The 70,595-nt window shown below is 42.9% G+C and overlaps 4 protein-coding genes and 2 long non-coding RNA genes across 10 annotated transcripts in view; 2 read left to right on the forward strand and 4 right to left on the reverse strand.

Annotated features, from left to right (window-relative positions):
• Positions 1-4,704: 4,704 nt before the first annotated feature.
• LOC5507304 lies at positions 4,705-27,519 on the forward strand. Of its 2 annotated transcripts, XM_048734448.1 has the most exons (6): positions 4,707-5,866; positions 9,361-9,466; positions 10,086-10,205; positions 20,404-20,582; positions 21,095-21,446; positions 24,932-27,519. In XM_048734448.1, exons 1-6 carry the CDS (start codon positions 5,486-5,488, stop codon positions 24,973-24,975), a joined length of 1,182 nt encoding a protein of 393 aa, XP_048590405.1. In that variant the 5' UTR covers positions 4,707-5,485; the 3' UTR covers positions 24,976-27,519. The 2 variants fall into 2 exon arrangements, with proteins under 2 accessions (XP_048590404.1, XP_048590405.1); XM_048734447.1 differs by lacking the exon at positions 24,932-27,519 and having other exon boundaries at positions 4,705-5,866; positions 21,095-21,715.
• LOC125573727 lies at positions 7,404-7,796 on the reverse strand. Its single transcript, XR_007314195.1, has 2 exons — positions 7,693-7,796; positions 7,404-7,529 (listed from the first exon to the last, which is right to left on the reverse strand). It is a non-coding gene; the product is annotated as an uncharacterized LOC125573727 (long non-coding RNA).
• A 2,261-nt stretch (positions 27,520-29,780) lies between the features above and the next one.
• LOC116607750 lies at positions 29,781-54,771 on the forward strand. Of its 4 annotated transcripts, none has more exons than XM_048734192.1 (8): positions 29,781-29,902; positions 46,384-46,637; positions 47,432-47,550; positions 48,891-48,996; positions 50,658-50,746; positions 51,301-51,358; positions 52,994-53,132; positions 53,840-54,771. In XM_048734192.1, the coding sequence occupies exons 2-8, from the start codon at positions 46,469-46,471 to the stop codon at positions 54,138-54,140; spliced, it is 981 nt and encodes a 326-aa protein (XP_048590149.1). In that variant the 5' UTR covers positions 29,781-29,902; positions 46,384-46,468; the 3' UTR covers positions 54,141-54,771. The 4 variants fall into 4 exon arrangements, with proteins under 4 accessions (XP_048590149.1, XP_048590148.1, XP_048590150.1 ...); XM_048734191.1 differs by having other exon boundaries at positions 29,782-29,902; positions 47,429-47,550; XM_048734193.1 differs by lacking the exon at positions 29,781-29,902 and having other exon boundaries at positions 46,451-46,637; positions 47,497-47,550.
• Positions 44,612-45,538, reverse strand: LOC125573535 (transcription initiation factor IIB-like). Its single transcript, XM_048734017.1, has one exon. It carries the CDS (start codon positions 45,536-45,538, stop codon positions 44,612-44,614), a length of 927 nt encoding a protein of 308 aa, XP_048589974.1.
• A 1,103-nt stretch (positions 54,772-55,874) lies between the features above and the next one.
• LOC116609898 lies at positions 55,875-58,482 on the reverse strand. Its single transcript, XR_004293183.2, has 2 exons — positions 57,874-58,482; positions 55,875-56,408 (listed from the first exon to the last, which is right to left on the reverse strand). It is a non-coding gene; the product is annotated as an uncharacterized LOC116609898 (long non-coding RNA).
• Positions 58,483-68,506: 10,024 nt separating this feature from the next.
• Positions 68,507-70,595, reverse strand: part of LOC116609896 — an 8,329-nt gene continuing 6,240 nt past the window's right edge. The window contains exon 4 of the mRNA XM_048734051.1: positions 68,507-69,486. Coding sequence (XP_048590008.1) covers positions 69,412-69,486 — 75 coding nt within the window. The 3' untranslated portion in view covers positions 68,507-69,411. The remainder of the gene's footprint in view (positions 69,487-70,595) is intronic.

The raw sequence follows: 70,595 nt of genomic DNA on the forward strand, positions 1-70,595 counted from the left end.
TGATCAGTGATAGCCGGTATTAGGACACTTGAGATACCGTGCTCTAGAGGCCCTAAAAGGTCTTCTATATCCGGTAGTGTGCGAAGGAAGTAAGTCCATCGGTGGCGTAGACAAAACATTTATTTTCCCAAGGACACAAAATATCATGGGTCCAAGTCTCTGTTGGTACATGTTCAAGAGGTAAATAGCCTTTAGTGGTTTTTCTTCGTTTTGCTAAGGGTTGTTAGGACTGTACAGAATTCATTCCTGGGAATCTTTTCCTGTTGTGGTTTAGTAAAGAAAAAAACATTACATTTAACATAACACTTGACCAGGATAGTAAGGTTTGATAATGGGTCCGTATTTTGAAGGAGCTCGTGCGAGGACTTTAGAAGCGGCCAATTATTACTGGGCCAGAGTATGGGCCATCAGCAATCAAAATTTCCAAAATCTGGGGCATTAATTTTTTTACCCCTGTTCGCATACAAGCCTATAAACTTTACCACCCCTTCCCCCTTTCCTAAAAAAAATAATGTTCGGCCCCAAATGTTTCTGATAATATTTATTTGGTCATTGTACCAATCAGCACTTCAGATGAATTCCAAATTAGTGTAATTATTAATGGACATCCTGGAATGATAGAATAAGAAATGCGGTATTTTTTAGGGTCTTAAAACATTAGATAATGTAGACAATTAATACTATGCTGCAAATTTATTGTGAAAGGTATTTCTAAAGGCTGTAAATTTTTCTTAGTGTGGTATATTTTGGGGTTTTCATCATGGTCTTCCGACGGTGATCGATACCCTTTTTTACTCCCCTGCACCCCCTCCTTCCACCCAACATGCTACGTTCAGATTCTCGGACTTGAAAAAAAAAAATCAATCATAAAGCAGCACATAAACGTTTTTCATTCACGACTAGTCGTGAATTTTTATTTTAAAAACATTCCCAAATTCACTATAAAATATTTTTAAAAGAGATTTATCACTATCACACTATCAGTTTCAAATGTATGTTACAAACTATTTTTATTTTTTTAACAAAGTACAATACCACGGAACAAGATTTCAACCTCGTATTATTTTGAAAATTGGTTTTGATTTTGTGCCTTTTTTAAAGGTAGAAAAAATAATGATATTGACCTAACCAGCCTTCATCAGGTAATATGAATACAAATGGAAATGCCCAGTGAGATGTCATATCCCCTGCGGGCCATGGACCTGAACCCGGGTGGAAGCTCCGATCTATAATCAACTAAATTATTCCCTTGCCTAATGTCAAGCCTTTTTTTAGTTTTCAATCTATTTCACTAATAAATATTATCTGTTTTATTATTGATTATTTTAATTATTGTTATTTGATTGTTTTATTTACGAAGGGCCAAAATTTTGTGTTACCCTCTTATAACGTTACTACTACCTGACGTCACTAAAATGCCGAGGGGTGCCTTGTGGCGGCGTCTGCTGCGTGGTTGTTCGAGGGTGCGTTGTTTGAGGCGATATAGGTGAGTGTTCGTTATTCTATTGAGCTTGCCGTCCCCCTTGTCGTCACTATTATGAGGTCATCACGTCCCTGGGTGAAATACTGGGTCTGTTTCAAGCCCTAGGCTGCATAGCGCTGCTCAGCCAGAGACGGGAAACGCGATCCGGCTAGTGTGACTTTCCAACCATCGGAGCAGCGGTTGCAGTGCTGCTAGAGTAAGAAGTACCTGATCCCTTGCTTTGAACAGTTGGGGCGGAGGCATGTATGTCACATTGAGTCGAAGATTTTCCCACCCTGGCTAATGGCGGCCACGATTGTCACTTTGGATGCTTGGAATGTGTCCTCTAGGGCTTGTGAGCCATCAGGTCGCGAAGCTGGGCGTAGCTGATACCTGGTTCACCAGCCCGAACCAGCTCCTGACTTCGGTAGTGCTGGTAGGCGATAGATAGTCACTAATGGTGTCAAGATACTTGAGTAGGGGCTCGATTGAAGTGTCCGAGATCCGGAATCGTGAGAAGTCCACACTCTGCCCGGCGAACTGGAATTGTTAAGGGTTAAGGACAATTCCTGATGGTCCGACGCTGATGGTGAAATATATGGTCTTCCACCAGTGCTCCGTAAGGTAGTGGATCGTGTCATCCACACGGTGCTCTTTCCGTTCAACCTCTGCTAGCACAGCGTCGGACCGGCAGTTGTAACCATCCCCCGATGATAGAAAATCTTGTGGAGCTCTGGTGTACCGCCAACGTCCAAACGGCATGATAAACGAAGTGAGATGGCGGTCAGACTCGCGCAAGGGTACACTGGTACCCGTTCCAGAAGTCCGTTACGGTTTTTCACCTGTCTTGAAAAACGCCGGTACACATCTTCCTTCTACCATTGCCGCAACTATAGTCCCTATACTAGAGGATTGCTTGAAACATGTCCTTGTTTAATTAATGCACCTATGGCAGCATTGAACTCACGGTAAAAAAAATCCATCCATCCCTAGCTCAAATATTCCAGCTCTCAATTCAGTTTTCCAGCTCTCTATTCAGTTTTCTACAGTTTTCTGGAGATTTGTCAAAGTCAATGCTTTTCTTTCCGAATTGCAATCGCATTCCTTGGTCCTCTTCTCTTAAAGACTCCTTTACAAAGTTTGATACTAGCTTCCATCTTGCCGGGATTCGAGGTGGAAAATGGTGAATTGCTTCAACCGTTGTAGCGAGCCCCCTTCCGTTTAAATTAAATCCTTCATCCTGTACGAGTTCGAGTGTAAGCAAATAAAGCCTGAATTTAGGCTGAATTAAAGTTCATGGTTTTAGAGAGTTTATTTTGCCTTTATTCCACATCACTTAAATGCCTATTGTTTTTTTAAATGTCCTTTTCGCCGATGTTAGCCAACTGCCTGCTATGTAACACCATTTGAGGCTGCCCAGCTATGTTTGAAAAAAGTAATGTAAAGTAAAAGTTATGCCGGGAGTCAAAGTACTAATAATAGAACTATGAAATTGTAACGAGTGTCTATCACAAGGAAGCGTAGAGTGCGAGCAGTGTAAACACGGTAAAAAGTGACACAGTTTTCATTGTTTTGGATAATTGTGGCTTTAATTTCTAATCACTCAATTGATTAATAAATGTATACAAATTGTTTCAGAGATCACAGGAAGTAAAATTAAAACCTAGAAATGATAAGATATCCTCAGAAGAGAAGCGTGATTTTCTCTCCAATTACCCAAAGCAATTGGATGCCCGTACGAATTGTTTAGTCTAGTAGAGTAGTCTTTTGTCTGTGCAGCATCCTTTTAAGGCATTGCGTCCAAATTAAAGTCAACTGTTCGTTGTCCGAGCCCCCAATTCTGTGGATTGAAATCGCCGCTTGAAAGGGAGAAAAGAAATCCGCTGCAGGACGTATTGTGCTGGAGAGCATGCAGGAAAAGAACAACCGATTGCTTCTGTTGAATCCCCAATGGACGGCCCACGACTCTGCGTAAATTTATTTTCCTTCCACCGGTGTAAAAAATACCGGTGCTGAAATACTTCGGGGTTTTTTTTACAAGCCAGCAGGGAATCTCATCGAAGGTACACGGACAATTCCTTAGGCATGGTATGATCAAGCATGCAGTCAAAGATGCTATAGATGTCCTTGAAGAGATGAACGCAGATGGAAAGGACCGACTTTCCGATATAGACGATGACCTTGAATAGCGTTTATGCGAAATATACATGAAAACAGTAAAGGGAAGCTCTCATCTTATGGATTCCTTCAGGTAAGTAGCCATGCATAGATCTAATTTACCGAGAGCCCCAATTATCTTTTCAGTTATATTATGTCTAACTACAAAAGTAAGCAATCGTTAAAAAATATATGTCCTTAGCTTGGTAACTCGCACTGTAACTACATTATTACCTGGATCCAACATTTTTCCAAGATAAGGTAGACTATTTCTATTTAAGTTATTTCCTGTAATTTCCTCTGATTTGAGGTCAGTAGGTCATACTTTGATGGCATTGACCCTCCCTAGCCTTCTGGAATTTTGAAATCCATTAGTTGGTAAGTTTGTATTCTTATGTTTCGTTACATGGGAAAAGGATAAACAAACCATATTATCAAGTATTTATTCTCTAAGAGCAATCAATATTTATTACACATGTCCATGAGACTTTCTATTTACAAATATTTATGACATGTAAAATATATAATTTAATATAATTGCAATAAATATTCTTAATACATACATGTATTTTAATAATGGTAATATTTCTCAAGATATGTTAAAAATTGTAAAATGTCATATAGGTGTGGCAAATAGCCAATCTGAAAAATTCCAAGATGTGAAAATGCCATTTTGAAATTCTGAGAATGCCAGATCTTGCTTTTCTTTAGATCTAAGAACAAGCTTTGTTTTTCCAAAGTATCAGAGAATTCAGGGTACGTTTACCATTTTGAAAGAAAATTGATATTTCTAGGGACCAAGAGCTTGTATTGTTAGCACCCTTAATTAAAGGTCCCTGGAAATTAGTCAATAGATATGCTGTTTTACAGATGGATTAATTGTTCCTAATAATGACAATGGGATAACGTTGTCAAAAATGTGAAATTCCTTGACCCGCCGAATGGCCCACTACTCATGAATTCGAAGCTATGCAATGGCTTTTGTTTCATTCACCTCTTGTGATGAAAACTGACCCCATGAAAGCAAAAAGGTGGTATATTAAGTCCCACTTGCCTGCTACTTATCATGTCTGCAATATTTAACCCTTAATCTGCCATAACACTAGTGTTAGGGAAGAGTAGATCTAAGATACCACAATGATGGTCTCCTTATCTGAAATAGAGTCAGTATACATAGAGAATACAAAGCGTACAGCTCCATCAGGGGTAATACCTATGAGCCCCTTCAATGTAGTTGTAAATGACGTGAAGATGGTACTTGAACCTTGATTTTAATGCAATCAATTATAACATGGCATGTGGGATAGAGAGTTGTAAACATATCAGGCAAATACTTTTGGCCACTGCTATGAGTTAGCCAGATTGGCTGCATCCCAAGCAAAAAAGTATAGATAATTTGCCCAGGTTATGTTTCTACTAACTGTGGTCTCACTCAAAAAGTCGATAAGAATGAAAAATATAATTTTTTTCACCAAGATGCAATTTTCTCTTGCAAGCGAACGAAGAAAAGAAAAACCTTCATGTTTATTCGAAACCAAAATACGAAGGATTAAAAGATAGGGAAAAATTTACCGGAAGATTACTAGTTAAGGGGTAAAAAATTGTAAGCCGGCGTTTGCCACCCAAAAAGTAAAGTGATCTCTTAGCCCAAGTATGCTGTAAAAAGTATCTCACCTGAGAAACACTTTCTTCTGAAATGCTGTTTAGATAGCGCGTTCTTCTGAAATGCTGTTTAGTTGCCGTGTAAAAATTTAAGCAAACGCTTTGCATCGAGGACAATTTTTATTTTTCTCCGCTCGAGTCATGAAATGTTTGGCACGATAATTTTGCGAGCAAAGCAAAGCAATTATATGCGCCCATTTACCCATGAATAATTTAGGTGGTGTTAAAAGGGTTCACCGAATGGGTTTTTATACATTGTTGAGAGGAAAGATGTTCGTGTTTTTTCTTTTTGTCGTTATTTACCAAACTCTTCTTTCCCAAGCCAGGGAGTTTGAGTTCGCAAATTACCTCCGGATGCCTAGCCTCAGGTTTAATTCCTCTGCACCATCAAATATCGTCAATGTAACATCATTGGAAAACTGTGTTTTTGAATGCGTTGGCACGGAAGGCTGCAAAGCTGCTAATGTTGGTAAAATGAAAAATGCTGAAAATAAATTTCCATGTGAACTCTTCACCACAATCAGCCTATACAATCAACCGAGCCTGGTGAACGATGAGAATTTCGATGTCATAAAATTTGCTATGGTAAGTTAGAAGAACTAATTGAAAAATTAGTAGAAAACTACTTCACAGTTTGCACTTCTGATGTAGAACTTGAGTCATAACTTCTTTTTTTTTTGTTTATATATAATATATATCGATAAGATAAAATATGCTAGAAAATTTTATCAGTGATTCAAATTTTAAATAGCCGTCTTATCAAGAGCTACGACTTTAAAAGCAAACATCTGTCTGGCAACGGGATACTTTAAAACTATCGGCTTTAAGCTACCTTAAAGCGTACGCGCGACTTTATTTAGAACGGAGTTAATGAAAATTGAAAATAGCTGAAATCGTCTAAGAATAGAAAAATCTCAAATAAATTGCAAACATAAGTAATATAAAATATTGTTAAGATAAAAATTACAGAAAAACATTATTAATGATAAAAAAAATATTTAATATCGTCTGGTCAATAAAAGCAAACAAATGTCTCCCAACTATTTAAACTACCAGTTACAGTTATTCAAATCGTCTATGAATAGAAAAATCGCAAAACTTTATCAGGGAAATAAATTGCTAACAGCAGGGCCTCGCAGAGCTCAACAGACTAACAAAGTATCTCTTTGGCGACCGTTTTAGATAAGCACTGCTTGCCTTGTCTCCCGCAAGAAATTCTAGTGTTGGGGAATTCAAAAACAAACGAATACTGGAACCCTGGCTTTTAAAAAGGCAATATTCTTCTATCGTACGTAATTCTGTTTCTGCGATGGAATTGATTAAACTATATTACTATATTGCTGTTATTATTGTTTTTAAGTGCACCAGTCCCTTAAATTCAACTGAGGAGTTCCAAATACGAAATTTCAAAATCGCCCAAAATTGGTTTAAAGTTAGCCCCTGGTTCTCTTATCATGGTAAAAAAGTTTGAGTTACATACAATAAATATTTTTCGAGAAAAACTGAATTTACGATTTTGCCTATAAAATCGCCGATTTGGGGGCATTTTTCACCTTGCGTAAAAAATCGCAAAATATTCTTTAAATATATGCGGAATTAAAAATAGCGATACAGATCCTTAGAAAGGAGTTGATAAGGTATAAATCGAGTGGTTTCTTCACTTTTTCCGACAAAAAAAGGATATTTTATTGCTGTCTAAACATGTCAATAAAAAATGTAGACTTGAATAATAGTCTAAATTAGGGGCTTATAAAACCAATGGTACATGGATTTTCGCAGAAATTTTGCACTTTGAGCAAAGATTGGTGTTATTTCTTTCGATTCAGCAGATAAAAAATTGGGGGAATCAAATTCCCGAATTGTTGTTGTTTGTCCGTCGCTACGACGAGGACCATCGTGTTCAATTTTTCATTTTCACCGTCATCCTGAGCGGGACTAAGGACGCTTGTGGGTGCGCAGATGGCTAATAAGGCCAATCTGTGCACGGAAAAGCCTGGGGCACTGAGGGCATGGTATTGTTGCAGCTTTGGGATCTTGAGACTTTCTGGCGGCTCTACGCTCCTGATGATATAATGATGAAGCCGAACCCCATGTCAAGCTCAAATAACACGCGATTTTCTTGACAGCCGTCTTTATTAGATACACATACCTGTTTGTACGGGAGACATATCACAGAAAATAAACTCTATCCTTGCTGTATACTAATTTTAGATGCTGTATAATAGTCTTGGTTCATCCTTGGAAGTTACTGCAAGTCAATAAAGACATTACAATGAAAAATATTTGCTATTTTGTACAGACTTCAGTTCAGAACGCCTGCCGGAATGGCAAACTTTGAAGGATTTGTTTGGGTTTTAAAGTTTCTTTACGCTTCATTGAAGTAAAAGATATTCAAGCACATCAGTTCTTACCTTCTGTCAAGAGGTTTCTAGGGAAAAGGCCGATTTGTAAGATTGAGTTCAATGTAAAGGTCAAGTACTTGAACACGAGTCAGGTTTCAAATGACAACAACTGATTAGCCGTCTGCCACACAGCATCCATCATCAACCTATGAGAAATTGGAGCCTCTTCTCAGATAAAGAGCTCGACACCTTTGAGAAACTCTGCTGTATCTGACTATACAGGGATACCACATGTTGCTGTCCCGTCCAGCTGAATCGGGATATGGAAGCGTGGGTATGTAAACCACAGGGCCTAACACCGGCGAGTAGGTTGTTATACAGATATAATTTTCCTTACCCTCCAGGTTCATCTTTAAGAAGGAGTGTTGGCCGTTATCTACCTCTTTGCTCAGTGTTTAGCTTTGGTAGGCGATCAGCAAGGAGTACTTCCATTTCAGTGTGACTGAAGACCTCTTTCTCGGTAGATTGGATCAGGGAGAGTTCATTAGTTGTTACGTGGGAGTTTTGCCGTGTAGCTTATGCTGGCGCTGGATGTCATAGAGTGCTGCGTTGTACAGGTTCTCTGTAGGCTGAAGGGCTTGATTGTTGGCTTTTCGTCGACTGAATAGAAAGTCTTAAATCAAGTTGTCATGGTGAGTTTTCTATAGCTACAAAAGGTTTGAGACCTCGCGAAATAGAAGAATAATTGTGAAAAGCCTTGACAATCTCTGCAGCTTCCTGGAGACAGGAACTGCTGATCATCACGGAGCGCGTGCAGCCTCTTTGAAGGTGGAGTATATAGTGCCATCTGGTAGTGATCACTTCTCACCGGTAACGTGATGAAGGAGAAGACCGAGGAAATACCTCTTCACAGGGTGCGCGCTGTACATCCTCTCTTCCAATCTTCCCGCCATGCACCCGTTTTCTTCGGTGCCACGAGCGGTCACTGCTATTCCAGGTGTACTGCTCCAGAAACATCAGAGAAATCAACATCATTGGCGTGAAACCACACTGTTAGTGTGGTGTCCCGGTTGCGGCTAAGAGCATCGTTCACAGTATCCTCTACTTGAAAGTAAACTATTTGCTGGTCAGGAAGATGAAGACCGAGCATGTGGAAACGTATAATACGCAATACACCCTCAGCGGCAGATATAAAACTGGCTTCAAGAAACTTAAAATGATTTATTTAGTACAAATTGTGAAGTTTTGATTACCACAGGGGGACGGTGGATCATGTAGCATGTGACGGTGGTGTGCAACAGAGAGGAGAGGGGTCTGGTAACTCAAACGCAAACAAATTTGTCGTAGTCGCCTAGGTTATTAGGCTTGTCTTGATGCAGCATAACCATCTCTAACCATCAGCTGGTAGGCGTATTAATCTATGGCAATAACATTTCGGTTATGAGAAGGATCTTGGGATGTTAAGGTGCTAGGCTGGCTCTCCGTATGGAAATATGAGGACATAATGTACAGGGTCGCTGACAGCGTGTGTTTCCGAAACGTTTGAGTCCCCCTTCCTGTTTGTGGAGCACAAGGCTGATGACGTTATATGCAACTGCTCAGCAAATCAGCCGCTTATAATAGTTATTATTACTTCACTATAGATTGTTTTTGAGTGTAGATTCTAGTACCAGTATTTAAGCTTATCATATTCTGTATTCTGGTTGGAAGATCACTCGTCCGTTCTTTTTATTTTAGTGTTACCCCGAGTATCCATGTGAAAATGGGGGAATATGTTTAGCTATCACCGACGGACCAAGATGTATCTGCCCCATCGGATTTACTGGGAGCTCCTGTGAGAACGGTAAGCAAAAACATTTATTAGATCAACAAAACCTTCGCACAGCCGCGATGTACGAATAAGCGCTCACAAGAAATTTTGAAAGTGTGAAATGAGCTAGCTATTGAGGCGAGCGAATTAAGCGCCTGAAGTGATCCCTGTTGTTTTTTGACCTGTCAAATTATCAAAGCAGAGTTATTTTAAGTTTATTAACATTCTGTTGATAAGTTCTTTCTCCGTGAGTTCTGTCTTCGAGTGTGGAGCGGTGCAATATGGGAATTCAGCTGAACTGCATTTCAGTCACTAATAACGGGTCTTTGCACACTTCTACTCGCAAAGTGCTAATGGTCCGCTTTCCTCTTCTATTTACTGATTATTTTATAAGAAAAATCCATTTTTACTGCTATATCTCTGAAATGCAGTTCAGTCGAATCCACTTATTGCCCTGCTCCGGACTCCGACTCCACACCCAGCCCTTCGGAGAATCCGGTTGGCTAGGTAAGGTGTTTGTATCCCAATTAATTTGATTCATACACAAAAGAATGTAAACCTTTTAAGAACCTCGTCTTTTTTGTATATTTTAAATCGTAATCCCTCTTCAGTCGCATTATTTTAAATCTTTTTTCTTTTGTTCTATTAAAAGTATCACGTGATTGTTCAGCTATACGAGCCAGCGGTGTTACGGTCAGTGGCGTGTACGACATCGACCCAGAAGGTCTCGGGCGCATAAAAGTGTACTGTGACATGACGATTGATGGTGGAGGTAGGTAGTGTACTGCGACATGACGATTGATGGTGGAGGTAGGTAATGTACTGCGACATGACGATTGATGATGGAGGTGGGCTCTTACCATTATTCGTAGGCTCTCTAAACATAGACAGAAAGATTAGTTTATCTGCGTAAAATTACGTGTATATATATATATCATATATCATATATATATATATATATATATATCATATATCATATATCATATATCATATATCCCATCTATATAGTAGTTCCTGCAGACCATCACCAGTTTCCGAAATCAAAACTAAGTCATCCGCATATAACATACAGTTAATTTTAGTATCACCTATTACATGTCCAGCCCCTGAGTTTGCCAAAATTTCAGGCAAATCACTAGAAAAATGATTTAAGAGTGTCGGACTCATCATACAACCTTGCTATAACTCCGACAGAACAACTGAAACGCTCCGTGATTGTGTCTCTAAGTTTAACAGAAGCATTGTCATTACTGTACATAGATCGGAGCACTTCATATCTCTTGGGATACTATCGAAAGCTTTTTGAAAGTCCACAAATCATGTAAAAAGCATATTCTTTTTTTCTTTGGTTTATTCCTAACTACTCTATCTATAATGGCCTTTAGAACAAATACGCTGTTAATTGTTGAATATTCCTTTCTAAAGGCTCCTTGCTATTTTTTATGTATCCGTTTTGCTCTGAATAATTATACAATCTGGTGTTAAGAATGGATGTTAATGATTTGGTCTAGTTATTGACATCAGTGTGTTCCCCTTTTTTTAAAATATTGGTATTATAAAGCCCAAGTTCCACCCTTGTGGAAAACTGCTTAATGTAAGAATTGGTGTCTTTTCCATATTTTAATAACTCATTCAGGATATTATCATGTCCCGGCGCTTTATTATTTTTTTTAAATTTCCTATTGCAGTTTCCACTTCCTCGGGTGCTATGTCCGAATCTAAAGGGCCATTGACTGCGTCGACATTTCTTGGTATTACTCGGTTTGTTTCTGCGTTGTCATTCAGCTCCTTAAAATGCGAATAAAATGTGTCTAATTCGACTGGACATTCTTTAGCGACCGCCAGAGCTTCTTGCTTTCTTTAAAATCTAAGTTACGTATTTTGGACTACGTGTTGTTGTATTTCTTGAGTCTGCATAATTTCCTAAACTTTTTTTTCTTTTTAAAAAGTTTCTGCCTTAATTTGGAAAAATCATAGGAGCTACGTACTCTTCTCCCCATCGATTTTAGGTTTTCTTTTTCCTTTCTGCATTTCTTATCAAATCAGGCTTTGTTTATTTATTTTTTTAGTTTTTTTGTTTCCGGCTCTTCTGATATTTAAATCCCGCTTTTTCACTTATCTTAATAAGCAAATTTGTAAAGTCGCCCGTGATACGGCTCGACGCGTTGGGTCCGTTCGTATTGTAAGTATCGAATAAATTATCCAGTTTAGATCAACTCTGAAGAGTTAAGAATGGTGCAAACATTTTCTTTGGCATTCTTGGAAAAGTAAACGAGCGTGGGATGCATGTCTGTGTGACAGCGTTGTCATTTTCGGCCTCTTAGCAAGTTTGAGGTGATATGTGATGTGACAGTGATCAGAAACGAGGGAGCAATGAGTGGACGTTTAATAATTGGAGTTTTGGGAGGATCTGCTTACTACATATAACATAATCCACCAGACTGCATCCAATGTATTGAAAACAAGTCATTTTGCCAGTCAAATCACCAATCGTTCTTCCGTTTGCTATTCTTAGCTTGCTTTCACTGCATAATTCAATCAAATCTTTTTCTCTGCTATCCGTGCAGTTTTTATCTTCCGGAATTTCATATTCGTAGTCATCAGTCAAAAATCTTTTATCGTCAAAAATAATTTGTTCAGTCATTCCCTTGTTTTTGCATTTAAATCACCCTCGGCCGAGAATTTCATAATTTCCTCCTCTAGGTCAGATATGTTATCTTCGTTGTTAGCCTGTTCAAACGAACGAGGGCTAAAATAAACTTTGCCCAGGTAGAAATCCATTTCTATACCGAAAAAAGTTCTTTTAAGCTTACACCAAATCACATTTTTGCTTTTACTTGGTATATACACAACTTCTTTTATTCTTTTATTCTTTTGTTTATATAGAGTGCTATCCTTCCCGAATATTTTTCCCCGTCTTTTGTCTTGTTTTCATGAAATGCTTAAATGAATCGATTGCTAGATCAGACTCTTGGTTATCGTGTGTCTCAACAACTACAAATATGTCGTGTTGTTTTATTATTTCAATTATATATATTGACTTTAACTTATTTCCCAACTCCTTATTTTTATGTCCGTGAATATTTTAACGTGCCTATTCGTAGCGAATCCGACAAAGCCGTATTACTCGTTAGTGAACCTGGCATATTTGAAGTTGTTAGCCTTCAAATGCATTCCTAAAAAGCTCTGAAATTGCCCTGAGGGCTTCATTTAACTGTTGCATTGGGTTAACTAGTTAATGAACCTAGCATATTTGACGTGTCAGCCTTCGAATACATTGCTAAAAAGCTCTGAAATTTCCCTGAGGGCTTGATTTAACTGTTGCATTGGGTTTACATTAATTTTACTATACTGACCATACTGGGGTGGCGGTGACTCCCTCCCTGTGTTTTGATCTGTTTCTTGTCGAAGCCCGTGGTTACCGTATTGATTGGCCACTCCTTCCTCTGCCTGTCCTCCCATCTGACCCAGCTGGTTGATGCTCATCTTCGCGCCGTGGAACGGTGTTGTGGAAGTGCTCTGTGGAACTTGTCGCCCTGAGTACACGTGAGCATCTCTTTTGCTGTGATGTCGACGCATTCCTTCTTCCTGGATGGAATGTACCCGTGGGTACCCCCACTTGTAACTTGAGCCTTCGCGACTGTATTCCCCTTGTCTCCACGGGCGTCCGCCACGGCTTGTGCCTCGACCTAGCAACCTGGGAATCTGCTTTTTCAGACTTGCTACCAGTGTTTGACGCATTAGTGTCAATTTTTCCGTTTCTGTCAAGACATACACTTCTGTTGTCCACGTACAGGTTGTTTTGTGATCTTTTGCACATTCTTGCAGAGGCTCCATTTATTACATCAATCAGGTCATTTTGCGCGGTGTCGCGTAAATTGTAAGTCAGACCAGAAACAACAATCTTGCTCTCCGGCCACGCAGCTCTGCATAGCTAGATTTCCTCCGTTGAGATCCTACCAATGTCGTTTGTTCCCGTGTGTACAATAACATTTCAAATTGTCCCGATTCTGCTCCCATTGATCTCAGATGATCAAGCATTTCTCTACAACCTTCTCTTATGTATTGCTTGTTGACATAATGGTCAGGCGCAAACCTGCGTTGAATTATGCCTCTAAAAATTGAATCCGATAGCATGAGTATTCCCTGTGATGTAGGTGGATTACCGGGTCCTTCGGTTGACATCGGTTGGTTTTCTTCGGGTACCCGATTTTCTTGTTCTCTCCCCGCATCAGATGCTGCGGAACGGTCAGTTTCAATATCATCTCGCGTTATCTGACGCCGCTTTGAATGTGTTTCCAGGACAGACAGGTTTTCAGGATGGGATTGCGGATTCGCTGAGCTTTTTAAATCTGCGTCCGTTTCGCCCTCATCCTCTGTTTCATCATCTGGTGATTCCTTCAGTTTCGCCACTTTTGTTAGCCTAGCTCTGAATATTTTGAGGTCTGTTTTTAACTCTTGTATTCCATTGCTTTGCCTGGACTGCGATTTCTTTACGTGCTGGAGCTCTGGAAGGACTTTTTCCTCTATTGTTGATTCCATTCTTCGATCTTCTTAGTATTTCTTTCTTAGCGTTTTTGTGTTGGCACTCAAGATCTTTTATAAATATGCATTGCCTTACTAAAGTCCGCGAAACATAGCCTTACGGCAAAGTTCCCCTTATCTAAGGCTTCTAACACTAAATGGAGAAGGTAGACAAGGGCTTGGTCGGTACTTTTCCCAGCAACTGCAAACTGCTCGATGTCAAGTTTCTCAAGAATGGTATTAGGGAGAATGCGGGAGAGGTGAAGCCTTCAAGAATCTTGGCGACTTTGTCAAGTTCCTCAAGAATGGTAGGGAGGATCCGGGAGAGGGTGAAGCTTTCAAGTATCTTGGCGACTTGGTCAAGTTCCTCAAGAAAGGTAGGGAGGATGCGGGAGAGGGTGAAGCTTTCAAGTATCTTGGCGACTTGGTCAAGTTCCTCAAGAAAGGTAGGGAGGATGCGGGAGAGGGTGAAGCCTTCAAGTATCTTGGCGACTTGGTCAAGTTCCTCAAGAAAGGTAGGGAGGATGCGGGAGAGGGTGAAGCTTTCAAGTATCTTGGCGACTTGGTCAAGTCTCTCAAGAATGGTAGGGAGGATGCGGGAGAGGGTGAAGCTTTCAAGTATCTTGGCGACTTGGTCAAGTTCCTCAAGAATGGTAGGGAGGATCCGGGAGAGGGTGAAGCCTTCAAGTATCTTGGCGACTTGGTCAAGTTCCTCAAGAATGGTAGAGAGGATGCGGGAGAGGGTGAAGCTTTCAAGTATCTTGGCGACTTGGTCAAGTTCCTCAAGAATGGTATGGAGGATCCGGGAGAGGGTGAAGCCTTCAAGTATCTTGGCGACTTGGTCAAGTTCCTCAAGAAAGGTAGGGAGGATGCGGGAGAGGGTGAAGCTTTCAAGTATCTTGGCGACTTGGTCAAGTCTCTCAAGAATGGTAGGAAGGATGCGGGAGAGGGTGAAGCTTTCAAGTATCTTGGCGACTTGGTCAAGTTCCTCAAGAAAGGTAGGGAGGATGCGGGAGAGGGTGAAACTTTCAAGTATCTTGGCGACTTGGTCAAGTTCCTCAAGAAAGGTAGGGAGGATGCGGGAGAGGGTGAAGCCTTCAAGTATCTTGGCGACTTGGTCAAGTTCCTCAAGAAAGGTAGGGAGGATGCGGGAGAGGGTGAAGCTTTCAAGTATCTTGGCGACTTGGTCAAGTTCCTCAAGAATGGTATGGAGGATCCGGGAGAGGGTGAAGCCTTCAAGTATCTTGGCGACTTGGTCACGTTCCTCAAGAATGGTAGGGAGGATGCGGGAGAGGGTGAAGCCTTCAAGTATCTTGGCGACTTGGTCACGTTCCTCAAGAATGGTAGGGAGGATGCGGGAGAGGGTGAAGCCTTCAAGTATCTTGGCGACTTGGTCAAGTTCCTCAAGAATGGTAGGGAGGATGCGGGAGAGGGTGAAGCCTTCAAGTATCTTGGCGACTTGGTCAAGTTCCTCAAGAATGGTAGGGAGGATCCGGGAGAGGGTGAAGCCTTCAAGTATCTTGGCGACTTGGTCAAGTTCCTCAAGAATGGTAGGGAGGATCCGGGAGAGGGTGAAGCCTTCAAGTATCTTGGCGACTTGGTCAAGTTCCTCAAGAATGGTAGGGAGGATGCGGGAGAGGGTGAAGCCTACAAGTGTCTTGGCGACTTGGTCAAGTCTCTCAAGAATGATAGGGAGGATGCGGGAGAGGGTGAAGCCTTCAAGTATCTTGGCGACTTGGTCACGTTCCTCAAGAATGGTAGGGAGGATGCGGGAGAGGGTGAAGCTTTCAAGTATCTTGGCGACTTGGTCAAGTTCCTCAAGAATGGTAGGGAGGATGCGGGAGAGGGTGAAGCCTTCAAGTATCTTGGCGACTTGGTCACGTTCCTCAAGAATGGTAGGGAGGATGCGGGAGAGGGTGAAGCCTTCAAGTAGCTTGGCGACTTGGTCAAGTCTCTCAAGAATGGTAGGGAGGATGCGGGAGAGGGTGAAGCTTTCAAGTATCTTGGCGACTTGGTCAAGTTCCTCAAGAATGGTAGGGAGGATCCGGGAGAGGGTGAAGCTTTCAAGTATCTTGGCGACTTGGTCACGTTCCTCAAGAATGGTAGGGAGGATGCGGGAGAGGGTGAAGCCTTCAAGTAGCTTGGCGACTTGGTCAAGTCTCTCAAGAATGGTAGGGAGGATGCGGGAGAGGGTGAAGCTTTCAAGTATCTTGGCGACTTGGTCAAGTTCCTCAAGAATGGTAGGGAGGATCCGGGAGAGGGTGAAGCTTTCAAGTATCTTGGCGACTTGGTCAAGTCTCTCAAGAATGGTAGGGAGGATGCGGGAGAGGGTGAAGCTTTCAAGTATCTTGGCGACTTGGTCAAGTCTCTCAAGAATGGTAGGCAGGATGCGGGAGAGGGTGAAGCTTTCAAGTATCTTGGCGACTTGGTCAAGTCTCTCAAGAATGGTGGGGAGGATGCGGGAGAGGGTGAAGCTTTCAAGTATCTTGGCGACTTGGTCAAGTCTCTCAAGAATGGTAGGGAGGATGCGGGAGAGGGTGAAGCTTTCAAGTATCTTGGCGACTTTGTCAAGTCTCTCAAGAATGGTAGGGAGGATGCGGGAGAGGGTGAAGCTTTCAAGTATCTTGGCGACTTGGTCAAGTCTCTCAAGAATGGTAGGGAGGATCCGGGAGAGGGTGAAGCTTTCAAGTATCTTGGCGACTTGGTCCCGTCCCTCAAGAATGGTAGGGAGGATGCGGGAGAGGGTGAAGCTTTCAAGTATCTTGGCGACTTGGTCAAGTCTCTCAAGAATGGTAGGGAGGATGCGGGAGAGGGTGAAGCTTTCAAGTATCTTGGCGACTTGGTCAAGTCTCTCAAGAATGGTAGGGAGGATGCGGGAGAGGGTGAAGCTTTCAAGTATCTTGGCGACTTGGTCAAGTCTCTCAAGAATGGTAGGGAGGATCCGGGAGAGGGTGAAGCTTTCAAGTATCTTGGCGACTTGGTCAAGTCTCTCAAGAATGGTAGGGAGGATGCGGGAAAGGGTGAAGCCTTTAAGTATCTTGGCGACTTGGTCAAGTCTCTCAAGAATGGTAGGGAGGATGCGGGAAAGGGTGAAGCCTTTAAGTATCTTGGCGACTTGGCAGTTAAGACTTATAGGACGAATGTCTTCCTCTTTCTTCTTCGGCGGAGACTGTTTGGAGAGAGGGCGGACGATCGTAGACCTTAGAAGGGGAGGGAGGTAACATTCGCGGAGTGACGCATTGTAGATGTCAGCCATGGCGGGCGCAAGTTCGAATGCGAAATCTTTCAGGATAGTGCTTGGAATTTCGTCAGGTCCCGGGGCTTTCTTGGTTTTCTCCTGGCGCAAGGCCGAATACGCCTCCCCACTAGTAACTAGTAGATGGCTAGGAACTTCCATAAGACAAATGCTCTCAATATCTGCTGGTTCAAGCGGGGGAAAATAGAATGAATGGATGCCTACGACACTTTTAACAGATTAAAGTCCCTTTAGGCTTTGGACTTTGGTCTAGTAAAATACTCTTTCACACTGCTGGACTAATTGCTGGACCTTGTTTCGCCATAGCTTAAATAGATGAGAGTCCTTTCCGTACTGCGCCGCAAGGTATTTTTGTCTTTTCCTCTTTGCCGCTTTAATCGAGTTATTCATCCCAGGCTTGTCAGTTTGGTGAATTTTAAATGATTTCAGAGGGAGAAAGCGGTCAACTGCGTCTAAGAGTCTTTGATGGAAGTACACAAATTTCTCGGCGTATGATTTTTAGCGAAAAGAGACCGTCCCAGGAGAATGACAGAAGCCACAGACCAAACTCCCTCATACATCTGTCACGCGAGTCACGACGAGTTAGCGTTCTTTTCAAGCCCACAGGGTTAGAGGCACGCAATTGTATAAACACGCAGTAATGGTCGCTCGTACCTATCTGTCTGGGGACTGGTAGCAACTTAGAATGGTTTGTTAGGCACCAGTCCAATACCTCTGTGTCACGCATCTAAACCGTGACAGTCTGCGAAAACTCATACGTGCGTTAGATATGGGTGTCGGAAATTTTAGTGGATCTAGGATTAAAGTCCCCGAGATCACAACTAAACTTTCCCGGTGGTCACGGAGGTATGGGTCCACAACAACCTAAAAGTGATTGTACAATTAATTTTTGTCCGCGGCCGTGGCGTGCGGAGGGTGGTAAATGACCCCAACCAGGATTACTGATATCCTACGTGGAAGGCGAAGAGGTCTTAAGTGAAGCCATAGTGACTCCGTTACCGCTCCACAAGACTCAAAATTAGTCAGACGCTTACACGGGATTTTCCAATTAATATAAGCAGCGACACCTCCTGCGTGAGTTGGACGATCGTTCCGAAACAAGATGTAATCACGTATATTCACTGCAGAATCGGCGACCTTTTCCGACAGCCATGGCTCAGTGACACAAATAACATCAGTGTTGTTGATATTAGCTACACACTCCAACTCGTCCTCCTTGGGCGCCGATGAGCGCACGTTGCATACAAGAAAGGACGGAGAAGACGCCGGGTTCCGATGCCTTGTAGTTGGAGAGGGCTTGTTTGTCAGGTCGACAGAAATCAGGTTATGCAAATAGGAGGAGCGGTCCTATCGGGATCGGTTGAGATTTCACGGATCTTTTCTTGACACTCCTACCAGAGCGCTTTCCTCTGTACTTGAATATGCCGTTACAGCGAAGGGCAGTAAAACACGATCGATCGAACGTCTGATTGTAGTTTTGACGTAGCGACATCAGTTTTGTCCTCAAGTATTGATAGAACGGGATTTGCAAATTACCGGAATTGCCAGCGTGGGTCCGTAAATTCTGTGTAGGTCTTGAAGATTCAATGCCGGGGGGCAGGGGTTTAACGAAATATTCGGAAAAATCGTTAAGTCGATGGGAGGATCGTATCCCGAACAATTTTGGTTGTGATTCCGCGTTTCGACCACTTATTCGCAGGAAGAGATGAAGAATGGAAGCCATTGATCGTGAGGCACTTTTTACGGACTGCAACTTGGCCGATAATATTGGCCAGACTTGTACTCCATGACGGCCAGAACCGTACATATGATGTAGCACTAGTTTACGCATCTCGACATTCATAAAAATCGCCACTGTAGGTGATTAGTGAAAGTGCCAACGCCGTTTTGAAGAGAGCACTAAAATCCATGGCCGCCATGCTAGGCGTCTGTGCAGATGACACGAAGATGACACTCGGGCTGCCGAGGTATCAACACCCCCAATTTATTTCCATCTTTTCTATTTTCTCAAATACGAACTGTCTCCTATGGACGTTAACATTAAAATTAATCTAAATTTGCCAAAGTCTTGGAAGGAATTACTTTATGAAATCCTTGTTTAAGCAGGTAGTCAACTCGATCCCAAGCTGTTTTCATTGAACTGAAAATCAACTACCCATGCGTTATTATTTTTTGCTTTCACACCATTCTCGCATTGTTTTCGCGGATTTCTAAAGGGTTCTACCTAGTTCTATCATGCGCGAGCTTGACTTGGTTTGCGTTAACAAATATCTTTCCAGCTCGTTGGGTGGCTTTTTGGCTAATTAGCCTCAAAAGGTGTCAAATAACAGCTTATACAAGTGCTGTAAAATGTGACGATATTTAGTGTAGGAACGCCAGTCCTATATAGTAGTACTAGAAAACAGGGGCGCTTGTTACCTTTCTTAATTATCTTACTCACGTGGCTATTCCAAGTTAGGTCACATTCGATATAAATACACCTAAGATCTTGGCATTATCTACGACTAACAAACAAGCATTGTTAACAGATAGTGTTGATCTTAAAGTCAATACAAAGTTTCTTACACTTGTCTACATTCAAAGAGGGACTTGCGCTAAGAGATCACGTGACTGTTTGGGTGGCAAACTAGCGCGCGCTCAGCCTTTTAGCGGCAAAAAACAGCAACTTATTCAGCGCTTACGAAAATAAACCAGATTTTTTTTTCAGAAATTGTTTAGTTATATTTTAAGATTTTATTTTTTCGTCGTTTTCTGGTGTAACGGGCGCAGTCATTTCTGTTTTTTTTTTTGTTTGATAATTTTGTTTTGAATTTGTCACTCAAAAAGGTGACTCTGTAGACCACGTTACTAATGAGTTACCAGAATCTTGCTACAGTCGTATTGTCAACGTACTTCCAGGTAGATATCCCTGGCACTCGCAGATTGCTAGTCATTAAAAGGAATAGCCAAGGCCCTAATTTGGTGCCCTGGGGGACCCTTGCAAGGACCAGACCCCACTCCGAGAAATAGTCTGATGATAGTTTGACACGTTGCGATTAGCCAGAAAATCGATGATCCAGTGTGCTACTGCTCGAGGGTGAGAATCTTCTCAACAAGAAGGTTATCATCAATAAGATCAAATGCCTTCCTATTATCGAACAGAACCTTCAGTATTTTCTCATATCAAATGTGCGCTGTTCTTCCGCCACAGGCTGGACCATGGTCTTCAAGGTCGAGTCTGGTGCATCGGCACCGGGTGCAGCTAATCTTTGGGTTGAATCTCAAGTACAACGCGAGAATGACACAGAAGTGCTGACCGTTATCAAGACAACGTCAGAACACTACAAGAACAGGATCGTCAACAATTGGGAGACATTCGACCCCAAAGAGGTAACGATGGTAGATCGGGGGGGGGGGGGGGGGTAAGTCGAGTCCAAAGCCATTCTGTCTTAGGGGGACACAGGCTGCTTGAAAATTAAATTTCGTACTCACCAATAAAGGAAGGGTTGTAGCTGAGAGATATATGAGAGCTTACTGCCTTAGATCTCACACAATATGTAGTATATTATATGTTGGGGCACCCTTTTTTCTTTTCTTTTTTTACTTGTTTTACTTATTGTATTTTCCATACTTGATGTGTTTTTTAACATGTAGAAAAAAATACGAAAAGGACATTCTCCGCACCCTTGATGTGTTCATCTTTTAAATACTTTGTTCAGTATCCTGTATATATTTTATAAATACAAATAGCCCAAATAGTTTGTTTGTGAACCGTCTGTATATATTTTATACAAACAAAACTACATTTACATTCACAAGTTGGTTCACAAAGCCTTTGATTTAGTTCTTGGTTAGATTTAATTCAAAGTGTGCTATATTTAAAGTTTTTCTTGTTTGCTCAGGTTCTCATGGTTGTGTACAAAAATGGCGTCCCAGACCTCCAGCTAAGGTTTAACGCGAAGGGAAGTGACCGCGTGAATTGGTACGAGAAGACGAGGCTTCTCAGCTCTCCCTGGACAGACCTCATGTCCGGGTCGGCATCCGTGATCGAATTTAACCTGGTTGGTTGGTGCAATCCAGTTCACCCAAGAAGATGTCGCATGTTTTACACTATGAGTCAAACGGGTGGCTGTCCCACTGACACTGGATGGCTCATGGTGACCGAAAAAGGCTGCTCCGAGTATGAGACAGACAAACCCTATAATACGATACTATACAGTATGAAAGTCAGCTTGAAAGTCAGTTTCGCCGCCGGTAGGTCTACTGTATTCATTTCACCCTATATGTTACCTATCGTCCTCGTGTCCTGTGCCGAGGGAAGAATACCAGGAAACAGTTGGTAATTGTGTATAAGAAGGACGAGAGGGGAGGAAGGATGATGTATCGGGAAAAAGTTTATATTCAACACAAGATGTCGTGCAGTGGCTTCTTTGCAGAATTGTAATAGACGGGTTTATCCAGGGTATTGTTTAACCCATTGACCCCTAAACCGCCCTCACCGGCCGTGCGAATGACCCATAGCCCAAATAAAACATATATTAAATAATGATGATAATATATATCAATTGCCTAAGTTCGCACTTAATAAATTCAAACAAAAACAAATTTAAAGTCTTTTTAAAAGAGACCAACTTGTTTGGAGGGCCTGGCTTGGAAGGCATTCAAACCTCGACAAAATAGACTTTAAGATGCGCTAAGACGGTTGAACGTGTATAGAGGGCCTGTTTGCATGTACGATCAACCGAGGGTACAGGGTATGTCTTTCGAAGAAGCACGCACACACGCACGCGCCCAAACGCACGCACGCACAGACACACGCGCGCGCACGCACACATACACAACACACTCGCACGCAGGGGGGTCATAACCAAATATGTCTATAATTGTTTTGAACTTCCGAATCGAATCTGAAAAAACAGAAGTGGTTGTGTGCAACTTCTTAATTGAATATTAGATAAAACTTGATTGTAGCTTTACATATATAGTACCCTTTCGGTATCCTGTATCTGTACAGTAACTCTACAGTAAATGTAAAAGAAATACAAGAGAACTCGAGCCCCTATCCATATGGAATTTCCAATCTCTTGTGTGTTCTGGGTGGAGGGAAAGGAAGGGGGGGGGGGGTGAACACCTATCTGAAATTTCTGGATGGTACACCATGCTCTTCGGACCATGGCACCTAGGGTGTGGGGGGTAGTGAGTGTGTTGAAGGGGGTGGGTGGGTGTGCTGATGGGGGTGGGTGGGTGTGTTGATGGGGGTAGGTAGGTGTGTTGATGGAGGTAGTGGGTGTGTTGATGGGGGTGGGTGGGTGTGTTGATGTGGGTGTGTGGAGGGGGTGGTAGGTGTGTTGATGGGGGTAGTGGGTGTGTTGATGGAGGGGGGTGGATGAGTATAGGAGCAGTACTAATAAGGAATGTGAAAAGGTGTATGAATATATAAAATTTTGATCTGATAACAACATACATTTCACTTTTTTCAAAGGGAGGGAACAAGGTATAATACTGCTTTTAAAACTTCAGAAAGTAATTTTAATTTCACCATCAAAGAGTAATAATAAAAGATAAAGGTTTAAAAAAAGGGTTAGGGTTTGATAACAAAATGGTTAGGGTTTAAATAAAAGGTCTAACTATAAGGTTTAACTAACTGTTAATATTTTAAAACCATGCATGGAATTTGTAAAGAATCTATAACACTATATATTTCTTACTAACAGAATTCGTCATCACATCCCGACAGGCCTAACCCTTTTATTTTCAAAACCAAAACCAGTTTATTAATAATCCCTAACCATTTTTATGCTAAAATCACTATAACATCTAATAAAAACTATTAAAACATCACTACAATGTTAGTATATATTTAATATGAGTTTCAATATGGGTGTATAGATAATCACCATCAAACATGTTCAATTATAAAACATAAACGATAAACTCTTCAAAACATACAAATGAAGCAGGTAATGATTACAATGCGTAAGTCACTCTTTTGCATTATCAGCATCATGAGCTGCTGCATCTGTTGGGCCTGCTGTTGGGCCTGCTGTTGGGCCTGCTGTTGGGCCTGCTGTTGGGCCTGCTGTTGGGCCTGCTGTTGGGTGTGTTGCTGCTTCTCTTCTTGACGAAGGGCCATTTCCTGCTTTTTTAATTCAGCATCTTTCCGTTTTCTTCCTTTCTTCTATCTGATCTTAGTGGGGTACCTTTATCATCGGAACTGTTTCCACCCTGTGCCTAAGTTTTTATTGCAAAATCTCGACTGCCATTGCCTTCTTGCTCTCACTTTGCTCTTTCGTATTCGTCTTGGCCAATGCAGAATCAATCCTGTACTGCTGTATCTAGTTCATCTAACTCTTCTTATAGGGTATTGTTCTCAGTAAGGCCTCTTGATGCTCTGCCCCACTCCCCCTCCTCTCTTCGCATTTTTGCCCTCTACTCTTTTAGTAACCTTGGAAAACGTTCCCTAACACTCCTCTCGTCCGAGGGGTGGGCGCTTTTTCAATATGATATGACCGCGCACCCTCCCCCCCCCCCCCCCCCCCCCACCGGCCTTGGGTCTTATCCCGGCCTGGGGTCTTATCCCGGCCTGGGGTCTTATCCCGGCCTGGGGTCTTATCCCGGCCTGGGGTCTTATCCCGGCCTTGGGTCTTATCCCGGCCTTGGGTCTTATCCCGGCCTGGGGTCTTATCCCGGCCTGGAGTCTTATCCCGACCTGGGGTCTTATCCCGACCTGGAGTCTTATCCCGACCTGGGGTCTTATCCCGGCCTAGGGTCTTATTCCGGCCTAGAGTTTTATATCGGCCTCGGGTCTTATATCGGCCTCGGGTCTTATCCCGGTTAAGTTGATCAATAATTAAATTCGTCATTATCCAAGCAACAGAGGCCGTCCGTATCTGAATGCATCTTTTCTTCGAAAAAAAAAAACCATTGGACGCTTGATGTTTTGACCGCCTTAAAGTGACCTCCTCTAGGTACCAGGAACGCCTCGCAATATGACAAACACTAAACGCTGCAATACTAGGTCGAGTGAACTTATCACGACAAATATAGCTCCAACATAGATAGGTAATGCTGTCAGTAATGACCATGATGATAAGATGGTCAGTGATAATAGCCCTTTATTCCGGTTTGTACAAGCACTAGAGAACATTGCACATTTATTTTATGCCGATATTTGTGAGTTGATATTTGTAGTATATTTTGATAATTTGTTACTGGTATAGAAATGTAATTCAGGTTATTAAACATATAACAGCAACATCATGGGGCAGAAACGGTAGACATAGGGGTTATGTAAATTTATGCTTATTCAATTATCCGCATGCGACAGAGGGTGAAATTTAAAAAAATACAAAGAAAAGCGCTCAAAGCGGCTCTCCTAGGTTGACTAAAAATTTTGATTAGTTAAATGTCAATCTTTAATATGTATGTAGACATTTTGTCAAAAGATTAACAACTCGACCTGCAGCCTTCTTTGAAGATAGGGTACTTTTGGAGTTCTCTTGTGTGGAGCTAATTTTCAAGACGCTCTCTTAATAAATAATAGAAAAACATTTGAACGACGGTTTTTAGAAGATGCCTCCTTGAATCAAATTGCGAAGTCGCGAAATTTTAAGACTAAGATAGAAAGGCAGCAATATAGACACTACAAATGATAATTAAATAGCACGTTTTTGCCTTTTGTCGCCTCTTGTGATACTAATGTTATTATCTTTACCTAATCGAGTCCTTTTTGTTTTCAGAAAACCCGTTGATTGGCGATGTACTTTTGGTGTTTGTCCGCTGACCCGAAGCATATAGGTTTTTGCGATATCTTATGTTGTGTGTATGGTACATTATGTAACGTTTTGTTATTATGTTAGTTTATTGATTTTGTGTAGCGTTACGTTACGTAAGTTTTGTTACCTCACTTTATTTCATAAAAAATGTTATTATGTTATGTAACATATGTTATTGATGTGCTGTTACATTACGTTAAGTTTAGTTATGTTACGGTATATCATGATACATTATGTTACGTTACAATATGTTATACCTTGCTTTGTTGTATATTGTTACGTTACGCTATCTTTTGCTATGTCAAGTCATGTTATGTTATGTTGTTATGTTATGTTGTTATGTTATGTTATGTAACATGTGTTATTGATTTTGATATTATTGATACATTATGTTACGTTACGTTATGTTATACCTTGCTTTGTTGTATATTGTTACGTTACGCTATCTTTTGCTATGTCAAGTCATGTTATGTTATGTTGTTATGTTATGTTATGTAACATGTGTTATTGATTTTGATATTATTGATACATTATGTTACGTTACGTTATGTTATGCCTTGCTTTGTTGTATATTGTTACGTTACGCTATCTTTTGCTATGTCAAGTCATGTTATGTTATGTTGTTATGTTATGTTATTATGTTATGTTATGTTATGTTATGTTATGTATAATTTTTCGCGGCCAGTTTTTAATCTGGGATATTGACTAGCCTTTTAGCTAAGGCTGGCATGTTCTATACTTTTGGTTCTAGAGATTTTTTGACATGCTCATATGAAATAATCTCCCTCCCTTTTATGGGCTGGTTCTTACTAGGAAGCAAGCGCAGACACAAGCGCAACACAAGTGAGAATCATTCAAATACAAGCGCAAGCACAAGAGAATCTAGCCAGCCAGAGCCAGAATGTCGAGCGCAAAGAGAGTCCCAGGTCTGGACTTACGAGAATCAAGCAGTTGCGTTATCTTTGGGCTTGCTCTTACGTATGCTCTTACGTATGAAAATCGGAAAATTGCGTGCGTTGCGCTTGCGTCCTTGTGAAAACCGGTCTTATGTCATGTGCTTTTTATCCAGGGAGCGGTTCCGACGGTCCAGTAGGTCGATACTTTTTAAAGGCCGTATGTCATTAAGCTGTATTTTTAGATAACCATACCTCGGTCGCAAAATAAGGGACCTCTTTGCCCAGTTTGGCTTAAGGTCGGCTTTGTAAATTGAAAATTCAGGATCCGCCACTTGCCTTTCTGGAGTTTTATCATGTATCGAACTTTACTCCCTATAGATTATTATTAGAAAGAGGTAATGGGGGACTAATTTTACTCCCTATAGATTAGTATTAGAAATAGGTAATGGTGGACTTGTTAAATTTAGCGCGAAAGCGAGGCTTTGGCAGTTGGCATCACCTACTTTCAAGTCGATAAGATAAACTTTATCATCCTGCTAAAGGAGGCTTGAAATGTGATAACAAGCACAAAACAAACAACTGACGACTTGCCCATTTCTCGCTTTCGCACCAGGTTCCACAGGGTCCCCATCATCTGTAAGACGGCTAATTGCACTTTGAAAAAAACTGCACAGCAATAGGCGACTTGCACTTCGGAATCACGTGACTTTTTGGGCGGGAAACTCGCTCGCGCTACAAAGACAAGAACAAACAAACGACGCCCATGCCCATTTCTGTGTCTATTTTGGCGCGGAGTTTGCCACTCAAAACGTCACGTGATTTCTTAGTATATGTCGCCTATTGCATTTTGAAAAGACTGGGTTTTTTTTTGCAAAATTCATGTGATGAATTGGTTTCAATTTTGTATATAGTACTGGACTCGTTTCTAAGCTACCAGCTGACTGAGAAACAAAATACGTTAGACAAGTTGATAAACTGTCTCAATAATCAATGATTATTGACCTATTTTGGCCGTTTGTTTAAATAGTAATGCATGCAATAGTATAAACTATGTACATTTTATAGCCAAATTCGTTGTTGCGCGACCTGCCAGAATTCAAAATTCCTTCTTTCGTTTGGGAATAGCGCGTAGTCAATCAAACCAAACAATCAAAACCAGACAAACCGCCCCCAAAGCTTGTGTCTGACTACGCGCTATTCTCGAGACATGGATTTTGGATTCGCCGAGGTCGCGCAACAAAGAATTTGGCTGTAACTTTGCAGCACTATTGTTGATATAAGGAATTTGACAACTTCTGAAATGAGAATGCAGAATGGAAATAAGAATGATATTGTTTTAGCGAAGTGAAATTTAAGGGAGCTCTACACACGTAGTACGGCAGTAAGGACCAATGCGATGAGCAATGACGGAATGCTAGCACCGTCTTATCAAGCAGTTCGCAATTGTTGCCGAGCTACACGTGTGATATAAGACTCTGTTAGCGTTCCGTGGCTACTGGTGCTAGTGTGTGTAAAGCTTGTCTGTTAAGTTCACTTCTTTTTTGACTCGCATGCCGTGGACTCATAATGTCCCCCGTGGACATTTTTGTGCACATTTCATGTTATCAAGCATACTACCGCTGTAAAGATTGCATTAAAAATGTTTCTGAGCAAAAATTACACTGTTCCAGGACGTCTCCCCCTTTTTCACCGAGAAATCAGCAAGGCCCTGGGAACGAGTTGGGGGAGGGTGAGGGCCTTGCTGGTATCCTTTATCGGAATACCCTAGCCTGCTCTCATTCGGGGTTATTTGGAAATGGTTTGTTTTCGCCCCAGCGCACCTCGGCCTTCACGCGCGCAACAGGATTCCCAATATTCGAAAACAAAACATTTCCGAATAAGCCCGAATGAGAGTAGGCTAGGAATACCCATGGTATACCTTTTGCCCGCCTACTCTTGCGGTCTTCCTGTGGTGTTTTGGTTTCCCTTTGGTCAACCTAGACCACAAGAATCCTTAACAGAACGCTTGGAATAAGGCTGGCCCGTTGCGTGTAGGTATTTCATCCTCCATGTTCATGTTCGATCTGCCCAGGGGCTTGGGGCAATCAACTTTCCCACATTCTCGTATTATATAAGTGTCACGGCGTTTTCTATCAGGCTATTTTTAGATGCGCGGATAAGCCAATCAGATGACAGGGCGGAAAATTGACTCTGTCTCAAGGAATCCAAAATGGCGGCCGAGAAGGGGGAAAACGACGCTTGCTTTTCAAAGTCTTACTACATCGTCATATGCCTTCTAATTTCTGAATCCTTTTCGTCACAGATAAAGAAACATTTTGTTACTAGCCTAGGACTACTTATTTCTCCATAAGTGGACTCAAACGTTGTTACGAGGACATTTTTTCTTGCTCTTACAACGCAATATTCGGAAACGCCGTGACACTTATATAATACAGATGATTGCCCCTATTTATTAGCCCCTGATCTCTCTTATAGCGTTTTATCTAAGCGTATGGTTAAGAAAAAATGGATAATAAGAGGCACGCTATCGATAACCGAGATGTGAACTTTAGAAGCACACTAGCATACACACATTGGCACCAGTCGGGCCAAGACGGGACGCTAGCACAGTCTATTACCCGTGCAGTTCGGCAACCATGGGAAGCTGTTTCGTCCTTATTAGGACTCGTCAGCATGGCATAGCCGGTTTGCCTCAGTTAAACTTCATCGGCAAAAAAACTGCAGGGCGACTTCGACTCGAACGAAGTGCTTTAAACCACAGCTCAGATCCATGTGGGATCTAGAGCTGCGACCGGGCTAGCGTGATGCCAATTGTGCGGATCACGCATGCGACCTTTGCTAGTCTAAAACTCCGTCGGATAGCCAAACTATCCTTGCGAGTATGTATACATAAATGTGAACTTTTTGGTTTGGATCGGGTATTCGTACCAAGACGTAGGGGCCTAAAGTGGTGTGGTAGTGAGGTGGGTGTGATCATATGGTATGGTAATGTTGGAGGGTGATGGTGAAGGATGGCTAGTAAGGCAATGCAGAGTGGAGATGGTAGTAATGTAATTATGGTGAAGAGGTGGATAGGTTAGACTAGTAGGTGGTGGAGGGTGGTGAAAAGATAAAGTGGGACTATAGAATAGGTTGTGGTAGTGTGTGGTGGGTAGGTGAAAAAGAAAAAATAATAATAATATGGTGTGGTGTGGAGATGGCCCATCTAAAGTTCACGTTTATGTATACATACTCGCAAGGATAGTTTGGCTTTCCGACGGAGTTTTAGATTAGCAAAGGTCGCATGCGTGATCCGCACAATTGGCATCACGCTAGCCCGGTCGCAGCTCTAGATCCCACATGGATCTGAGCTGTGGTTTAAAGCACTTCGTCCGAGTCGAAGTCGCCCTGCAGTTTTTTTGCCGATGAAGTTTAACTGAGGCAAACCGGCTATGCCATGCTGACGAGTCCTAATAAGGACGAAACAGCTGTCCATGGTTGCCGAACTGCACGAGTAATAGACTGTGCTAGCGTCCCGTCTTGGCCCGACTGGTGCCAATGTGTGTATGCTAGTGTGCTTTTAAAGTCCACATTTATGATAACCGAGAGACAGAAGCATACCTGTCAACTCTCCCGCATTAGGCGGGAGTCTCAAGATTTTGGACCCCTTCTCCTGCGCCGAGCACCAAATCTCCAGCTTTTTAGCGATTTTTATCGCTTCCGAAAAATTCTTCTATAGAAAATAGTCATTTTGCCTATTTTCTATTAAAGTATTGAAACCAATGATACCCTTGTGCAGCGCTATTTATCTTCACCCTCGTGAGATCTATAAGTGAATTTGTTCGCGAGAGCTTTCTATACGTCAAACGCCTTTGAGATTTACCCCCCTTTCCTCCAAAAAATGAATATACCCCACCCCTCCCCCCCCAAATTTTTTTTCAAGCCTTGGGATTTTCGGAGGTTGACAGGTATAACGCACGGTGCTTGTGGTTTCTAACTCTTTGCCCTCCACTCTAATACTCAATCACAGGGAGCGCAAAACCATAAGAACGATATTTTACGCAGAGTAGTAGGATTTTGGCGCAGCTGGCGCAACTTTTTGATCTCCCCAAATTTCATTCCAAAAGTGGCGCAAAAGTCTCCGCACACCTCCGCCAAGCCTCGCGACCTGCGCATGCGCGAGTTTGCCAGAGATCTCTTGCACGACCAAGCCCACCTGTCAATCACTTTGTCACGTGACGACCACGCCCACCTGTCGATCATTTTGTCAAAAACCTGTCAATCATTTTGTCACGTGACGACCACGCCCACCTGTCAATCATTTTGTCAAAAACCTGTCAATCACTTTGTCACGTGATAGCCACGCCCACCTGTCAATCACTTTGTCACGTGATAGCCACGCCCACCTGTCAATCACTTTGTCACGTGATAGCCACGCCCACCTGTCAATCACTTTAAAAACCTGTCAATCACTTTGTCAAGAACCTGTCAATCACTTTGTCACGTGATAGCCAAGCCCACCTGTCAATCACTTTGTCACGTGTCGCACCTAGGGGGAGCTCGAGGGGGCTAGCCTCTCAGCTTCACATCTAAAAAAAGCTTTTGAAAAGTGGTTTAAAGACATGACTGGTTTGATAGAAATGGAGAACCTGAAGGTGAAAGATCTGAAAGCCCTCGCCAAGGAGCGGGGTATCCCAAGATATTACTGGATGCGGAGAGACGAGCTCGTCGGGGCGCTGACCAGCACGTCACCACCACCACCACCCCGACGGGTTCCTTTACCCAAACTTGTCAAAGGGCTGCCACGACCACCCCGCATTACCCCGTCCAACACGTCGGAGAGTATTCTCGACGGCCCGATACCTGAGATTAATGTCCCTATTCTAAAACCCTCCCAACCCCCACGGAGTTCCCGCGTCCAATCACTCAAGCATTTTGCAAACAGGGCGGCCAACTTGATCAAGAGCGAGTTAGACAAGTTTGCGGATTGGATACTATCTTATGTCCCTGAGCCCATCAAAAAGACCGTCAAAGAGGCTGCAGATAAACGGGTCGAACGTCTGAAGGAGAGGATTAAGCGTCTACACGAGGAGGTGGAAGATCGCTTCACACCCAAGGAACAACAGACGGCGTTGAAGGGGTATCTTAAAACCCACGGAATAGCCGGGCAGAGAGGTTACGACCCCAAGACATTCATCGCCAGAATCAAACCGAAAGTCCTTGAACTCATCAGTCGACAAGAGAAGCCTATCAAAGTGAAGTTTATCTTTACTTGCGGGTTTATAAAAGAGGATCCGGCTACAGCTCAGATCGAAGAAGAACTGGGATATTTTCATACAGAAAAGCCCGAGATTGTGACAGAGTCGACTGATCTCTCTGATTTGTTCGATACGATGACAAATTATTTACTCGGATTAGTTGAGCTGTTCCAGAAGCAAGGCTCCGGATGGCAGTTTGACCAAGTGGAATACTTTGACATCAACATAGATCCCTTTGAACCGCTTTCTGGGTCTTCCTATATTCCGCTGCCGCCGAAACTAGCGTCTAAGAAGGCGATCATCAATGTTAAGAACGAGAATGATCACGAATGTTTCAAGTGGGCAGTAACCTCTGCTGTGTATCCTAGGGAGAAAGATCCTCAAAGGTTCAGTAAACAAATGATAGAGAACTCTGAGAAATTCGACTGGTCAGGGATAGAGTTCCCCGTCTCACTAAAACAGATTGACAAGTTCGAGAAACAGAACCAGTATACGGTTAATGTGTTTGGATACGAGACCAAAATATATCCATTGAGAATCAGTGAGAAGGATCCAGATAATGCAATCAACTTACTTCTCATCTCGGATGATGAGACGAATCATTACTGCTGGATAAAGAATATGATGAGATTAGTATCTACTCAAATTGATGAGTTTCATCATACTCGTTTTTTATGCTGTAGATGTCTGAACTCGTTTCGGTGCAAACAATCATTAGAAAAACATTCTGAATGCTGCGGCAATCATGAAGCGGTTGGAATAGAGATGCCTAAGATAGATAAGGATGGAAATCTACCCCACATTAAATTCAAAAACTACAACAGAAAAATGCGTGTCCCCTTTGTTGTCTATGCCGACTTTGAGAGCTTCACAGAGAATATAGACACTTGCTCCCCAGATGGGAGTAAAAGCTTCACTAAGCAATACCAGAAACACAAACCGTCTGGTTTCTGCTATCTCATCAAGTGTTTCGACGGAGATATATCCCCACCCGAGCTTGTACGATACACAGCTGAATCTCCAGACGAAGATATCCCACAGCTTTTCGTAGAGTCTTTGGAGTCAGACATTAAGAAAATTTACGATAAGTTCAGGTTCCCTAAGAAGGTGAAGATGACTCCGAAGGACAAAATCGCCTATAACGACGCCACTCACTGCCACATCTGTGAGGGTGAATTAGGGGAAGACAAGGTTTTGGACCATTGCCACCTTACAGGGAAGTACAGAGGCGCTGCTCACAACGCATGCAACTTAGATCACAAAATTCCCAAGTTCTTTCCTGTTATCTTTCACAATCTGTCTGGCTACGATAGTCATCTATTTATCAAGAACCTTGGTACATCGGAAGGTAAAATAAACTGTATACCTAATAACGAGGAAAAGTATATTTCTTTCACAAAACAGATTGTAGTCGACAGTTTCACGGACAAGAAGGGCAACAAGATTGATGTTAAACGTGATATCAGATTTATCGACAGTTTCAGGTTTATGTCGGCCAGTCTCGACAGTCTAGTAGGTAACATGTCAAGGGAGTGCTTCAAAAACCTAGCGGAGTACTATGAGGGGGAGGAGCTCCAGTTGTTGTTGAGGAAGGGTGTTTTCCCTTACGACTGGTTCGACGGCTTTAGCAAGCTCGACGCAACACAGCTCCCACAGAGAGAGGCGTTCCACTCCAAACTCAATGACACCGACATATCGGAGGAGGATCACCTACACGCGCGGAGAGTGTGGGAGGTCTTTGGGATGGAGACCATGAGGGATTACCACAATCTGTATCTAGAGTCGGATGTGTTGCTTTTAGCTGACGTTTTCGAGAACTTTAGGGACGTTTGTCTCAAGAATTACGGTCTGGACCCCGCTTGGTACTACACAGCGCCAGGGTTGGCTTGGGATGCGGCGTTGAAGACTACCAAGGTGAGGCTAGAGCTTCTAACGGACTATGACATGTTGCTCATGATTGAGAAGGGCATCCGTGGGGGTGTCTCCATGATAAGCAACAGACATGGGGAGGCAAATAACCCTTACATGAAGGAGTATGACCCTGACCTACCCACAAAATATATCACCTACCTTGATGCTAACAATTTGTATGGCTGGGCGATGAGCAACCCTTTACCGACTCACGGTTTCAGGTGGATGGGTGACCAAGAGCTGTCAGGTTGGAGAGACCGCCCATGCATTCTGGAGGTTGACTTGGAGTACCCTCACCACCTACATGACTTACACAACGATTACCCACTAGCCCCGGAATCTATCGGGCTAGGCAATGTGGACAAGTTGGTCCCCAACCTTAACGACAAGACAAAGTACGTTATCCACCATGAGACTCTGAGACTTTATGTGAGTTTTGGGCTAAAAGTCACCAAGATTCACAGGGGTGTCACTTTTGAGGAGTCTGCTTGGCTGGAGCCCTACATTGACTTGAACACCGATCTGAGAGCCAAGGCGACAAACGATTTTGAGAAAGATTTTTTCAAGTTAATGAACAACTCCGTCTTTGGTAAGACTATGGAGAACATTAGGAACAGGGTGGACATTCGGTTGGTGACGGACGAGAAGCAGGCCAAGAAGCTCATATCAAAGCCGAACTATCAACATCGCACCATCTTTTGCGAGAATCTAGCCGCCATCCACATGAAGAAGACAAAGCTGATCTTCAACAAGCCTGTCTACTTGGGCATGTCCATTCTGGACCTGAGTAAGACGCTCATGTACGATTTCCACTACAACTTCGTCAAGCCTAAGTACGGTGAGGATGCAAAGCTCTTATTCACTGATACTGACAGCCTGATGTATGAGATCGAGACGAAAGACTTTTACGAGGACATCAGCGGGGATGTGAGGTCCATGTTCGACACCAGCAACTTTCCGAAGGGTCACCCATCTGGTATTGAGGTGGGTGTGAACAAGAAAGTCATCGGAATGTTTAAAGATGAGGCTGGGGGCCAGCAAATTACAGAATTTGTAGGACTGAGGGCCAAACTTTACTCGTACAAGATGGATGAAGGTAAAGAAGAAAAGAAATGCAAGGGCGTTAAGAGAGCAGTCGTCAAGAAGAGCATCGGTTTCGATGACTACAAGGATTGCTTATTTGGTAAGAAACCTCAGATGAGACTTATGAATGTCATCAGAAGTCATAAGCATGATGTTTACACTGAAACGGTGAACAAGGTCGCTCTATCTCATGAGGATGACAAGCGAATCATCTGTGATGATGGTATTCACACCTTCGCTCACGGTCATTTCAGAACGCTATTAGGTGGTGGCTCAGTATCTTCAGGGACGACTTGAAGTTCTTCCCTAACGAACGACCTCCTTGGAGCGCCTTCGGAGAGGTAGTACAACACAGGCTGTCCAACTGAAACAACACTGCGTGATAGATCAAACACTTTTAAACTCCAAATAGGGTCTGTGGCTCGTCTGCGTTCACCTCCTTCCTCTTCTCCAGGAGCTAATAGATATCTAACTCTAACCCCTGGTGGTAGTCTAACTTCGTCAAGTCCAACAGGCCGCTTATACGTTGGAGGATCAATATCAACCTCTTTCAAACCAATAGATTTTACAGGCTCTTTGCCAGTAATTCTTATGGGTTGACTATTCAGAGTCTTCAAAACATCTGGCAATCGTTTCACCCAAACTCTGGACCGATCATCGCTAATCATTTCTTGAGCATACTGATGAGAAAACAACCTCTCCGCCAGTGTTCTATTGGCGCGTTCGACAAAAGCCTGTGCGCGATGGTTCCCAGCTTCACTTCGCTGGATGGTAACCCCCTTCTTTTTCATAATCTTCGTTACCTCTCCCCTAAATTCTGTCCCCGGATCGACAATCACCGTATGAGGCCATTTAAGTTTTCTGGAGTATATCTTTTCAAACCCTTTAGCAATTCCACTCGAATCCTTGGTAGTCAGTGCTTCTGCATCTTTATATCTCGAGGCAATATCAATCACGACCAACGCGTAACGGTAGGTTTTTCTGCCTACGTTATCGTGGGGCATAAACAACAGATCGGCTTGGTGAATCTGATTAGGTTTATTCACAGTCCAATGCGGTCTGGGGACATACTTTGGAGCTGGGAGATAGATCTGCCACAACGCCTGTTTTTCAAGCCACCTCTTAGCCTCGGCTTCACTGACTTTAGCGACACTAGCTAACTTATAAATAGCTGAATACCCTTTCCAGTATCCATCGGTGGAATAGTATATTTTTGATAACCTGCTTTCGTTACTCATTTAAAGATTATCTCTCTTTTCTTAAAATAAAAGATGGCACAAGCGATATCAGAAAAAATTAACCCAAACAGGATCCCACGGGAACCCTTCGGCCTGAAAGCGGAATCGTCGCTGAATCGGATTACATTCAATCCCTCATCGGCAAGTCCTGGAGAAACCCTCTATATAAATATTCCAAAACTTGCTGAAAATGTAGTGATTGTTCCAGGTAGTGTATCCTTACTATTTGACTTAAACGTCACAGGACACGCGAATAATACTCTCGTCAACAACGTTGGTCGAAACCTAGTGTCAAGGCTCAAGATTCTCTTCGGTGGAGAAACACTACAGGATACTCAAAGATACGATCTCTTCCAAACCTATCACGACTTATACTTACAAGCTGAAGATCGTGAGGATAGAATAAAACAAGGTATCTCCTCTGAAAACATGAGGAAGCTCAGGACAAATGCAGGTGACAAAGCGACATCAGATGCTAAGGAAGTAGCTCTTGCAGCAGTTCACAACACCAAGTACTGCATTCCACTCGACCATCCTATTCTCGGCGAGCATGGGGTCTTTTATCCAAAGGCGTTACCTCATCCGCTAATCTTTGAAATTACTCTAGCCCCAGTTTCCGACGTCGTTGTTTATGCTGACACGGTCAAGACTCCAACGTACACAATCACAAACCTCGAGTTGGAATATGCTTGCATCTCAAGTGAATACTTGGCTCGTGAGGCGTTGTCGGCTTATCAGGTTGGTAGAGGATTCTTTTACGAGAACGTCATTCTCCACAAAACGTTCACCATTTCCAAACCTAATGATGGTGTCATAAACGAGCACATTAATCTGCCGAGGAGGTCAATGACAGGGATATTGTGTCTGTTCACAGAGAGCTACACAGGAGGAGCAAGGGATTCCGAAAAGTTTGTCAATCCAAGTATCACATCGATCAACATTAATGTGGATGGCATGCCAAACCGTCTCTACTCCAAGGGGATGACACCGCCGGACCTCTGGGAGTCGGTAAAGAAACGTTTCGGTAGAGAGGGTGTTAAGCAAAAGGATTTTTACGCTAATAACAAGTTTGCTCTGTGGGTCGACTTGAGGGCACATCCAGATAACAGCATTCACGGAGGAGGTCTGGTCTTGAACAACACGCGGGACGGAGTAAAACTAGAAATGAAACGGAAAGTTGGAGGAACGGGAAACATCACCTGCTACATGTTTGTAGTAGCCGACGCGTTGATGGAGGTTATGAACTCGAATTTGAGAGCAATCATGTATTAAAAAGGACTTGTGTGATAATACAAAAAGAATGGAAGAATTACGGGAAAAAGTTCCTTTTCATTGTATTATCACAGGACCTACTAATTGTGGGAAGACAAAGTACCTCACGGAACAGCTCCGAGGGCCGTTCCGGCATGTGTTTGAATACATTGTGTTGATTTGTCCGACTTATGCGAAAAACAAGTCCTATCGTAGATTTGCTCACGGAGATAAACGTTTCTTGGTATTATCGCCGGATGCTAGTAACACCGATGAGATTAACGAGTTACTAACAGATTGTGCGGTGCTATTTTCTGGTACAAATACGTTACTCGTTTTGGATGACTGTGCTGTATCGAAAGATCTAAAGCAACGCTCGAACAAGTTTATCAATCTAGCGTTCTCAGGGAGACACGAAGGATTATCAGTGTGGGTATTGACGCAACAATTAACATCCATAGCAAAGCCCTTCCGTGATAACGTCGCCTGTGTGGTCACATTCCATAATCCATCTCAAATTGGCACCAAAACACTGTTTGAAGATTATGGAGGTGATTTAGACGTCGAGACTCGTAAAAAGTTCGTAGAACTGCTGAAAACTGAAAAGTATTCCAGACTCTGTTTCTGTCTACGGCATCCATTCCAAAATTATTTGGAGATTCCTGCCACGCGGTGAGCTCTAGGGCCAGCCCCTCGAAGTGGTTTAAAAACATCTTGGTCTACTTACAAAATAAGATGGCAAGCGTCGAGGATTACATGGAAGAGAAACCCGAGTCTGAGGGAGCCCGAGGGGCTAGCTCGAAGGGCGAGCCTCCCGAAGATGATGTTGAAGTCAAACGAGAATCGCTGGCTATTCTCGCATCTCTTGGGACTACGAAGGAATTTCTTGGTGTCGGTATGAGTCTTGGTGATATCAAGAAGCTCTCGGCGAAAGACGTCGAGAAATACTTTGTTCGCTACCAGACTGTCTTAGGCAAGCAAGTTACTGATGGATTAGTAGAATCAGCACTTCAAGTGGTGTCTCAAGTCATTTCCTACGTGGTTCCTGTAGATGACACCGAAGCGCTTAGCAAAGACTTACAGAACGACGAGTTGGTTAAACGCGAATTGTCAAACTTTGCAGGTCTCTTGGTATTGAAGGGAGGAAGGATGGTAGCACTTGCTAGCGGTCTCTTTCGGGTCGCTAAGCATGTTAAACTAACACCTTCTTCGCAGGAGACTTCCAACAAACTTCAGGAAGTTTCAAGCACACCTGAGCAAGCTCTTGAGCACACCTGAGCAAGCTCTTGAGCACACCTGAGCAAGCTCTTAAGCACAACTGAGCAAGCTCTTGAGCACACCTGAGCAAGCTCTTAAGCATGATGTGATTTAAAGATTCTTTATTCAGTGAGTAAAGAATCATGTCTGACGAAAATCAAGAGGTTGAACAGATTACAAAGGACCCTCCCCCCAAGAATAAGAGTGCTGCTAGAGAGAAAGACCCTAAAAAGGTTGCGTCCGGTAAGAGAGTTGCCGAATATAATAGGAGGTGTAGAGAAGCACTTGCTAGGGAAATGGAACGCGAGGCGGAGGCGAGTTCGGAAGACGCTACACGAGCAGAGACACCCCACCCAGAGGGAGCTCGAGAGGCCAGCCTCTCAGGCGCCTGGATTCCAGAGCTATCGTTTACAACTGTACTGTCTCTAGTTGGAATAGGGTTTACCGCATTGGATATGTATATGCGTTTTTACAAAAAGACGCCCAAGACCGAAACTTTCGAGAGACCTGCCGCTCGAGGGGCTAGCCTCCCGAACGCGACGCCTAAAATAGGAATGTTGTGATTTAAAGATTATCTGAATCTGTAATAAATAAAATCATGTCAACTGAAAACAAGCTTGTGAAGACGTTTACCGATTCAGCGGTCATCATCGGGTTAGCCGCCGGTGTGGGTTATGTCGCTAAAAAGGCTATGAAAGAGTCATTCATCAGCGACCCTTCGTCGAGTGTTACAAACTACGCTAAATGGGTTGCTGTCCTGTCCGGCAGTATGTATCTGAAAGATTATCTGGAAACACAAAAGATTTTGCCGAAAGCGCTGTAGGCGGTCTAAAGATCTCGCAGACTGATTAATAAATGGCGAGTATAGCATTTATGATTGGTGGGGCTATTCTTAATGCGACGGCGTTTGTCGGAGGGAGTTACCTAGCGAGATACTTATCTTCTGACGCTACTCATGTTGATAAAGAAAAAATAAGACACGATAAAGCGCTTGAAAAGTATCAACAAGCAATGGGTGATTGGCAGAAAAAAAGACAGGAATACCAGGATTGGTTGACTGAACAATACAACGATAAAGTTCGTGCGGATGAGAACGATAAAGAGACGGATGAGGCCTTCAAACTATACGCTCAAACACATCCAGATTTTGATTTGAAAGAGCCTGAGCTCTCAGATTACTACAGACCAAGTAGCAACCAAAAGATGGGAGAGATGGCATATGTTGGAGGTGGAATGTTAGCCCTTGGCTATGTAGCGAGTAGGTGGATATGAGCCGGCACGACTTAAAGATTTCTTATCTTCAAACAAGATAAGAAATGGATACAGATTTTGATCCCACAACAGAAGAAGGTAGAGAAGATTTGAATACTACTGTAGACGAAGATTATGACTCTCTTATTCCAAACGATGGTGAGGGAAGAGAATCATGGAATGAAAGGATTTCAAACAGATTTGGTAGAGGTGCAAGCTATGTGAGTAGGAGGTTGACCGACTTATGGAAAACACGAAACCCCGGGAGGGCTGTCCCCGAGTACATGGAGTTACAGAATATGGGAGGTTCTCCTTCAACGGACACACTTAGGGTAGACCTTTTGTTATCGAAATATCCAGATCTTGATGAAAATTTAGTTCAGATTTCAACGGATGAGAGAGGAAAACAATTCATTTCCTTCTATTCTGCGAGAAAAGGTGGTTGGACTAGACCAGAAAGGTTGTATAATGAGGATAGAACGGTGCGGAAGAGTGTTGACGACAAAATCAGATCCGGAAAGTACAAGCAAATTCAGATTCAACTCGATGAACTAGACGCTACAGGTAATACACTCAGAGAAGAAGAAGAGAGAAACACCGAGCAAATGAGAAAAAATAATGAGGAACGAAGTGAAACAACTAACCAAGAAAGACTAAGAGCTATAGATCGTAAAAATGAAGAGCTCAGCGAAAGAAATTCTGTCATAGATGAGACTTTGGAAGAGAATCAATTGGAGAGAGAAAATCTTGAAGAGAGAATGTCGTTGAAAGATCGTGTCAAAGCGATTTTTAAGAAATACGGATTTACAGTCGCTGCTGTCGTTACCGCTGTGGGCGTTGTTATCGGTGTTATTGTCTCTAACCTGAAGACGGGTTTGACAAGTGTTGCAAAAGGCGTTGGAGACGGTCTTAAAACAATAGGCAAGAAACTAGGAGAAATACTCCCAGGAATGGTTGGTGCGATAGCCAGTTTCATCTTTAGAACGGCGGGTGAAGTCGTAGGCTTTTTAGCTAAAAACGCATGGCTTCTCATCGTCGCCGTCGTCCTGTATTTCGTAGAACGATTTAAAAGGAGACGGAAATCATAACAAATGGTATTACTCTACATTGAAGGAAACGTTGGTGACTTTACTGTCTATTTAGAACAACCTATTGAAAAGCCGCGGTTTATCGCGCTGCGAGGATGTGCGTTTCATAATCGTTGTAACAGTCTCTCAAGCGAGGGAACGGTCTCCGACGGTGAGAACATTATCCTTAGGATCCCCGCGGGGCAGTATACGATCGAGACGCTAAAACGTCAAATAGATGGGGGTATGCGTCTTGGTGAAAAGTCAGTCTCTATTAGAGACTCGTCACTCGAAGTTCACCGGAACGTCGCGTTGAATGAGCCGCTCGCCTGCCTGTTAGGACTCAAGACCAGGGAGCTGGAAGCAAACACTCGCCACGAGATAAAGATGATAGGTCACGAGGCTATTTTTATCCACTGCGATCTTGTGAACGCGTCTGACTCCCTCCAACAAGGGGCGCCCTCACAAATCCTAGCAAGTGTAGAGCTTGATGAAGGAAAGATATACCTCAATCCAAGCGATCCGGTACGGGTTAGCACCACATCAGTCGGTTACGTGAGTAGTCTCCGTCTTAGTATAAAGGGTGGTGACGGAAACATAATAGAGCGCGGTCTCTACCCGATACGTCTAATTTTAGAAATCACTTAAAGAATAAACTCTCCCCATAATAAAGCTATGGAAGAGTACAACTCAATCTACCCGAACGTACCCCGAGGGGTCAGCCCCTCGGGTGATAACTTCAGACTCCAAAAGACCCACGATGTTTTGGGAAGTTTGGAGCAAGAAGTTAAACATTACGAGAACGTGAGGAAAAAGTATAAACGAGGGCAGAGCGTGTTTTCAAAGTTAAGTGTGGTCTTAGGACTCTTATCCGTCATTCTTGGGTCTAGTGGTTTGGGGACTTCTCTGTCGGGTTTTGGTATCGTCGTCGGAGTTCCGTTGGGTGCTTTGGCCGGTGTTTTCGGTCTTACGTCTGTAGGCTGTGCGGCGGTTTCTAAACGGCTGTCGCAAAAAGTCTCCAAGCACGACCAAACAGCGGCGATGGCAAAGGCAAAAGTAAATAGCATACGCGACCTGGTCTCTAAAGCTTTAAAAGACAACAAAATATCAGACGAAGAGTTCTCTTTAATCTTGAACGAGGTGGACAAGTTTGAGGCTCTAAAGCTCCAGATCCGTCAAAAGTCGGTAAGAGAGGACGAAAAAAACGTAAACATTACCAAGCTGAGGGAAACAGTAAGAGAAGAGATTTTGAAAGACCTGGCGAGTCGACCCGCTCGGTGAAATTTCTGTACGAGAGAACTCCCGTCGGATGGATCTATGAATTGAGATGCGTAAAGGACTGATTTAAAAACATCTTATATGTCATATAAGATGAAGTTTACAGAATTTGTGAAAAGGTACCCCTACTACTCACGCTTCAGGTTCTCTGCCGACGGGCACGGCAATGTGCAATTCGTTTTCAATGGGGACGAATACGATCCATTCGACAAGAATGGGAATCTAGTCAAAACGTTATATCACTTCCCTGGTAATAGCTGGAAACCCGAGAATATCCAGGATTTTCTAGTCGCCGACGACACACAAGCATACAAGGAAACGATCCAGCAACTGTTTGGGTTCCCAAAACAATACAGACTAGACGCGCGTGCAGAGTACAAGATATTGCCGTGGGACGAAAACCCTACGAGAAATAATTACGTCTCTTTCGATGTTTTTATAACACCAAAGCTGAAGACACACTTTGTTTTTAGGGACATATTCACCGACAGCTTGCTAGTATTCAGAACAGCAAAGGAGGCTAGTAGGTGGCTCGACGCCCCGAACCTCAGTTATTGGAGTCAAGCCTTAAATTTTGCTATGTTTTGCGCGACTGCTGGATGTGGTGTGACGCGTGACATGATTGACGACTCTCAAGTGGGGTCATTCTACAGATTTCACATCATTTTCACTATCAGACGAATATTAAATGAGCTACAATGTCCTCTCCCGAAAGATAAGCTTTTTAGTTGGAATAAAAACTTCTACAGCGAAGCAGCTTACCAAAAATTAAGGACAGAGTTCCGAACTGGCGGTGATTTTCGGTTCCTTGGACCGATAAATCATGGGTTAGGGAACGTTTATAATTATGATTATCACGGCTTGTCATCTTCTAACGACAAGTATAAGCCTTATGGCACCATTGATCAATTACACGACGAATGGGACGCTGCCAAAAGCGACCACGAACACATGAATCACTTTGAGATCGAGTACCTGAAAGACCTTAGAACTGGGTTTCAGTATGAGTGGTTCTTTCCGGAAAAATCAATGGGGTTAACCAAAGCTGGGTTGTCTAGGATAAACCAGAGCATCGAAGCCTTTGTTTACTGTATTCTAGGCGCGCAAGTTCAGACCCGGTCGTCAATCGTCGGTGATAGCGGTTCAGCTCAGGAAACGAAACAGGTCTTCACGAAACTCTTTGAAAGCGCGGTGGTGGAAAACAGTATATCGAAAAGTATACAACGGTATCAGTTTGCTTTACAACAGGCGAGACAAAAACTAGACCTGGCTTTCGCCCTCGGCTGTTGGTTAAGTCCATCGTATCTTGTGATAAATAACAACACTTCGATCGCTGGCTATAATAACAAGTTACAAAAAGCCACCACTGATATGAAACTGGGGCTGAATCCGATAAATAACGAGATAAAAACGATCCCAAAACATAATATGGGTCATTCAAAGATTGTGCTACCTCATACCGAGTCAGTCACGGCTCACAAACCGGAACCGGAGGCGAAAACTAACCCAAAGCCGGACGTGATTAAACCCACGAACACACAGCACGAAACTAACCTTGCCACGATCACAGCCTTTACGGCTGGTTTAGCTTGGTATCTATTCCGGTAACATGCGGGGTGCATGTGGACGGATGTGACGTACCGCAAGAAGACAATACCTGTTCACGTGCCAAACAATAGACTGCATACCAGACCACCCTGGCGACCGCGAACTCCCAATGTAAATACAAAACCTATTTTCAGAATCGCTAGTTGTTAGGGCGATTAGGAATGTATGTGTTTTGTAACGTGAGACGCGTTACAAAACTGAGTGGGTCAATGCTAATTTCCGTTACACGTTCTGCAATGGTGCTTTTGTCTATCGTGTTCGCATATTTGAGACCCTCCGCATAACTTACAAAAGGGTCTCTGTTTGCCGTGTCCACACATCCCTTTCCCCTTGCAGTCTTTACAGACATATCTTGCTCGTCTGTGCTCACAAATGCTACCGCCGTTACATTCTCTGCACCGCGTTTTTCTCCGGTTGTGAGGGCAGATTTGCGATCCGTGACAATCTTTGCAATAATATTTCACTCTGCCATGAAGACACTTATAATCCGTTGTTCGCTTTACGGGGGATACTTTCGAGTCTTTCACCGTTTGGTTCTCCATTTCTATCAAACCGGTCATGTCCTTAAATCACTTTTCATTTTTTTACGCCTCGATACTCACCCTCCTAGCCGGCCGACGTCTACCTGGCGAAACACTCTTCCAACATTTCCTTCTCTTGCTCATCCATGCACCAATCCCAAAACCTGTCTGGGTGCCAAGCTACTGGCATTAGTTCGTCCTCCAGCTTTCTACGGAATCTCACCTTGTGTAGCTTCTCCGGGAGCTCCTCATGCACGAGACCCCACCTCCACGCCGCACGTAGCACCGCGACAATTTCGTGTAGACCCAAAAACCGCGCGTAGTTCATATGTACAATGAGATCGGTCGCGCCCCACTCCAAGCACAACCTCACAATCTCGAGGTTGCCAGATTCGGTGGCCGGTGTTATAGCATAGTCCGGGTCAAACTCGCTGAAGTTTTCTCTCAGCAGCTTTAGAACCTCAACGTGCCCATTGTACGCCGCCTCAGCGGTGGCCCAACCGACATCGACATCGGCACCTAGATCTATCAACAACTCAACAACCCCCACCTGACCTTCCGCCGCCGCAGCACCCATGGCCTCGGTCATGGCCTCTCCTCCGTCGGCACAATACTCGCCCATCACCTTCAAAACCTCTACGTGCCCGCCTTTCGCGGCCATGGACGCTGGATACACGAAGTCACAGGCGCCCGACTCACAACACATCTTAACGATCTCGGTGTGGCCGTTCATTGCGGCCCTGACCATCGGCTTTTCGAAATCCGTCGCACCCCAACTCTTACACAACCTCACGGTCTCGACGCACCCCTCCCACGCCGCGCGCTCCATAACGGCGTCAAAGTCTGCGGCTCCCCACCTCGCTAAGGTGGCGGCTTGATCCTCCACGGTGAGATTTGTAAGACTTCCAGCACTTTGCATATCCATTTTGTTATTACATCCACGTCTTTAAACCACTTTTTTCGAATTTTTTTAGACGTGTTAATTCACATCTACTCCGAACTGACAGTTTTCTGGAAATCCTGATTTCTCTGGAAATCAGGAAACATCATACCACACCAGGCGTACCCAGGACTGTGGCCACTTCTCTCGCTTTCCTACTGATGGTCAACTCGGAGACGCCCGTTCTTTCGGAGAATTTTTTAAGCGTAATATCGACCCCCTTTAGCCGTACCCAGTAATAGGTTAAAGCGACCGCAAAGGATTGTGGGCGAGCGCGATTCAACTCAGACGAGCGGTTCTTAGATCTGTAGTAGAGCTGGACCACCTCTCCCTTCTGTGTGGGGGACGCCGAGAATCTATCCATCACATCGTGAATGTGATCCACGACGGTGGGAGACGTTCCGTGTAGTAAGTAATCTTTAGGCATGTTAACACTAAAGATTTTTAGACCCTTAAGACAACTCTTCCTGCTCAATCCAAAAGTCTCCATTAAGGTTTTCGGTGTCTGACACTTACCGGACATCTTGTAGGCGTAGTAAATACACGCAAAGACGATCGCCTTCCGTGGGTCGCCGCGAAAAATCTGGCCTTTCGTCACCTGAGTGTATATCTCGTTAGCTTTGGCTACAATTACCCCACTAAAACCCATGTTCTCCACATCCTTGTCAATGTTTCTATCCTCAGACCTACGTACCTGGACCCGACTTGGATTCGAAGACCGTTTGCCGTCGGAATGTCCGTAAAAACCCCATTCTCTTTCGTGCGCGATCACGCGCTGCATCTGTTCCCCGCACTCTAAGCAACTAGTGACCCCGTCTTCTGTGACCAGGTCGTCATGATTGCAAAGGGTGTTACTACTATCCTCGTCTCCCAAGGAGGCTCTACTAGTCTCGTATTTGGTGAGGGCTCGGTCAAACAGTGCAAACTCCGGCATGAGGGTGGGGACGTTAATCCTGGGTACCGGCCCGTCGGGGATATTATATGGTGGTGGTGACCGGTCTTCGGCCGTACGTTCAACCGTTTGTTCCCCCATTTTATTGAACTGTTCACGTCTTTAAGCCACTTTTCAAAGGCTTTTTAGATGTGAAGTCAAGATGCTAGCCTCTCGAGCTGCCTCTAGGCGTGTTGTGTGTGGTCGCTAAGACTTCCGAAGGGGTCCGCGTGAGGGCGGTGCGGTCTAAAGTCTCCACACCTCATTCGTGGACTAGTATCTTACCCATCTTTTTTCGCCATACCGTGGCATGGAGACTAACATTGCTAGAACACCAAGGACAATTGTCGCCGCTCCGGCCACAAACCCAACGGGGTCGAAGCTTCCGTATTCTGAGTCTTCATAGTAATCAGCGTTACAACAGCAGTGTTCAGGCCCCGCATCCGCAGTGTTACTCACATTCACCTCCGGCACCGAACAACCGCCGGCGGTAGCCGCACCATCTCTAATCTTAACCTCCGTCTTTAATGTCATTTTATCTAGGACCCCATACGTCTTTAGACCAGAATAGCCTCCCCGAGCTCCCCCTAGGTGCGACACGTGACAAAATGATCGACAGGTTTTTGACAAAATGATCGACAGGTGGGCGTGGCTATCACGTGACAAAGTGATTGACAGGTTTTTGACAAAATGATTGACAGGTGGGCGTGGTCGTCACGTGACAAAATGATTGACAGGTTTTTGACAAAATGATCGACAGGTGGGCGTGGTCGTCACGTGACAAAGTGATTGACAGGTGGGCTTGGTCGTGCAAGAGATCTCTGGCAAACTCGCGCATGCGCAGGTCGCGAGGCTTGGCGGAGGTGTGCGGAGACTTTTGCGCCACTTTTGGAATGAAATTTGGGGAGATCAAAAAGTTGCGCCAGCTGCGCCAAAATCCTACTACTCGCAGGTTCCCTGTGGTTTTCTAATATGGCGGACAATAAGTAAATTCGAAACAACCGCACACACTAAACTAACGGTTGTTGTGGTATGTTCAAGTCGCTATTCGGCCGAAAGAGGCGATCGATAGCTGAAAGAGATCGTAATAATGTAGCTCCTGGTTCCCAGGAAGGGAATAGATTAGAGTCGTTGGATTTTGAGCAAGTTTTAGATGCAGTGCTCGAGACGGCGGATCTCTCTAATCCCGAAAGTTACTCAAGTAAGTGAGCGCGTGTTCCTGACCGCCACATATTTTTTATAAATACGCTAAGAGACAATTCTAGATTATTTTACTATAACAAATAGTGTATATTAGTCATACAAATATTATGGCTTGTACATGCTGACATGTTTTGGATGTAAGTAAGTGTTTTGTGTGGTTTCCAAGTGTAAAGCCTCGATCAAACGGAGGAGTCATGAGAGACTCATCAACCCTCATCTCAGTTTGATCGAGGCTTAACTTGGCCTTTCTATTTCTATAATTGAAAACTTAAAATTGATTGATTGATTTTTTTATTGAACATATTCGAAAAACAAAACAATTTTGCTCGATTTACAAACAATCAAAATAATATAAGTAATAAATATCAAACATGTTGATACACAGATGAGCGTGCTGTCCATATAACCAAGCGCGATCCACAAGTGTGCAGTTTACCAAAAATAGTTTTGACTTCTATATTGTTTAATTACTGTGCATAATCTAACATAATCATTTGATTTTTCAAATTAGTTACTTTAGGTTGAGACAAACAATTATCTCTGCTCTATCTCAAAAGTAAATTGCAAATATCAACAGCTTTCTTTAGTCAAATGAACTGATACCCACATAGCCGTAGCAGGCCTCACAGCCGCACCATTTTATTATAATTTTTGAAAATATTGCGGGGGTCACGTGCCCCCAGTGCCCCACCCCTGCTACGGCCCTGCCCCACCCCTGCTACTGCCCTGCCCCAATCACAAATGAGTGATTGCCAAACCTACTTTCACCCACTTTTATTGTGCCTATAGCAGCAGTGTGTGAAGTTGAGTGTTTGTGGGTGAGATATCAGGAACTAACTTCAGTTGATGGTGGACAGAACACAGGTGTAAATGACAACCCCCCACCAGGAGACGACCCCTTTTTAAAACAGGTAATCATGTGATAATGATAAGAGTTAATGTTTAGCTAAAAAATCACATTAAACATGTTAGTTTTTTGCATTAAATGCAAACTAAAAAAAATCAATGAGATCAAGATACTCAGGCATCAAACAAAGAGATACTGTCACTAGCCTTGAAAGAAGGCATCCGACCAAAGTATAGGAACTACTTTACAGCCAAATAATAGCTTAGGTTCTTAAACATTGTCAAATCTAGCATGGCAGGGGGGTAAATACGTTTTTAGATCAGCCCATCCTGCCATGCACGTGGATTACAGATTTAAAGGAAAAAATAGAGCAGATTGTTGGAATCTTAAAACGTTCTAGATCACTAGGAAAATTTATCTTCGGATATGAGATTCTGATAATTATGACAGCAGATTTTGCTGACTAGACAGTAAAAAATCACATATATTGTTTTTTATTATCAATTGTTTTTTCCTTTCATGCGTTTCTGATTGAAGCAAAACTTTGTGCATATCAGCTGATTTTCTAAAAAAAAATGAGCTGATTAGTGGATTCAAGGACCCCTAATTCCCCCTAGCATAGATAGATACTACACAAGGAAAAGAGACCAGCAAACACAACTCAAGTCACCAATAGATATACCTTTATTCAGATTTCCAAGTCCAATTCAAATAATTTTTTTAAGATTTAATAAGATCTTGTAAGTCTACAATGCAAAGGATAACAATTTCCACCTATAAGACTGTTACCAAAGATACAGTAACAACAGTGTGAGAGGCTCCAAACACTGTCCCTAAATGTGTATTGTTTGATAGCAGTATCCCTAATATGTGTATTGTTTAATAGCACTATCCCTAATATGTGTATTGTTTAATAGCACTATCCCTAATATGTGTATTGTTTGATAGCACTATCCCTAATATGTGTATTGTTGGATAGCACTATCCCTAATATGTGTATTGTTTGATAGCACTATCCCTAATATGTGTATTGCTGGATATCACTATCCCTAATATGTGTATTGTTTGATAGCACTATCCCTAATATGTGTATTGTTTTATAGCACTGTCCCTAATATGGGTATTGTTTTATAGCACTATCCCTAATATGTGTATTGTTTGATAGCACTATGCCTGATATGTGTATTGTTTAGCACTATCCCTAAAATGTGTATTGTTTGATAGCACTGTCCCTAAAATGTGTATTGTTTGATAGCACTATACCTTATATGTGTATTGTTTGATAGCACTATCCCTAAAATGTGTATTGTTTGATAGCACTATCCCTAATATGTGTATTGTTTGATAGCACTATCCCTAATTGTTTGTAAAGCACTTTCCCTAATATGTGTGTTGTTTTTATAGGTATGGAAGACATTGCCTAGGGATGATGATGGTAGAGTGACATTCCAAGCATTTTATGGTGTCATCAGATGGTGGCAGACAGCTGACTTGGACACCAAGCTCAGAGGTATGTATATTATACCCCCTACCCCTCCCCCTACAGTATTTTATAACTTAGTATAAGTTAGTATAGTATAGAGAGGCATACATACACTGAGAGGAGATGTGCCGATGAAAAAAAGGAATAATTTCCCAGTCGGTGGGTTTTTCACATAATTTTAGAAAAAAAGAGAAACATAATTAATAGCACATTAGTTTAAAAAAAACACCAATGAAATACCTACATTCAAATACCTATGATCAATTGTCCATGTACTCTTTCGGAAAATTGTCACCATTTCTTTGCCAAACAAACAAAGAAAATACAAACTCAGTAGTTGAATATCGAAAACTACTAGGCATTCCAAGTGTGACCACAGGGTGATTTTTTGTCTGAGCGTGTGCATCACATCCCATGTCTAGGGCTGATAAGCAAGATTCAATCACGATTTTAAGATTTTAAAACTGTTGAAATCAAGCTTAGATTCGCGGAGGTTAACTTCAGTGAATTAGTCACAAACTTGTGAAATTACAATTACAGTTTCTTCCCTTGTAACATAAACACTGATATGTTTACTGTATACATCCTTCAAACACCCCTTTAAAAGCATATATAACAAAATTGGATATTTAGCAGATTTTAGAGGAAATATCAAATGTTCTTTGAAATGGCCATATTATAAATTTAAGCAATTTGATTGTTTAAATGGTCATATATGTGTTAAAAACATTATCATGTAGTTTATTTGCAGCTCTCGACATTTACCAGTAAATTTGGTTGCAATCAGTGTAAAATTAATTAAGAAATGAAGCTATTTAAGCATGAAAATTATTTTGAGAGCAAGATTTGGAATATATACAGAAATGCTTCAGTGATTCCCGGACAATAGTGAATTATGAACAACAATGGTGTGTTATTTTGAGCCCGTGTTACAAGTGGCCAGTCCAAGCACATGCTCCTGGAAAAAGTTACCCTGTTCCAAGGTGTAGCCATTGAAACTGGGCACTAGTGTGAAGTGTTCACTGTTTATCGCCAAAAGATGATGTGCTGTGATTCAGTATTGTGCACAGATATTATTAAAAGAGTTACAGAAAGACATGGAGTCTCTGGCTGCTGTAATGTGTGTGAAAGTATTGATTTCCATCTGTTTTTCATCTTTGTTTACCTTCGGGTTTTTCCAAATAATATGTATCTCTTTCAATATGGATGAAACAATAACATAATTGGGCTGATCAAGACGCTTTAAAGGTAAAGGGAACAATTTCTCATCGGAAAAATTACAAAAAAAATGTATGGAAGAAAAACGAAATGGCTTTACATTCAAAGAATGACTTATCCTTCAAGAATGTCGATTAACCACTCCTTTGTTATTGGTTATCACTAAAAATTCAACGGTTTCTCTGCAAGGAAACTTCAAAATATCAATCTACGAATGTAGTCTGGTTTGATTTTAAATATCTCACCTTGAATCAGTCAATGGAAAAGGTGCCTTGTTTGACTGCATTGAGCAGGAGAATAAAATGGCCGCGTGATTGGCATGCTTTAACCTTTATCAACCCCTCCTCCAGCCCTTCCGGCCCCCTACTGGCCCACTAGAGAATATTTTCCTCTGCAATCTTTATGTGAGTTGTATTTAGTTTGAATTTACATCAGTCTGTCTTGTATAACTTGGTTTCTTTGTTTTCTAGGAATATTTAAGTTACTGAATGGAGAGCAGTCTCTTGACGCAAGCACCTTGCTACAGATAGTAAAGACACTGGACAGTGATTTAGATGAGGTAATGTTGATAGTATCAGGAATTGTATTGTCATTCATTTATTGCCTTACCTAAGATGAAAAATATGAATAAGCACCCCCCCCCCCTAAATAGGCATGCCACCTTATAGGGAAAAATCTGAATAAGGGTGCAAAGTGAAGACACATCTGACATGGGGTATAGATGAAATAAGTTGATGCCATTTGCACAAGTTTGTAATGTTAGATACTTTGGAATATCTCTAGCTCAGCATATAACAAGACAACTGCTCACTTCGATTCGTACTGTAGACTAACTTTATTCTTTAATTCAGATAATTATATAGTATACACCTTTGACCTTATATGGCATAACAATCACTTGTCACGCAATCATTACATACATAATCAATTACATCATCACTAGTGTTAATCCTATAAATATCTTAATGCTAATACACTACAGATAACAAGGCGTGACCCATGAATTCGTAGGATATTAAAATGAGATATTTGTTGTATCTGAAAAGTAAATACTCAATTCTGTTTATCTAACTATCACATAATACAAGCAAAATTGTAATTTGTTTTTGTCAGGAAACAGCCAAGAGACAAGCAGAGCTGTTAATGTCACATCTGGACAATATTCAACAAGGTTAGATCATTTACAATAGTATTTAATTATCTTGTAAATGCGAATTATCCATCAAATACAACCCATTTATTTAGTCCTGACTATCCAGCCTATTGTGAAATGTGGTTTCACATGCGCATATTCATTCATAAAAAGAAACAAATGTAAAATTTGACGAAATTTGACTTTCTAAAAATAGCATTAGCTTTGCCCTCTAGCAAAGCCAAGGCATGACAGGGGCTTAACTTTGCCCTCTAGCAAATACAAGGCATGACAGGGGCTTAGCTTTGCCTTCTAGCAAATACAAGGCATGACAGGGGCTTAGCTTTGCCTTCGAGCAAATACAAGGCATGACAAGGGCTTAGCTTTGCCCTCTAGCAAATACAAGCATGACAGGGGTTAGCTTTGCCTTCTAGCAAATACAAGGCATGACAGGGGCTTAGCTCTGCCTTCGAGCAAATACAAGGCATGACAAGGGCTTAGCTTTGCCTTCGAGCAAATACAAGGCATGACAGGGGTTAGCTTTGCCTTCTAGCAAATACAAGGCATGACAGGGGCTTAGCTTTGCCTTCGAGCAAAGCCAAGGCATGACAGGGGCTTAGCTTTGCCTTCTAGCAAATACAAGGCATGACAGGGGCTTAGCTTTGCCCTCTAGCAAATACAAGGCATGACAGGGGCTTAGCTTTGCCTTCTAGCAAATACAAGGCATGACAGGGGCTTAGCTTTGCCTTCGAGCAAATACAAGGCATGACAGGGGCTTAGCTTTGCCCTCTAGCAAATACAAGGCGTGACAAGGGCTAAGCTTTGCCTTCTAGCAAATACAAGGCATGACAGGGGCTTAGCTTTGCCCTCTAGCAAATACAAGGCATGACAGGGCTTAGCTTTGCCCTCTAGCAAATACAAGGCATGACAGAGGCTTAGCTTTGCCCTCTAGCAAATACAAGGCATGACAGGGGCTTAGCTTTGCCTTCTAGCAAATACAAGGCATGACAGGGGCTTAGCTTTGCCCTCTAGCAAATACAAGGCATGACAGGGGCTTAGCTTTGCCTTCGAGCAAATACAAGGCGTGACAAGGGCTTAGCTTTGCCCTCTAGCAAATACATGGCATGACAGGGGCTTAGCTTTGCCTTCTAGCAAATACAAGGCGTGACAAGGGCTTAGCTTTGCCCTCTAGCAAATACAAGGCATGACAGGGGCTTAGCTTTGCCTTCTAGCAAATACAAGGCATGACAAGGGCTAAGCTTTGCCCTCTAGCAAATACAAGGCATGACAAGGGCTTAGCTTTGCCTTCGAGCAAATACAGGGCGTGACAAGGGCTTAGCTTTGCCCTCTAGCAATTACAAGGCATGACAGGGGCTTAGCTTTGCCTTGTAGTAAATACAAGGCGTGACAAGGGCTTAGCTTTGCCCTCTAGCAAATACAAGGCTCGAGGAATTGAGATTTTGAAGGGTTGGTAGAGAGGGGTACCTGGGTTTGATGTAGTGCAGGGATAAAAATAGAGACAAACATGAACCCCGCTTTTATAAAAAAGAAACACACGTCCGAACAGAAAAGTGGGGAGGGTGTGCTAAGCGTGCCCGCCGCCCCTGAAACAACATGAATATTCATGATTTACTTGTAAGAATTAGGTTGAGTATACATTGATTTTCTCGCCAGGTTTTATTGATGAAGATCAGTGGACCCAGGCAGTTAGGCGGTTGCTCCCTAGCGAGATCCATCAGCTCACCGAAGTAAACATAATTCCTACTAGTTATGGTAATGACAGGCGTGCACCACCCGAACCCCAACAACAAAGGTATGCTTAACACAATAGGCGACTGCTTGAAACAATAGGCGACTGCTTAAAACAATAGGCGACTGCTTAAAACAATAGGCGACTGCTTAAAACAATAGGCGACTGCTTAAGACAATAGGCGACTGCTTGAGACAATAGGCGACTGCTTAAGACAATAGGCGACTGCTTAAAACAATAGGCGACTGCTTAACACAATTGGCGACTGCTCAATACAATTGGCGACTGCTCAATACAATAGGCGACTGCTTCAGACAATAGGCGACTGCTTAAGGCGATAGGCGGCGACTTGCAATAAGAAATCACGTGACTTTTAATGTGTCAAACTCGCGCGCGCTTCAGCTTTTAGCAGTAAAACAACAACAACAACAAAGCGTATTCGTAAACGTATTCAGCGCTTACGTATCTACTTTGAAAATTCAAGTCAAAATAAACACCAAAACGGCTGCTACGCGAAAGAGTGATGAGAAAATAAAATCTTTCAATAAAAATAAGCCCTCAGTGACAAAAAATAACTTTCTGGCTTTATTCTTAAGCGTTAAAATAATAATAAAAATGGAAATAAAAAAATAATAAAAAAGGGACCTTCGAATGACCTACATATTTTATTAGACCATTAACATACTAAGCCAAGGAAAAGAACTGAAATCTTAAAAATGTGAAAAGGAAATAATGACAGGGTAGTGTACTCCGAATTATATTTTTTTCAGTGCCTCATCCAATCGTTCACCAATTAGCGAAGAACTGCTGGTCACAGTCAGCGGGCTCATAGGCGAGAGAGACTGGAAGCCATTAGCTGTCCAGCTGGGCATCTGTGATGACGTCATCCAAGCTGCTTCGTTGCGTTACCCGAACAGGTCACGCGAACAGCTCTATCATGTGATGCGGCAATGGAACGCGGGGCCTGGTGCGAGCAAACAGAATCTTGTTAACGCTTTGAAAAAATGCGGTTTTACCGAGACCGCGAGCTCTATCAGTCAGCGTCAAATGTCTCAACAATCTGTGACGTAATAACACTGTTCCCGCCATTCCATGACGGAATCTGGTATTTATAAGATACAATACCCCATCCTACCCGTGGAGGAAATAGCAAACTCTATGTTTAAGCCGTAGGATGGAAATTCCGGGGAACTGACAAGTGGATTTCCCAATTTCTTTCTGGGAAGCATACCCTCGAAACGATGCTCGGAGACCCAGAACTGTTTCCTGGCGAACCCCAAAGGACGCTCGCAGAGACAAGTTTTTTTGTGTGTGTGGGGGGAGGGGGGTGCATATTACTGAAATTGTACTCGTAATATGAAGTACATCTCCAGCAACTTAATAAAGACGAGTGGCCAGATGGTAAAGTGGAGCGCTTGTTCAACTTGTTTGTGAGTATGGAATTATTTCAAGTCCGAGGACCGGAACAAAATCATTTCAGTTCAGGGACTGTTATAGTCTCCTGAGCTGCCGTCCTTAGTGTCTCCCACGTGATTGATTGACTGATTGATTGAGAATTGAGACAATTTTTAATGAGGGTTACACATAATATCCTACAGATAATGTACTTGTGGCTCTCAAATTAACACAATTAGAATATACAATGAATGCATAAAAAGAATGTTATTGTAAAGGGGGATAACAAATAAATATAGAAAAAGTCCGTTTATTTCATGGCGCTAAGCATCCTTGAAAAAGATGCCAGGGATTTGATTTCCCGGATGCTAGCAGGGAGAGTATTCCACAGCACCTTTAAAGCGTAGTGTTCTTTCGCCGAATGCGCGATGGACACGCGGTAAAATTAGCTACAAGTAGCGTATATAGTTTTTCGTGAGTGTACAGCGTTAAAGCTGGTCAATTGTTTTGTAAGGTAGTCCGGCTCTTGATTATTTAGCACTTTGTGCATCAGTTAGCACTTGAGGTGCCAGAGACGCCGATCAATTAATTCTATGTCCAGAGAGCGCAGAAATTCTGTTGTCGGGTGGTCCCACTTCACGTCGTGGATTATTCTTACAGCCTGCTCCTGTAACATGATCATCGCATCGCTGTGCATTTTCTTGGAGTCCCCCCAAATGGTCGCCCCATACTCTATGATGGGTAGATAAGCGAGTGATAGAACGTTTGCCTGGCAGTCGTGTAAGAAAACACGTGGAGAGGGATTCGAGACTGACACCAATGACGGCTGCGCGGGCGACTGGGACTGTTATCCCTGAACTGAATTAATTTACTCCCAGTCCTAGTACTTCACCCCCAGCTCTTTCCGTGAACTAAAAAAAATTATCATTTTTCAATCCTTCCTTATGTCCCCGCAATAGCTGTCGCTAATGCCAGAGCAAACTCGGTAATGCCAAGGAGAACCATGAGTATGTCTATAGCAGAAGCATGATTGTGTAGTAATAATCCATGCATGATCACCATGGGGACGGTGATAAAACACGCCAAAAGTGTGAATCCTCTCAACGTACTGAACTGGCAAGATAAAAATAGTAATAATAATAATGATGATGATGATGATATAATAATTAATAATGATATGAGATGGTATAACATAATGCTAATGGGTGGATGGAGTTATACACTAGCGATGTCCATCACTGTCCTCGTTATTGTTTTTACTACCACCTTATCACCAATGTCACTACTGTTTATCATAATAATTATCATAACAATCACCGTCATCACAGCCATTATCATCTATTACCACTTCCACCATTATCATTATAACCATCATCATCATCATTTTCATCTTCATCATCATCTTCATTATCAGAACTACATCCATCCTTACCGTCACCGACTTAATACTCACCAAGCACTTATTTGGAGTGTTGTCATTTTTAACTCCGGCATATCCCAAAACGCCAGTGCCTATTGCCTGTTCAACACAATGACTTTAGTTAATGTGTTCAGTAGTTACAGTGGACGATACTGGATCGAACGATAAACTCGATCTTACGATAACGTACTCTTCTGCCATCGGAAATACCATGTAATCCCGGCGTAATCAATCAAAGGTTCAGCAATCGAACTCCATAGAAGAACCCTTATGTTAAATTGGTCGCTCGGGAAACCCGAGGAATTTCAGAGTAATTAATCGTACGAAATCGAACTCAATGCGTCATTTGCAGGGGTGGGGGAGCTCAAGATGGAGTTCAGTGACGAAACTTTGGGGATGGAGATTATCAAGGGGGTGGGGGCGCTATTTGAATAGCGCGAGTTAAGACTCCTTTTCGTTGGAAGCGATCATGCTGCATCACACAAGAACGGACCGGTCAGGGAGACTTCCACGTTGCTGAGTACCTGGATTGTAATTTTTCATGACATACAATTATTGTATTTATGCTTGCTTCATATAGTCAATAAGGCATAGTTCAAACGTCTTATTATCCATGTCACCCAGGCACAATCATCCCCTGGGGGTACCCCTTATATCTATGGCGGCCCGTACGAAGCAGCCCCACCCTACCCCGTGCTGGTACAACAACAGCGCTTAGTTCGGAGTCCTTGCCATGTGACAATGGGGCCACGGCTCATGGATAATACGACGTTTGAGCTTAGCCTAATTCAGACCTCGATATTTGACTTTTAATAAAACGGTTCATCCACTCATTCCTCTCGAATTCGTCCATTTATATTTTCTATTTTCATACCACCGATCTGAAAAGCAGGGGGGGGGCGGATAGTTCTGTATTGATTTTAGGTTCGACATATCGAGCTCGCCGAAAAATCATTTTTATTATGTTCGATTGGCATTTTGTTCGAATTTCTTCGATTGATCAAGCCCGGTAAAATGTGCAATGTATGTCTTTAATCTGAGGACATTCGATACAGCGGTATCCTCGATTTTATTCTCGACATAATTGCGCACCATTATCCTTCACCATTATATCAACGCCTGGGAGAAGATTGATAGTCCGGGAGCCAGTGACTAGAAAAAACGATTTAAAAAAAAGAGTTCGGTTATTTGAGAGCTGAAGTTTTGACTTTCCTAAGTTAAAGTAATGTCAATGTATGTTCATTCACGGGTGGTAGTAGAGACTGTCTGTTGGGCCAACAAACCCAAATTATCACGTTTAAATTTACTCCTTTTCGCTCTGATGGCCGCCATCTTGGACCATTTTTATTAATGAGCTTAAAATGGCAGAGGCGAGATAAACTTCAATAAAGACGAGTATACATTGCTAAAGTGACGATCAAATCGGCAAACAAAACACATCTTTTCACGTTCAAAAGCGAACTTTAAAACGCTTAGATTTACGCCGCAGACAGCCATAAATGTCTCAGAGACTCAAATCTCATGCATAACAAAACTACTACCAGACAAATCCAAGTGCCTTAATAAATCCCTTAGATTACTGGCTGACTGCAACCAGCCTGAATGCTATTCAAGAACGATAGATAAACATTTCTAATTGCTTGATTCTGGTCAGCTTTGAAAAACAAAACTTTCAAGCAGTTTTATTTTGAAATCTGGCTTTCGAATCCTCAAAGCTCATTAATGACAGAATCGAAAACAACTATTACAAAGAGTTGAGAGAGTACCACGTTTCCATTAATACTGCTACCCCCAAAACTTATCGTCATTGTCATTCAAACAATCCTGCATGATAACATTTCGGTCAGCTTATGAGGTAAACCAACTCGCGTTTTAACCCCCTCTCTGAGCGCTGGCTCCCGGACTATGCACCGCGGATATCGCTCGATTAAGTATTTTAAAGTTTCATTGTAAACATTTCTATACACTTACTTATACACTAGTACTTACCCAACCGCCGACCCAGAGGCCAAACTGATGTTTCGGAAACCTTCTCTTATATTCCGACCATCATCTATCTTCTCCTCATCCAAAAAAGGAGTAAATGAATTTACCAACGCGAGAACGCCGACGATAAACATCAACGCGCCAACAACAATTTGTGCGATGCACAATCTGCGAATTACTTTCGCGTTGTACTGCATGGTAAATGGTAAGAGTCTTAGAATATATATTACGCAGCCGTTTTCGACACTCTTAACATGCCCGCTGGACAAGTTTTAAAGAGGAAACTTCAAATGCAAAATCATACAGAAACGACGTGCCCCAATCGTATAGCCAAGGCTTTATAATGCGGTATTCCTGTGGTGGTCTCATAGCAGTAATTAGAAAAAGAATGCTTTTTAGAAAGATTTATATCGCGCACATATTTATTTTTTTACACAAGTTTTCCTTAAGATCGGCCGAAAACCACTGGTGTTACTGACGGCGAAAAGCCTGCAAGTTGCCCGGCCTTTTATATCCCATTTTGTCACGTTGCCCAGGCACTTAGCCATTGGTGGACATGGACCTCACACAGACCCCACACGGACCCCACACGGACACGACACGGACCCCCACACGGACACGACACAGACCCCACACGGACACGACACGGACCCCACACAGACCCAACACGGACACGACACGGACCCCACACGGACACGACACAGACCCACACGAAGACGACACGAACCCCACACAGACCCAACACGGACACGACACGAACCCCACACGGACACGACACGGACCCACACAGACCCCACACAGACCCAACACAGACCCAACACGGACCCCACACAGACCCAACACAGACCCCACACGGACCCCACACAGACCCCACATGGACCCCACACAGACCCCACATGGACCCCACACAGACCCAACACAGACCCCACACGGACCCCACACGGACCCCACATGGACCCCACACGGACCTCACACGGACCCCACACGGAACCCACACGGAACCCACAATGATGATGATGATTACGTGAGAAATCCTGGATACGCGCCTGTTGCGTGAGGGCACCAAATCAAAGTTGGAGGCAGATTTGCATGATAACCACTTTCTCAAACACTCAAGCCTTTCCTTTGCCATTCCTCTTTCACTCTTTCTGGTTCCCGCTGATAACAGGATAATTAAATAGTAACTTTATTCAATTAGGGTAAACTTACATGAGCTTTGATAAACTATGTGCCTCTCCTTAAACTATAATTACACTTGAATAAAAATAAAAAGTTCGATAAATTATTTGTACTTCGAAAATAAAAGTGTAAGTTTTTTTTTTTTTGGTTTGGATCGGGTATTCGTACCAAGACGTAGGGGCCTAAAGTGGTGTGGTAGTGAGGTTGGTGTGATCATATGGTATGGTGATGTTGGAGGGTGATGGTGAAGGATGGCTAGTAAGATAGTGTAGAGTGGAGATGGTAGTAATGTAATTACGGTGAAAAGGTGGATTTGTTCGACTAGTAGGTGGTGGAGGGTGGTAGAAAGATAAAGTGGGACTATAGAATAGGTTGTGGTAGCGTGTGGTGGGCAGGCGAAAAAGAAAAAAATAATAATAATATGGTGTGGTGTGGAGATGGCTAATGGCTGTGTTGGTGGGAAAAAACCGGCACGGTGTATAGGCGAGAGCGGCGGCGAGGGGGATGTGGAGCAGATAAGGCCCAGAACTCAGCGTGATGGGTCTATGTGTTTTAAAATGGCGGTGGTGCGGAGGACGATCTAAAATCTGCGAGGTCACGGTGCAAATGTGGGTGATGATGTATTGTTATGATGTTAGGTGATCGTAAGGTGTTGGTTTGTGGGTAAGTAGGGTGGGTTATAGGGTGTGGTCGTTTGTAGTTGGGTTTTGTGCTTTTTGGTTTGGATCGGGTATTCGTACCAAGACGTAGGGGCCTAAAGTGGTGTGGTAGTGAGGTTGGTGTGATCATATGGTATGGTGATGTTGGAGGGTGATGGTGAAGGATGGCTAGTAAGATAGTGTAGAGTGGAGATGGTAGTAATGTAATTATGGTGAAAAGGTGGATTGGTTCGACTAGTAGGTGGTGGAGGGTGGTGAAAAGATAAAGTGGGACTATAGAATAGGTTGTGGTAGTGTGTGGTGGGCAGGCGAAAAAGAAAAAATAATAATATGGTGTGGTGTGGAGATGGCTAATGGCTGTGTTGGTGGGAAAAAACCGTGATGTAAGGTGTTGGTTTGTGGGTAGGTAGGGTGGGTCATAGGGTGTGGTAGTTTGTAGTTGGGTTTTGTGCTGTGGGGTAAATATTTGTATGGTTGGGGAGGGGGCTGTATGTAGGTGTTTGTAAGGGGGGGAAATTGGTTGTGGGGTAGTGTCTGGTGTAGGGTGTGGCTGGTTGGTGTGTTGTGGGTTGGTTGGTATAGTCGTAGGATGCTATGGTGTGTATGTGGTAGGCTATGTGTGGAGGGGTAGATGTGTGTGTGGTAGGAGCGGGGTTGGACTGTATGTAGGTTGTGGTGTTGGGGGGAGTGTTGGTTGTAGGACTAGTGGCTGCTGTAGGGTGTGGTTGGTTTGGTGTGTTGTAGGGTGAGTAGTGTTGTGGCCATGGGGGGGGGGGGAAGGGGTGTGTGGTTTTTGTGTTGGCAGGGGTCTGGCTTGTGTAGGGTGTGTAAGGTGTGTATATTTAAGGTGAGAGTGTAGAAAAGTGTGAGGGGGGGGGGAGGAAGTGTATGTGTTGGTGTGTGGGGCTTAGGTGGGTGTTGGTGTTGTGTTGGGGTTTTGAATAATCGTGGTGGGTTGTATGATGACGTGGTATGGGTGAAGTTGGTATGGGGCTGTTTGTGGGGTAAGGGATGAGGGGGTGCTTGTTGTGTGGTAGGTGGGTGGTTGGGTGCGGGTGATGCGAGTAGGGGGGTACTTGGGTGGTTAGCCAGTTATGAGGGGGGAGAGAAAGGGGGTTGTGACATGTATAGAGCTGGGTGGTAGTAGTGGGTAGGTATGTTGTGTGGTGAGGATAGAGTAAGATATAATTTGTGAGAGGGATGTGGGTATGTATGTGTTTGTACTATGTGTAGGAGGGAAGGTGGTTGTAGGCGGGGTGGTTGTGTGTTTTTTGGGGCGTGTGGTGTTGGGGGAGTGGGGTAGTGTAAGGGTCTGTATGCCTAGGGGTGGTGGTAGTGGCATGTTGGGGTGTAGTTGAGGTGTGTAGGTGGGGTAAGGGGTGTGGGGTGCAGGGGAGGAGTGTGCTAGTGGTGTGAGGTGGGTGTGGGAGGGTGTGGGTAGTAGGGCGCGTTTAGTGGTAGATGTGGGGAGGAGGGCTGGGCGGTGAGGTGTGGTGGGAGTGGGTGCGGCGGGGGTGTGGGTAGTGGAGGGTTTGGGGGGTGAGGTGTGTTAGTGTGGGAGTAGGTGGTTAGTGTGGCGGTGTGGTGGGGGGGGGGGGTCGGGGCGTGGAGGTGTGGGAGGGGGTACGTCTTGGGATCACAGATTGTGATACAGCACTTTCCCCGTATGGTACATAATTTTTTGGTTTGGATCGGGTATTCGTACCAAGAAGTAGGGGCCTAAAGTGGTGTGGTAGTGAGGTGGGTGTAATCGTATGGTATGGTGATGTTGGATGGTGATGGTGAGGGATGGCTAGTAAGGTAATGTGGAGTGGAGATGGTAGTAATGTAATTACGGTGGAAAGGTGGATAGGTTAGACTAGTAGGTGGTGGAGGGTGGTTGAAAGATAAAGTGGGTTTTTTGGTTTGGATCGGGTATTCGTACCAAGACGTAGGGGCCTAAAGTGGTGTGGTAGTGAGGTGGGTGTAATCGTATGGTATGGTGATGTTGGAGGGTGATGGTGAGGGATGGCTAGTAAGGTAATGTGGAGTGGAGATGGTAGTAATGTAATTACGGTGGGGAGGTGGATAGGTTAGACTAGTAGGTGGTGGAGGGTGGTGGAAAGATAAAGTGGGACTATAGAATAGGTTGTGGTAGTGTGTGGTGGGTAGGTGAAAAAGAAAAAAATAGTAATAATATGGTGTGGTATGGAGATGGCTAATGGCTGTGTTGGTGGGGGAAAAAATTGGTATGGTGTATAGGTAAGAGTGGTGGTGAGGGAGATGTGGAGTAGGTGTAGTTGTGGGAACTATTAGGTATGAAATAGTATATCATGATCGTTACTATGACAATATGGAGTATGAATATAATGCCTAAATGATGTAAAAAATGAACAGGAAATATGTCCAAAAGGTGTCAAAAAATCCACCAAAAATAATAGAATAGTTTACGTTACAGCGGAAGTAATTGTAAAATAAATTGTAGCGCAGAAATATTATAAGAAATAATATAATGAGACTAAAGAAAACAAAGAAAACTGACTTTTTGGTTTGGATCGGGTATTCGTACCAAGACGTAGGGGCCTAAAGTGGTGTGGTAGTGAGGTGGGTGTAATCGTATGGTATGGTGATGTTGGAGGGTGATGGTGAGGGATGGCTAGTAAGGTGATGTGGAGTGGAGATGGTGGTAATGTAATTACGTTGGGGAGGTGGATAGGTAAGACTAGTAGGTGGTGGAGGGTGGTGGAAAGATAAAGTGGGACTATAGAATAGGTTGTGGTAGTGTGTGGTGGGTAGGTGAAAAAGAAAAAATTAGTAATAATATGGTGTGGTATGGAGATGGCTAATGGCTGTGTTGGTGGGGAAAAAATTGGTATGGTGTATAGGTAAGAGTGGTGGTGAGGGAGATGTGGAGTAGGTGTAGTTGTGGGGACTATTAGGTATGAAATAGTGTATCATGATCGTTACTATGACAATATGGAGTATGAATATAATGCCTAAATGATGTAAAAAACGAACAGGAAATATGTACAAAAGGTGTCAAAAAATCCACCAAAAATAATAGAATAGTTTCTGTTACAGCGAAAGTAATTGTAAAATAAATTGTAGCGCAGAAATATTATAAGAAATAATATAATGAGACTAAAGAAAACAAAGAAAACTGACTTTTTGGTTTGGATCGGGTATTCGTACCAAGACGTAGGGGCCTAAAGTGGTGTGGTAGTGAGGTGGGTGTAATCGTATGGTATGGTGATGTTGGAGGGTGATGGTGAGGGATGGCTAGTAAGGTGATGTGGAGTGGAGATGGTGGTAATGTAATTACGTTGGGGAGGTGGATAGGTAAGACTAGTAGGTGGTGGAGGGTGGTGGAAAGATAAAGTGGGACTATAGAATAGGTTGTGGTAGTGTGTGGTGGGTAGGTGAAAAAGAAAAAATTAGTAATAATATGGTGTGGTATGGAGATGGCTAATGGCTGTGTTGGTGGGGAAAAAATTGGTATGGTGTATAGGTAAGAGTGGTGGTGAGGGAGATGTGGAGTAGGTGTAGTTGTGGGGACTATTAGGTATGAAATAGTGTATCATGATCGTTACTATGACAATATGGAGTATGAATATAATGCCTAAATGATGTAAAAAACGAACAGGAAATATGTACAAAAGGTGTCAAAAAATCCACCAAAAATAATAGAATAGTTTCTGTTACAGCGAAAGTAATTGTAAAATAAATTGTAGCGCAGAAATATTATAAGAAATAATATAATGAGACTAAAGAAAACAAAGAAAACTAACTTTTATGGGTTAAGAATAGAACGGAAGTGACGTAGCACTAATGCATATACGGTAAGTTAATTATGCGACCAAATTTAGAACGAACTAACGCTTTGACACAAGCCGATGCGTTACCATGAAATAGATAAGTTCACGTGAATGATGCGAATTTGCACGGAAAATATGTGTATTGATGGAGTTACATGAAAGACAAAGGGTTCTAACAGCGATGGCAAAAGGTTAGAGTGTAGAATGATGCCGCACGGCTTTTTGGTTTGGATCGGGTATTCGTACCAAGACGTAGGGGCCTAAAGTGGTGTGGTAGTGAGTTGGGTGTAATCGTATGGTATGGTGATGTTGGAGGGTGATGGTGAGGGATGGCTAGTAAGGTAATGTGGAGTGGAGATGGTAGTAATGTAATTACGGTGGGGAGGTGGATAGGTTAGGCTAGTAGGTGGTGGATGGTGGTGGAAAGATAAAGTGGGACTATAGAATAGGTTGTGGTAGTGTGTGGTGGGTAGGTGAAAAAGAAAAAATTAGTAATAATATGGTGTGGTATGGAGATGGCTAATGGCTGTGTTGGTGGGGGAAAAAATTGGTATGGTGTATAGGTAAGAGTGGTGGTGAGGGAGATGTGGAGTAGGTGTAGTTGTGGGAACTATTAGGTATGAAATAGTATATCATGATCGTTACTATGACAATATGGAGTATGAATATAATGCCTAAATGATGTAAAAAATGGACAGGAAATATGTCCAAAAGGTGTCGAAAAATCCACCAAAAATAATAGAATAGTTTACGTTACAGCGGAAGTAATTGTAAAATAAATTGTAGCGCAGAAATATTATAAGAAATAATATAATGAGACTAAAGAAAACAAAGAAAACTGACTTTTTGGTTTGGATCGGGTATTCGTACCAAGACGTAGGGGCCTAAAGTGGTGTGGTAGTGAGGTGGGTGTAATCGTATGGTATGGTGATGTTGGAGGGTGATGGTGAGGGATGGCTAGTAAGGTGATGTGGAGTGGAGATGGTGGTAATGTAATTACGGTGGGGAGGTGGATAGGTAAGACTAGTAGGTGGTGGAGGGTGGTGGAAAGATAGAGTGGGACTATAGAATAGGTTGTGGTAGTGTGTGGTGGGTAGGTGAAAAAGAAAAAATTAGTAATAATATGGTGTGGTATGGAGATGGCTAATGGCTGTGTTGGTGGGGGAAAAAATTGGTATGGTGTATAGGTAAGAGTGGTGGTGAGGGAGATGTGGAGTAGGTGTAGTTGTGGGGACTATTAGGTATGAAATAGTGTATCATGATCGTTACTATGACAATATGGAGTATGAGTATAATGCCTAAATGATGTAAAAAATGAACAGGAAATATGTACAAAAGGTGTCAAAAAATTCACCAAAAATAATAGAATAGTTTCTGTTACAGCGAAAGTAATTGTAAAATAAATTGTAGCGCAGAAATATAATAAGAAATAATATAATGAGACTAAAGAAAACAAAGAAAACTAACTTTAATGGGTTAAGAATAGAACGGAAGTGACGTAGCAATAATGCATATACGGTAAGTTAATTATGCGACCAAATTTAGAACGAACTAACGCTTTGACACAAGCCGATGCGTTACCATGAAATAGATAAGTACACGTGAATGATGCGAATTTGCACGGAAAATATGTGTATTGATGGAGTTACATGAAAGACAAAGGGTACTAACAGCGATGGCAAAAGGTTAGAGTGTAGAATGATGCCGCACGTGTAATAGGAACGGAGATAATTGCTTGTTTAAACTCGAGTGACCTCGTTCCTGACCCGATGAGTGAACTGTTAGTAAAGCAATTCACAAAGCAGAAACTAGCTTGGAGTTGTGTATAAGAACAAAATAATTCTCCAGAAAAGAATGTAAAACAGATCAAACAGATCCCCCCCATTCATAATGAGGTCGTATGTGTTATAGGAACGGAGATAATTGTTTGCTAAAACTCGAGTGGCATCGTGCCTGATACGATGAATAAATTGTAAGTGAAGCAATTAACAAAGCGGAAACCAGCTTAAAAATGTGTGTCGGAACAAAATCATACTACAGGAAAGAATGTAAATAAAAACTTAAATGATTGTAATAAACGGAGAAGTTATTGTGTAAGGTTATGTTCGGGTGGTTAAGATTATGGGTTATGAGACTACGGGTTAAGGTTGTTATGAGAGATGGGGTTGATAATAAAACGACATGAGAGTTATGAATGAAGGGTTTTTTTTGTTTAGTAGAGAGGGTGGTTAGTGAATATGGTATTATGTGGAGATTAAAACAGTTAAAATCGGAAGCTTGTTGCTAGTGTTGTGTAGCGGATGTGAAGGGGTGATGGCGGCTTAATAAAATCTGATAAAGGGGGATAATGTGAGTGTGAACAGAATGATAAGCAGGGATATTGTGAAAAGACTGTGTAGTGTTTATGGGAAAGTGTGTTGTGTGTAGGGTGGGAAAGTAATGTGTAGGATAAGGGAAAGAAAAGTGTTTGGATTGTAGGGAGGAAATGGTGAGTGGTAATGGGGAGGGTGAGGTATGTGTGGAGGTATGTATCTAATGAAGTGTGTAAATGGTATGACTGACAGGCGAAATTAAACAACAACAGAGACCGAATGAGTGTTGCGAAAACGCCGAGAAAAGATAAAAAATTCTGTAGCGGTGAAAGGGTGTATTGCGGACAATGGAAATTGATGCTAGTAAAACGGCAAGAAGAAGATGAAGTAGGGGCGCGGGAGGCGGCAAAGGGAGCGCGGTGAGAGTGGAGATGACGCTGAAACGTTAACAAGACAGGAAGGATAGTTTTCCCCAGATGAAGCGATTATCGGTGGTAAGAGATAAGGGGAAAAGGCAAAGGCACGAAGAAAACAACCGGCATGTATACGCAAAATGGACATAACAAAATAAACCAATAAGACAAAAGTGTGTAGGTCATTTCAAAGAGCTCTGCGAAATGTAGAACTAAAGGCATGTAACGCCAACCAAGACTTCTCTTCAGGGGGCGAGGTCTGTTGGTTGGTCATATACGAACCTGGAGATGAAAGCGGGGGGACTTAGGCGAAAGCTAGGGGAAAACCGGCGATGATGGTGGGAGTAAAAGGGGAATAAACTAGGGAGACGATTCGTATATGAAGCGTGTTTCGAATGATAAGGCCCTCATCACCCGCCCCTACACGCTCGTTAGTAATGCCTCTAGTGAAGCGTGGTGCATGCAATTGCCAAACCTGTGTAGCGCCTGGCTCCGGCTGAGTACATGGCTTGGTCCGAGATGTGTATTCGCGGTTCTTGGATTGTCTGTCTTGCAGGTATACCGTATGTAGCGAAGTGAGGGGTTATGAGGGGATTGCGCTCGTGGTTAAACGGGTATTAGATGAAAATAGATATCACTGTTTCCGTTTTCGGTTATTGTACATCCGGGTATTTATTGAATTGGTTGCGGTTTGGTTTACAAAATGGGCTAGATACGGCGGATGAATACAACGAATGATTATGTTATTGTGCGGGAATATCATGGAAGTGTTCTGTGCTAGAAACTGAGGGGACTGCGCTCGTGGTTATACGAGTATTAGATGAAAATAGATGTCGCTGTTTCCGGTTTTGGCCATTGTACATCCGGGTATTTATTAAATTGGTTGTGGTTTGGTTAACAGAACCGGCAAAATATGGCGGATGAATAAAACTTTTTGGTATGGGTCGGGTATTCGTACCAAGACGTAGGGGCCTAAAGTGGTGTGGTAGTGAGGTGGGTGTGATCATATGGTATGGTAATGTTGGGGGGTGATGGTGAAGGATGGCTAGTAAGGCAATGCAGAGCGGAGATGGTAGTAATGTAATTACGGTGAAGAGGTGGATAGGTTAGACTAGTAGGTGGTGGAGGGTGGTGAAAAGGTAAAGTGGGACTATAGAATAGGTTGTGGTAGTGTGTGGTGGGTAGGTGAAAAAGAAAAGATAATAATAATGTGGTGTGGTGTGGAGATGGCTAATGGCTGTGTTGGTGGGTGAAAAAATTGGTATGGTGTATAGGTGAGAGTGGTTGTGAGGGGGATGTGGAGTAGAAAAGGCTTATAATAAAGTGTGATGGGTCTATGTGTTTTAAAATGGTGGTGGTGCGGGGGACGATTAAAATTTGTGAGGTTGTGGTATAAATGTGGGTGGTAATGTATCGTGATGTTAGGTGATCGTAAGGTGTTGGTTTGTGGGTAGGTAGGGTGGGTGATAGGGTGTGGTTGTTTGTAGTAGGGATTTGTGCTGTGGGGTGAATGTTTGTATGGTGTGGTGTTGGAGGGAGCGCTGGTTGTAGGACTAGTGGCTGCTGTAGGGTGTGGTTGGTTTGCTGTGTTGTAGGGTGAATAGTGTTGTGGCCATGGGAAGGGGGGGGTTGTGGTTTTTGTGTTGGCAGGGGTCTGGCTTGTATAGGGTGTGTTAGGTGTGTATGTTTTAGGTGAGAGTGTAGGAAAATGTGAGGGGGACACGGACACGACACGGACCCCACACAGACCCAACACGGACACGACACGGACCCCACACGGACACGACACAGACCCACACGAAGACGACACGAACCCCACACAGACCCAACACGGACACGACACGAACCCCACACGGACACGACACGGACCCACACAGACCCCACACAGACCCAACACAGACCCAACACGGACCCCACACAGACCCAACACAGACCCCACACGGACCCCACACAGACCCCACATGGACCCCACACAGACCCCACATGGACCCCACACAGACCCAACACAGACCCCACACGGACCCCACACGGACCCCACACAGACCCCACATGGACCCCACACGGACCTCACACGGACCCCACACGGAACCCACACGGAACCCACACGGAACCCACAATGATGATGATGATTACGTGAGAAATCCTGGATACGCGCCTGTTGCGTGAGGGCACCAAATCAAAGTTGGAGGCAGATTTGCATGATAACCACTTTCTCAAACACTCAAGCCTTTCCTTTGCCATTCCTCTTTCACTCTTTCTGGTTCCCGCTGATAACAGGATAATTAAATAGTAACTTTATTCAATTAGGGTAAACTTACATGAGCTTTGATAAACTATGTGCCTCTCCTTAAACTATAATTACACTTGAATAAAAATAAAAAGTTCAATAAATTATTTGTATTTCGAAAATAAAAGTGTAAGTGACTATATCTGGTAATCTCTCAAATGTCACGTTTTCTTGTCAAAATATGAGCCAGATAATCGGGGCACTGATTCGATAAACATTTCAAAACTAGGTACAATCTATTTATATTAATTTCATCATAAAAAGCATAACCAATCTAAGGTTTTAAAAGTTTGTTCTCTTTATTTTCTGCAATCTTATCTAATCTGTAACCTCTTAATTGGGTATGCAAATTGTTTCTCAAATTCAACTCTAACATATGACTTTAAGCACTCGTGTTTGTGGCCATTTAAACGCATTTGCCCAAGTTCGAATCCTATCCCTTGAGAGGGAATTTTCCAAGTTCAATCCAGTGAGTTGAAGTTATTCCTCCTGTGTTTCCAAGTTCAATCCAGTGAGTTGAAGTTATTCCTCCTGTGTTTCCAGTCTTCTCATTTAAGGACTCTGGGTCCTGTCTTTACAAGCCGCGCTGCACAAACCTGAACCGAAGGGACGTAAAACGGCTCACTAGCAACGGAATAAACCCTCTGGCAGTGACCAAAATTGACAGCGCTTGATTTTGAGGTTGGTGCTCTGTTGTGCCATGCGCACCAGCTTAATACTAGTGGAAGCTAGTTCATGCATAATTCAAGAGCCCTTGAGTGAAAATAACATGCATTCTTATGCATTACATACCAAAATATTACAACGTCCTTCCCTAAACAGCGGATAGATCTCGGCTGGGTTCCTAGAAGCAAGGGATAGATTTGTTGTAATGGACCGGCTTCATTCACTCTTCTCTCAGACCCATACACCAACGACTATTGGTTGTCTAGTCTGTCCGATCTGTTTAGGCAGTTCTTGGGTTGGTGATGGCTGAAACAGTATAAGTACGTAATTAATGTAGCCCTAAAATCTCCATCTTACCGAAAACATACATTAGAAACAAGCCCCTTGTAGAACTATTTTAACAAAGACGCTTAAACTGCCTAACTAGCGAGATGACCCTTGTAGAACTATTTTAACAAAGACGCTTAAACTGCCTAACTAGCGAGAAGCCCCTTGTAGAACTTCATTAACAAGGACACTTAAACTGCCTAACTAGCGAGAAGCCCCTTGTAGAACTTCATTAACAAGGACACTTAAACTGCCTAACTAGCGAGAAGCCCCTTGTAGAACTTCATTAACAAGGACACTTAAACTGCCTAACTAGCGAGAAGCCCCTTGTAGAACTTCATTAACAAGGACACTTAAACTGCCTAACTAGCGAGAAGCCCCTTGTAGAACTTCATTAACAAGGACACTTAAACTGCCTAACTAGCGAGAAGCCCCTTGTAGAACTTCATTAACAAGGACACTTAAACTGCCTAACTAGCGAGAAGCCCCTTGTAGAACTTCATTAACAAGGACGCTTAAACTGCCTAACTAGCGAGAAGCCCCTTGTAGAACTTCATTAACAAGGACACTTAAACTGCCTAACTAGCGAGAAGCCCCTTGTAGAACTTCATTAACAAGGACACTTAAACTGCCTAACTAGCGAGAAGCCCCTTGTAGAACTTCATTAACAAGGACGCTTAAACTGCCTAACTAGCGAGAAGCCCCTTGTAGAACTTCATTAACAAGGACACTTAAACTGCCTAACTAGCGAGAAGCCCCTTGTAGAACTTCATTAACAAGGACGCTTAAACTGCCTAACTAGCGAGAAGCCCCTTGTAGAACTTCATTAACAAGGACACTTAAACTGCCTAACTAGCGAGAAGCCCCTTGTAGAACTTCATTAACAAGGACACTTAAACTGCCTAACTAGCGAGAAGCCCCTTGTAGAACTTCATTAACAAGGACACTTAAACTGCCTAACTAGCGAGATGACCCTGGTAGAACTCCGTTAACAATAAACTCCGTTATGCGGGTTTCCCCAGTTTTAGAGTACGACGCGCGCTAACGTGGCCACCTTGACAGTTTTGCCAATAAAGATGCGAAAAACG

This window comes from Nematostella vectensis, chromosome 11, assembly GCF_932526225.1.
Source record: "Nematostella vectensis chromosome 11, jaNemVect1.1, whole genome shotgun sequence".
NCBI classification, from domain to species: Eukaryota; Metazoa; Cnidaria; class Anthozoa; order Actiniaria; family Edwardsiidae; genus Nematostella; species Nematostella vectensis.

Excerpts from the sequence above, each read along its gene's own strand:
- LOC5507304 (XM_048734447.1), top strand. The coding sequence starts at position 5,486 with ATGAATAATTTAGGTGGTGTTAAAAGGGTTCACCGAATGGGTTTTTAT. Across the intron at positions 10,206-20,403 it reads CATGACGATTGATGGTGGAG|GCTGGACCATGGTCTTCAAG; the intron begins GTAGGTAGTGTA and ends CTTCCGCCACAG. Across the intron at positions 20,583-21,094 it reads AGACATTCGACCCCAAAGAG|GTTCTCATGGTTGTGTACAA; the intron begins GTAACGATGGTA and ends TTGTTTGCTCAG.
- LOC125573535 (XM_048734017.1), bottom strand. The coding sequence starts at position 45,538 with ATGGGGGAACAAACGGTTGAACGTACGGCCGAAGACCGGTCACCACCA.
- LOC116607750 (XM_048734191.1), top strand. The coding sequence starts at position 46,469 with ATGTTCAAGTCGCTATTCGGCCGAAAGAGGCGATCGATAGCTGAAAGA. Across the intron at positions 48,997-50,657 it reads CTTGGACACCAAGCTCAGAG|GAATATTTAAGTTACTGAAT; the intron begins GTATGTATATTA and ends TTTGTTTTCTAG. Across the intron at positions 53,133-53,839 it reads CCCGAACCCCAACAACAAAG|TGCCTCATCCAATCGTTCAC; the intron begins GTATGCTTAACA and ends TATTTTTTTCAG.